At 48.5% G+C, this 71,049-nt stretch overlaps 1 protein-coding gene across 2 annotated transcripts; it reads right to left on the bottom strand.

The window, feature by feature from the left end:
- Positions 1–36,438: 36,438 nt before the first annotated feature.
- On the bottom strand, positions 36,439–54,747 carry MEOX1 (mesenchyme homeobox 1). Of its 2 annotated transcripts, XM_065909387.1 has the most exons (3): positions 53,934–54,747; positions 39,909–40,081; positions 36,439–38,551 (listed from the first exon to the last, which is right to left on the bottom strand). In XM_065909387.1, the coding sequence occupies exons 1-3, from the start codon at positions 54,400–54,402 to the stop codon at positions 38,429–38,431; spliced, it is 765 nt and encodes a 254-aa protein (XP_065765459.1). In that variant the 5' UTR covers positions 54,403–54,747; the 3' UTR covers positions 36,439–38,428. The 2 variants fall into 2 exon arrangements, with proteins under 2 accessions (XP_065765459.1, XP_065765460.1); XM_065909388.1 differs by lacking the exon at positions 39,909–40,081.
- Positions 54,748–71,049: the final 16,302 nt, after the last annotated feature.

Below are 71,049 nucleotides of genomic sequence, written 5' to 3'. Positions count from 1 at the left end.
GGCTGGGGGCCCAGGGGAAACCTGGTGAAGGCTCCTGTTGTTTGGGGTCAGAGGTCGCGGGAGCAGCCGCTGCCTGGGGATCAAGCTCAAGGTTCTGGAGTGATGGAAAAACCTGGCCTGACGCTTTTCCTCAGCGGACCCTTAACTTGCTAACAGGAGCCAGCTGAGTGAACACAAACAGAGGCGCTGTGCCGGCACCAGTCCCAGCTTCCTCTGAAATTTCCAGGCCTCTTTTTTCCTGTCGGATTCCAGACAGATGAAATTTTCCTGGCCCCAGCCCTGTTCCTGGCAGCATCTCCCCTCTGAATCACCATAAATCTGGGCTGGGGGCGAGTGATGGGATTTTCCTGATTGACAAGCCGCTACCCTGGTAAAATGGGAGCTTCGTTTCCTAGCCTAAAAATAGCTCTGGGGTGCGGGCCTGAGTCCTCCCCATCCCAAATCCCTGTAGGTATCCGCTTTGGATTTTAAATATTCATATCTGTCTGTGATTATGATTTCATCGGAGAAGGGCTGTGGACTTGCAGATGTGAACCGCTGGGGGCCATGGTGGTCGAAAGCGACACCATTGTTCGCGGGATCACTTCAGGGGGGCGACGCATTCCTCAGAGCCTCCATCATCCATGGAGCCCCCAATTAATTTCAATACAAACACCGGATCTGGCCTCCCCCGCGCCTCTGCAGCCATAACACATGAGGTCATGCCGTTTTGGTTAACTGGAGGAGTTTCGGGGGTGAGGTGGGGGGGGTGCTTCCAAGTCCCTGGGGGTGTCTGTCCTGCATGGCTCAGACTGGGCTGTTTATGCAAAGGGTTCACCTGCACACCCAAACTCTCTTTCTCACTTTCCTTTTCTCAGAAACTCTGAGATTTTTTATTCTTTCTCTTTCCCTAGCCCCTCCAGCTTCTTGACAGCCAACCCCACTGTCCCTGCTATTCTTTGAAAACACTCAGAGCCGCTCCTCCTCTGTGCTGTTTCTTGCACAGCTTCATCCACCTGGGGACATATTTTTATCCCTTCACCTGGCTCCTTGTTCTTTTTTTAAAATTTATTTGGCTGTGCTGAGTCTTAGTTGCAGCATGTGGGATCAAGTTCCCTGACCAGGGATCAAACCCCAGGCCCCCGGCATTAGGAACATGAAGTCTTAACCACTGAGCCACCAGGGAAGTCCTATGGCTCCTTGTTTTTGAAGATTCCCTACAAGAGTTTCTTCCTGCAAGAAGGCTTCCTCATCACTCCATTTAGGGTCAGTTACCACTCTCTCCTCTGTATTCCTACCCTTGTGGCTCAGCTGGTAAAGAATCTGCCTGCAATGTGGGAGACCTGGGTTTGATCCCTGGGTTGGGAAGATTCCCTGGAGAAGGGAAAGGCTTTTCACTCCAGTATTCTGACCAAGAAAATTCCGTTGACTGTATAGTCCATAGTCCATGGGGTTGCAAAGTGTTGGACACAACTGAGCGACTTTCACTCACTCACCACTCTGTATTCCTATAGCTCGTTGATTCTCAAACACTAGCCCGCCTCCGAGTCACTTGGAGGATTTGTAACAATACAGATTTCGAGACCTACCCCCACTTTCTGAATAGGTCTGGAGCAAGACCTGTGATTTGTATTTCATTCTTTAAAAAAAATTTTTTTTATTGTGATAAAAGTCACATAATATAAAGCATGCTATTTTAACCATATTTAAACGCGCAGTTCAGTAGCACTAAGTACATTCACGTTGTTGTACTAGTCTAACCATCTGTCTCCTGATGTTTTTCATCTTCCTAAACTGAAACTCTGTGCCCAGTAAACACTAACTCTCCACCCCCCACCCCACCCCCTGACATCTACCAATGTACTTCTGACTCTATGAATTTGACTATTCTAGGTACTTTTTGTGCATTTTTTTTTTTTTGTATTATGTGCATGATCAGTTGTGTCCCACTCTCTGCCACCTCATGTGCTGTAACCCTCCAGACTCCTCTGTCCATGGAATTTTCCAGGCAAGAATACTGGAGTAGGTTACCATTTCCTCCTCCAGGGGATCTTGCTGACCCAGGGATTGGACCCGTGTCTCCTGTGTCTCCTGTCTTGGCAGGTGGATTCTTCACTAGTGAGCCACCTGGGAAGCCCGATAGCGACATTATGGCCTGTTATAAGGGTTCAAATGGGTTTGGTTCCATCCCCAGATGGGCTATTTGTTCCTCCTCCTCTGTTCTTCCACCTCTAGCACTTTTCTGGTTTACAGTGGGTGCTCAGTTGGCTCCCTTGCTTTTAAAAAATGTTTATTTTTTCGGTTGTGACAGGTCTTAGTGTGGCACGCGGGATCTTATAGTTGCGGGATGTAAACTCTGCAGTATGTGGAATCTAGGTCCCTGACCATGATTCGGATCCAGGCCCCCTGCATTGGGAATGTGGATTCTTAGCCACTGGACCACCAGGGAAGTCACTTCAGTTGGGGATCTTTGAACTGGGTCACATTTGCTAATCTCCAAGGATGTACTGGTGAGCAGGACCAGCTTGGGGCAACACTGACCATGTAAGTTCCAGGACTGCCTGGCTGAGCAAGGGGTCTCCTCCCTTCAACTCCCAATTCCAAGGAGGAACCTGTCTAGCCACAAGTTCAGCTGAAAGGAACAACAGGTTGGCACCGAATGGAGTAGTGCCCAGAAACCCCCAAGTCCAGTGGCAGATAGTTCAAAGAAGACGTTCTGCTTCTTCCCACCTGTGTCAGCTTAAGCAGGTTATTTTTGTCATTGAGCCTCAGTTTCTTCCAGCTTCCCTGGTGGCTCAGCTAGAAAAGAATCCGCCTGCAAAGTGGGAAACCTGAGTTTGATTCCTGGATTGGGAAGATCCCCTGGAGAAGGGAACGGTTACCCACTCTAGTATTCTGGCCTGGAGAATTCCATGGACTGTATAGTCCATGGGTTGCAAAGAGTTGGACACGACTGAGCGACTTGCATTTACTCACTCAGTTTCTTCTTCTGTAAAATAGGGATAATAACCCTCCCTGCCCAGAGCTTCCTTGGTGGCTTAGATGGAAGAATCTGCCTGCAGTGTGCAAGACCTGGGTTCGATCCCTGGGTTGGGAAGATCCCCTGGAGAAGGGCATGGCGGCCCACTCCAGTGTTCTTGCCTGGAGAATCCCCATGGACAGAGAAAGCTGGTGGGTTACAGTTCATGGGGTCGCAAAGAGTTGGACATGACTGAGCGACTAAGCACAGAGAGACTAAATCCTCTCTTCCCAGGCTGTGGTAAGGAATAGAGAGGATAACATCTGCCAGGCTTCGGGCACAGGCCTTGGCACGGCTGCCTCCCCTTCTCCGCCGGAGCTTCAGAACAGAGCCCTGAAGCTTTCCCTTTGTAAGTCCCGTATCCTCCCTCCCCTCCATTTCTTACAGTGACAGAGGACGGCAGTCTGAGGGGGGAATCCATCAGAACTGGAAGCAAGCTGTTTCACCCAGGCCAATTTCAGCTGGAAAACCAGGCCTTAGACAGGAGGGAGGAAAAATTATTAAAGGATTAAATCCAGAATAATCCTATAAGCCCCAGGAGGCTCAGAAAGCAATAAGCCACAGACTTAAAATCTGATCTGTGAAGTTACGGGGGCGGAATCCACATCGGAAGGCCAGGAGTGGGTTTCAAATGTACAACGCTGTTAGATCTTTTCTAAAAGGTGGCTTCATTTTCGCTTGGACAGTGTTGATTTTTTTTTTTTAATTTTTTTTATCCCCTCCTCTTGTCGTGGTTTTTAATAACAATGAGCAAGCTGCAGGAGTGGAGGAACTTTAACTAAAATTCCATAAAAATAAAAATTTAATTAAAATACACAAGTCATGAAATTCCATCCTTGTAAAGTGAGATGTCTTGGGACCCTGCCGCAAGCAGATCTTGCTTCCCGAGGCCCCCCGGGTTCACACTGGCTCCTCCTCAGGGGGCCATGATAGATGACACGCAGCCTGGACCGTGCGTTGCCAGCTGAGCAAGGAGTCATCTTCTGGGCCCCACAGCTCTCATCCGGATGAGGGAGGTCCCCATTGTCCTTCCAGAAAGGCCAGGAGGGCCACGGAGCTGGAGTGGGCTCGTTTTACAGGACTGGAGGCAGGCCCCATGTGTGGGTTTCGGGAAAGACTGAACACTGTGGGCTGCGGGGGCAGAAGGTGCCTTCTCCATATTTTCCCAGACAATGAGAAGAGCACAGACCTGGCCACCAGAGCCTCAAAGTCTTCGATTCTGGTCCCAACAAAGTCACAACGAGCTGGAATGCTTCAGCAATTCTTTTTCCAGTGGGCCTCAGTTTCCCCATTTGTAAAATGAGCCGATTGGATTCAGGGATTTTCCAAACCGTCCACTGAGGAAATTTAAAGATCTCACAGAACCTTTCTCAGAGTCTCTTTCATGTGTTTGACAGTCAAGGCTGCCCCTTCCCTTCGCCCCTTTTCCCTACCTCCTTTTGTCTGTTTTGCAGATTGGATTTTCTGGTAAGATTTTGTTTGAAAAAAGGGTGCTGAGGCTGAAAATGTTTGAAAACCTCTCAGGACTCTTCTGATTGCAGCAGTGCGCAATCTGCTTGGTAATGCCTGACTCCAGCATCCGTCTGGCAGCGAGTTCCTCTGTCCTGCTCTAATGTGCAAGGACCCCTCTCTCATCATTTTATTTTCTTCTATCTTATTTTCTGAGTCACAGAACTCTGAATTGGATGACAATGACCAAACTTCTCTCCAGAAAAATACAAATAGGAAAAAAAATGCACATTGTGAAAATACAGCTGTTTAAGCATTCAGATGCCTTTGGGGAAAGAAAATGTCTTCCTTTGGGAAAATGACTTGATGGTGCTACAGATCCCAGAGCGGGGCATGAAAGGGGTGCCCTTAACAAAGGAATGACTAACTGTGCTGAATAAGATTATGGTTCTGCTTGCAGAGAGTCTCACCACCCTGCAGGTATTGCTCTGGGTTGACCCAGACTGGAAATCAGTCCCTCCCCATGACTTCAATACGAAAAAATGCAATGCAGACTTGGCTAAAGTTTTGAGGACCAGCAAGGTAGGGTAGATGGAAACCCTTTCTATATTCAGACTTTTGGTAGCAAGTGTTAAACCTCAACTTGAATTTCTTGAGGAAAAAGACCAGGAAAAGTGAAATGTGTTGGCTTGCCTAGCTGGGAAGTTGACAGGTGGAGCTGTGGCCCCACTGAGTGGTATATCTCAAGGGGGCACTGTTCCCGTTGCGGCAGCTCAAGTTAATCCAGGGACTCAAAGGACAACTCCCTTCTTGTCCCCCTGTCTCTCTTGGCATGGCATCTTTTGGTTTTGGCTTCATTCTCTTTCCTGTAGAGAAACCTCTTCCTTAGAGTTAGGAAAATGGTCCCAGAAGCCCCAGGCCTACTTGAATCAGTTCAGTCACCTTGGGAATGGGGTCCCTTTATTGGATTGGACCAGGCCTGGGTGATGTGCTCAGTTTGGGGGCTAGTGGGCTGGAATATTGTCTATGGCAACACCTCCAGAAACACAGGGGGCTTCCCAGGTAGCTCAGTGATAAAGAATCCACCTCCCAAGCAGGAGACCGGGGTTTGATCTCTGGTTCGGGAAGATCCCCTGGAGAAGGAGATGAGAACCCACTCCAGTCTTCTTGCTTGGGATATCCCATGGACAGAGGAGCCTGGCAGGCTACAGTCCACAGTGTTGCAAAGAGTCAGATGCAATTTAGCGCCTAAACAAACCACCACCAACCAGAAACAAAGAATTGGGGAAAAGCAGTTATCTGTTTTTACCAAAAGGTGAAAGAGACATTGGGCAGATAAAAAACACACAACACATGAACAAACACCATCAAAGCAAAATGATGCCATACTTGTGTGTCAGGGACTTCTGTGTATGTAGTGAAGTCACAGAGAGGGACTGATTTCTCTGTCCACGTCAATTCAGAGTAGAACAAGGGCAATACCTGCAGGGTGGTGAGATACTCCACAGACTGAACTAAATTGGAAGACCATAGAGCCAGTGATAAACAGAAAAGTCATTATCCAGATCCCAGAATTCCGGGAGGGGCTGGGAGGGGTGTGTGTAGGATAGGGTAGGCACTGATTTTATTTTATTATTTCTTTCTTCCTTTTTTATTTATTTATTTTTTAAAAGATTTTGTCTTTTTTTTTTTTTTTTTTGCCACATCTTGCAACATATGGGATCTTAGTTCCCAGACCAGGGATGGAACCCACATTCCTTGTATTGGAGGGCGGAGTCTTAACCACTGGACTGCTGGGGAAGTCCAGCACTGATTTTATTGGAACTCAAAGGATTCGGTGTTTTAGCTGACATCTAGATCACACACACATGCGCACAAAATATTACACACAATTCTGAGAATGCAGGCTCCCCTGAAACCCATTCAGTGAAGACCTCCCCCATCTCGGACCCGGCCTCTTCTTCTAAACTTTATTTCCTTCCTCCACACTTACTCATGCATTTCCTCTGGTGCAGCAGATTCCAAAGCTGAGGCTCCAATCCCAACACTCAGCTCCATGTAACTCTGCTCCGACATGACACTTATACTTCCATGGGAATTTTCTGGACTATGCTCAAAGGACTACTGGGCAAGCCTATGCCCTGCATTGGCACCAGTTTTCTTCCCCCCTCAGGAAGAGGTAGCAATCCCAGGAGACAAAAACTCCCAGGAGACAAAAAACCCCCTCACCCCTTCCGTCCCCCCTGTAAAGAACCCTTCTTCCTTGATGATGTCATCTCTGGCACAAGAGCCTCAGCGAGAATGAGCAGCTGTGGGTCACCCGCTGCTGGCAGCTCCTAGCAGGGGAGATGCCGTGACTTGGTCCCAGGCCTCAGCTGCTGCAGGATTTACTGCTACCTGCTTTTTTGGGACCTGACAAATGCAGAAAGCATTGGAGAAAGAATTTTGAATTTGTCCCAAGGAAATAAATTAGAAGAAGAAAAACACTGCAGGCAGGAAGGTGTTCATTGGTACGGTAGTGACATCAAGAAGCAGTATTGCAAGAGTCCAATGATGAGAAGAGTCGACATGTGCCCTGTGTGGATTACCTCGTGTGTGAGGTGCACGTGTGCGGTGTGCTCAGTTGCTCAGTTATGTCTAACTTTAATCGACCCCATGCAGCCTGCCAGGCTCCTCTGTCCTTGGGATTTTCCAGGCAAGAATACTGGAGTGGGTTGCCATTTCCTTCTCCAGGAGATCTTCCCAACCCAGGGATCAAGCCTGAGTCTCCTGCGCTGGCAGGTGGATTCTTTACCACTGAGCCACCTGGGAAGCCCCATGTGTGAGGTAGGTGCCTCATTTTACCACTTGCTTTACACTAGTTAGCTAAGGGTGCCTTCTATTTTTCCAGTTTATTTTATTTACTTTTTAAATTGGATTTTTATTTTATATTGTGGAGGAGGGCATGGCAACCCACTCTAGTATTCTTGCCTGAAAAATCCCATGGACAGAGGACCTGGTGGGCTGTGGTCCACGGAGTTGCAAAGAGTTGGACATGACTAAAGCAACTAAGCAGAACAGTTGATTTACAATGTCATGTTAGTTTCAAGTATACAGCAATGTGATTCAGTTATGCATATATCCATTATTTTTGAGATTCTTTGTTGATAATCTATTTTATATATAGTAGTGCATACGTGTTAATTTCAAACTCCTAATTTATCCCTCCTCCTCGCCACCTTTCCCTTTTGGTAACCATTAATTTATTTTCTAAGTCTGTGAGTCTGTTTCTGTTTTGTAAATAAGTTCATTTGTATCATCTTTTTAGATTCCACATATAAGTGATATCCTATGATATTTATCCTTTTTTGTCTGACTTACTTAAACCTACATGTCCATTGACAGAGGAATGGATAAAGAGGATGTGATACATATTATATACAATGGAATATTGCATGCTAAGTCACTTTAGTTGTGTCTGACTCTTTGTGACCCTGTGGACTGTAGCCTGCCAGGCTCCTCTGTCCATGGGATTCTCCAGGCAAGAATACTGGAGTGGGTTGCCATGCCCTCCTCCAGGGGATCTTCTTGACCCAAGGATAGAACTCCAAGATCAAACTCAACTCTCTTATGTCTCCTGCATTGGCAGGCAGGTTCTGTACCACTAACACCACTTGGGAAGCCCCAGTGGCATCTTACTGAGCCATAAAAAAGAATGAAATAATGCCATTTGTAGCAACATGGATTGGACCTGGAGACTATTATACTAAGCGAAGCGAGTCAGTAAATAAGAACGCATTCTACTGATTGCTGGTTTGCTTTGCGCTGGAAACTGTGCCAGACAAGCCTGTATTTGTGCTCCCAAATCTTCACCAAGCCCTGTGAGTTGGATGTTCTTTTACAGATGAGGAAACAGGCTCAGAGCAGGTAAGTTATCCCCCGAGCCACAGATGCACTTTTAGGTTGTGTCTGATTATTACCTGTTGTCAGCTGAGTGTCATCATCAGGGGAACGGATGAGTCTGACAGCAGGATACATGACTCTGGCACCGAAGCACCTAGTGAGTACCCAATAAGTATTGGCTGTTGTGAAATGACAGTAACCATCTGGGACTCACAGCTGTTTCTGTAGCTTATCCTGGAGCCTTGCACTTGCTGTGGACCACCAAGTTTTTGGATGGCCAGGAGGGCTGTGAGCTGGGGCTGGGAGCAAAAGGCAACAAAGCACAGCGGATCTGGCTTTCCCATTCTCAGAGCTTCCCCCTCACCCAGAAGTTGCAGAGACCCTGACCATAGCACTTACCATAATAAAATACATGTTGTTTCCCCCCGTACCGTTAAATAATTCTCTGAGGACATTTGACTAGATTCTGAAGCTATCTACATGCAGACAGTATCAGATCCCAGTCCAACAAGGCTGCCAACCCCTCTACCTCCAGATGCCGATAGAAAGTCCTGGTTGTCACAGGTAGACGACTGACTTGCCATAGATTGGAGGTTTCAATGACCCCGTCCTTGGGTTTGATTAATTTGCTAGGGTGGCTCACAGAACTCAGAAACATTTCACTTACTCAATGACTGGTTTGTTATAAGAGGATGTAACTCAAGAATAGCCAGATGAAAGAGATGCCTAGGGCAAGGCGTGGGGAAAGGGCACAGAACTTCTGTGTTGAGTGTGCCCCACTCTCACTGCCTCTCTAAGCATTCACCAACCAAGAAAGTCTCTGAATTCTGTCCTTTTTTATGTGCTGTGGCTGCTTTATTACATGGGCATGATTGGTTACATCATTGGCCATTGGTGACTGAACTCAATCTCCAGCCCCTCTACCCTTTCCAAAGGTCAGGGGAAGTGGAATGAAAGCTCCAGTCCTCCAATCACAAGACTGCTTCCTCTGGGGAGCAGCCCTCATCTTTAGGTGACCCAGGGGCTTTTCAAAGATCACTTCATTAATGTAACTAAAGACACATTGACCACTCTCCTCACTTAGGAAATTCCAAGGGTTTTAAGATCTCCATGCCAAGAAGGGGATAAAGACCAAATATATATATATAAATATATATTTTTAATATAAATCACACTATCATCCTGTGTTAGAGTGTCATCATTTATTTATACATCTGTCCCTCTCCTTAGCCTGGAAGTGCCTTAAGATTTCTATAGCCACAGCACTTGGACCAGTGCCTGGCATAGGATAGGCAACTTATAAATGACTGTTGACTAAGCCAGCTAATGAACTGGAAAAGTGAGAGTGGAGAGAAGGATGGATGGGATAGGACCAGGGATTAGGGGTGTCATAGCCCTCTGTGTTGGTCAGTTTTGTTGCAATAACTCTCCATGATGGGGCATCTACAAACACTGACTTCCAATTACCGGTGTTCATCTGTTTCCCTACTCACGAGTCCTGGGATTGCCTGGCTCTGCTGGACTCAGCTGTCCTGGCTCCAGGCTTATACTCAGGTACGCTCCACATGTTTCTTCACTTTCCTGGGCAAGTTGCTGTTTGGGACATGTCCTTGTGGTGAAATGGCAGGAGCAGAAATTTATGGTGCCCTTTAGACTTCGGTTTGGAATTGGCGCACTGCCATTTCTGCTCACATACCATTGGCTAAAACTGGTCAAATGGCCAAGCTCAATATTATTAGGGTGGAGAAATATATTTTGCCCATTCTCCTGCCCCAAGGTCACAAGGTAGGTGAGAATGAGGAGCTGAAGGACAATCTACCATAACCTTGCTTAAAACAAAGCCCTGAACTTTCTTTATTCCTTGGGGAGAATCTCTAAAAGAGTCCCTGCTGGTCTCAGAGTTCCACCTGTAGCCCTGATACCACTTTCCTTGGGGCTTACGGCAGAAAGTGACCATTATCTCCATTATTCACTGCCCCTTTCTTCCTTTTTAGTAATAGGATGCCCCAGGTTTTAGTTGGGCACATGGCACCTACAGGAGGCCACATTTCCCAGCCACCTTTGCAACTAGACATGGTCACGTGACTAAGCTGCGGCCAATATGATGAAGCTGAAAAGCTACAGGCATCTTCTGTATGACAAAGCTACTTGCCCTCTCCTCTCTCCCTGTGGCCTTGGGCTGGATGGTAGGCTCACCTGAATGACAACACCCTAGGGAAAGACAAGGCAATGCAAGAAAAGGAATCTGGATGTCCAGGTAAGCTTTAGGAGTTGACCCCGTCTGCCTGCCTAGCCCTGGTCCACAGCATGTGTGTTAGTCACTCAGTCGTATTGGACTCTTTGTGACCCTGTGGACTGTAGGCTGCCAGGCTCCTCTGTCCGTGGAATTCTCCAGGCAAGGATACTGGAGTGGGCTGCCATTGCCTGGGTCTCCTGAACCTGGGTCTCCTGCACTGGCAGGCAGATTGTTTACCATCTGAGCCAATCCACTGTGAGTCCACAGCATGGTAAAAGAATGAAATGCCATATTTTTGTTTTCTCCAGAATCTCAGCCTGTACCTTAATCCATACAAGGTCACTTGCTTGCCATCAATTCCCCGCTAGCCCCCCACTTGGCCTCTAAAGGCCTCTGGTCTACTCTTTGTCCTTCAGTCACCAAAATGTGAACTCATATCCCTTTTCTTAATTGGCAAAACTGAGACAGGATGGATTTTTTTTTAAAAAGGAATTTCATGAAATAGAGAAAAGTTGAAGGAGAAACAAAATCCAGGAAGTGAAGCATAAACCAATCTAGTTTCTATCACAAGAGATACCTGACCCAACCACAGCCATGACCAGGGCAGGCTGACTGAGGTTTTTGCCCGTGGGGCTGGAAATTTAGAGGATGTGAAATTTAACACTATAGTTCCAGAAGGTGATAAAATTTTAAATGTTGTGAAATATATATACTGATAGCACATGTGCTTCTTCAGTGACACAGAAACAAAGGGATTTGACTCTTCATAGGAAGCTTCTAGAGGCCCATTATTAACGATACCCCCTTCGTGATTCATAGATGGAAAATGAAAGCTGGCTTGACTATGAGTTTTAGGCCTAGCCTGAAGCAGCCAAAACGTCAGTTAGAGCTCTGTGTCCCACCAGAGGTGACTCACTCCACAGGCCCTGTACCTTTTCACCCTTGCCTTTCAGAGTTTCCACCTAGCACAACTTTGTGGCCACTTTATGGAGTCTCTTATTCCCTAAGCTTTGGTTTGCTTCTATCCAGCCAGCATCATCTTTCCTGCCTTCTCTGGCCTTGACTTCTGGCCACATTGTTTCTTTCTTGTTCAAGACCAGGAAAGTTCCCTCTAGCCCTTTGAAATCCCTGTTCTTCTTCTCTTCTCTTAACCATTAAAAAAATAATGGAAGGTAGTTAGTTTATAAAGTTGTTAGTTCCAGGTGTATGGCAAAGTGATTCAGTTATACATATACATATTCCCATTCTTTTTCAGATTCTTTTCCAAGAAAGTTTATTACAGAATATTGAGTAGAGTTCCCTGTGCTGTACAGTGAGTCCTTGTTGATGATCTGTTTTTGTAAAAATTATTTAACTATTTATTTTTATTTTTTACTGTGCTGGGTCTTTGTGGCTACATGCAGGCTTCCTCTACTTGTGGCGAGTAGGGGCTCCCCTCTAGTTGTGCTGTGCAGACTTCTCATGGTGGCGTCTTCTCTTGTTGTGGAGCAAAGCTCTAGGGCTCACGGGCTTCAGTAGTTACAGCTCTTGGGCTCTAGAGCATGGACTCAGTAGCTGTGGTACACAGGCTTAGTTGTCCTGCAGCACGTGGGATTTTCCTGGACCAGGGATTGAACCTGTGTCCCCTGCATTGCAAAGCAGATTCTTTTTTTTTTTTTTTTTTTGCAAAGCAGATTCTTAACCACTGGACCACCAGGGAAGCCCCAGATGATCTATTTTATACATAGTAGTGTGTATATGTTAATTCCAAACTCCTTATTCATTCCTACCTACCATCCACTTTGGTAATGATAGTTTGTTTTCTATGTCTATGAGTCTATTTCTGCTTTGTAAATAAGTTCATTTATATCTCTTTTTAAGATTCCACATATAAGTGATATCGCAAAAGATTTTACTTCCTCTGTCTGTCTTACTTCACTTAATATGGTAATCTCTAGATTCATCCATGCTACTGCAAATGACATTATTTCATTCTTTTTCAGGGCTGAGTAATATTCCATTTAATATATTTAGCATATCTTCTTTATCTATTCATCTGTCAGTGGACACTTAGTTGCTTCAGTGTTTTGGTTATTGTAAATAGTGCTGATATGAACATTTGAAGCCCCTCTTCTTAATTCTTGGTTTTGTTCAGAGTGACTTGTGTCAACCCTAGGCTATGCCAGGACTCTGGAGATGAAAATGACAAATAACCAGTGACCCCTTATTTCCAAGTTGTGGGAATTTGACATTTGTAAACCCCAAAGTCTTACTTTAATTATACAATATCCTTTGCATCCACAGGAAGGAGGGAGGAAGGAAATAAATGAACATCTACTGTGTGCTAGGTACTTTCCTATCTAGCATGGTAACTGATGAGATCACGGAGGCCCAGACAGGCCCTTTTCCAACACCACATCACCATGGGATTTGAGCTGAGGTCTCTCAGATTCCAAAGCCTGGGCTCTTCCCTCATGCAGCAAACAAGAGCATGCACAGATGCTCAAAGTTGTTGAGGGGTATTCAGTCACAGATGCAGGAAGATAGAGGGATAGAATGGGAGTGGACTCAGACAGTGGAGGAGGGAGTTGATGGAGAGGGAAGGTGACAGGCTAATGATGGAGGAGGGAGGTGATGGGAGGGTCAAAGGGTTCTGCTTTGACAAGGGATTTGGGATTCCGGGCAGGGAGCCTTTTTTTCCACTCTGTGCCTTGCTGGAAACACCTCACATCTCCGCATGCGATGAGCTCACTCTTCTGTTGGCACCAACTCGCATCCCATCTTGGCCCTGGATGAGCCACACCAACATTTCTGCAGGAGGAATAAAGCAATAACAGGATTCTCATTTTTCTCCCTAAAATAATACCTCTCTGTTCTGCCAGCAAGCAGGGAACTGCTCCTGCCAGCAGTCTGGCAGGATTAGTCTGATGCTGGTGTCCTAGGAGCCCCCCAGTAGGTAAGGCAGCCCTCAGGCGAACTTGAGCTTCTGGCTGCGGATCCCTGCTACCTTTCTCAGTCCTGGGGGAGGTCATTTATCTCCGGGTCCCCATCCCTGGATTTCCAGGGCAAAAGCATGCTGCTCTAACCAGCATGGGCCACAGATTCCCCTAGCCGATGGCTTCCCTGGCATGTCTTCAGGACGTCAGCAATTTCCTACCAGGAAAGGATCATTGGAAAAATAATTTTGAACAGGAAGAATTTAATTTTTCTGTACCAGGCCTTTTCCTCCTTAAAAAAGAGAGAGAGAGAGTCCTCACCTAAAGGCCTGAGAGCCTGGAAATTTCTTCTCTATGTGCACATTAGACCCACTTCCTGGCTGCAGGTATGGAAGGACTCGGAGAATTTGGAGGATATTAAACAGATTCATAATGGACCCAGCAGTATAAACATGTCTCAAGTGCAGACAGGAGTGCCACAAACTCCTCTTTGGTTTAATGTAAAACATACACCCGTTGTGTCTGCGTTCCCATTTTACAAATAAACAAGGTGGGGAGATGGACTCCAAAATCATCCCCAGAGAGCCAGGTGCCTTCGTTCCTTGTAATTTCCAGGCTTCTCCTGCCCACAAACAACTCAGAAAAGAACGCTTAATGTAGCCCTACAGATCACTGCCAAAAGGCAGAGCAAATGGGAGAGGTCCAGCCAAATGGTCTGCGGCCATTCCCACCCTTCAGGGTGATGCCGCAAATGGCTGGGGGCACTGGGGCCTGCAGAGAGTGTTACCAGTGGAATGTCCAGGCAGCAGGGTATATGCTGGATGGTACATCAAGAGACAGGGGTTCAAATCCCATCTCTGCCCCCACTTCCAGCAGGCTGTGCCCTTCCAGGCAATTGCTCCCCTCTGCCCCAGCTGGGTTTCCTCACCAGTGCGATGCGGTGACAGTCCCAACCTGTGTATCATACCGAATGATGGCGAGTCCCCCAAGAGACAATGGCTCATTATCCTTGGGTAGGATGTAAATGATCCCATGGCCATTTTCTCATTTTTAGTCAAAATCTGTATTTCCTACTACTGCTTCTCTTAAATCCAGAGGCAGAGGTCCATGTCACTCTCAGAAAGTCTAAACACGTTGGAGCATGATCACTGACTCAAGGGCCAACATGACTAATTTGGCCCCACAACTAGCGCGGTGTGGAGAATACCAGCCAAACCAGTGAGATGGCTGGATTGACTGGCAGGATCAGTTAAAATGCGCCGCCTGATGGCTCCAGCAGGGGCACGGCCCCATCTGGCCAGGGAGCCATCCAGGGGATGGACTGTATGGCCAGTCGGCCTGGATCTTGCTGGGTGAAATTCCCCAATCCTGCTTTGTCCCGGATTCCTCATTTGCCAAATGGAAAATAATGGAAGACCCCCTCAAAGGGGATTGTAGGAATGAAATGATGTCACATGTGTGAAGAGCTTTGGACAGTGCCAGGCCCTCAGTAAGTGCTCTGCAAGTATAGCTATATTTAGTGTCAAGGGAGCTCTGGGCTTTAACAGTGAAATGTTTCTAGAGAAGAAAAGAAATTCTTCAGTTGAGGAAACCGTGGTCTGTAAATGGGACATGATCTGCTGAAAGTCACACCAGTTCAACTAGCATTTTTGGAAAAATGTATATATTTGCTTATTTGACTGCATTGGATCCCAGTTGCAGCAAGTGGGATCTGATCTAGTTCCCTGACTAGAGTTTGAACCTGGGTCCCCTGTACTGGGAGCACAGAGTCTTAGACCCTGAGCCACCAGGGAAGTTCTCAACTAGCATTTTGATGTTTTCCAGGCACCGTGATCATAGTAACAATCACATGGTTGATATGTGCTGATCCTTTCTCCATTCCAGGCACAGAGCTAAGCATATCTCAGGCTTTAATTAAGTCCTCTTTGCCACTCTGTGATGAAAACACCCTTAACCCCATTTTACAGATGAGGAAGTCGAGGCTCGGAGAGGGAAGAGACTTTGCTGGTCGGTGGGATTAGTCTGGGGTCTTGGGGGCCTGTGTTCTTCTTCCCCAGAACACCCACCAGCCCTTCATCCAGGCCCAGCACCTGGTTCTTGACTCTAGGTCCAGACTCCAGTTCTTCTTGTGTTACTCCCTGTGGCTTTTTCCTCTCGACTCCAGGCTCCCCAGGGCCTGGGTGCAGGGGCTCATCCGATGTGAGAACAGAGACAGGAAGGTTTTGAGCTTCAGCCTCCCCGCTGGATCGCCTGTCCAGGTGGGCGTCAGAGAGCCCCTCCAAATGTCCTCATTCAACACTCCATATTTTATGGTGCTTGGTGAGTGCTTGGAGCAGTTTTTCTCCCCCAGGTTTTTGGCCATGCTCTTTTCTAAGGCTCTAAAGATTCTCTGTTTTCAGACAATAAATTATAACCGTCTAAGTCGTCCAGAGACGTGGGAAGGGAGAAACTCAGCAACACCGAGGCCGGAGGAAGCTTTGGACCTTACTCAAGAGTTCCTGGCATCCTGGTTCACCTGTCCCCTAAGGCATCTACTCTCCCACTTCTCTGACCAGCTGGCGTGTAAATTATCCCCTAGTTCTTCCCAAAGACAATAGAAAAACAAGGTATGGGGAATCAGAGAGAGACAGAAGAAGACCTGGGGGAGAGATCGTCCCTCCTAACCTGTGATTGCTTTAGAGCTTAGAGCATCACCTAGCACCTTAGATCAGCCAAAAGTGGCCCCTGATCTGCCTGCTCAGCTTCCTCCAGCCACACCCTGCTCCACGGGGGTGAGCAGTGGGCAGGGCCAAGGGGGTGTGCCCATTGGTGTCAATGCTCCCGTTCTACACCACGGTGGGTGTACCTGGGACCTGAGTCCAAGGTACTCTCCCAGGATCTGCACAGGTTTCTTCCCCAAATCCATTCTCCCCAGACTCTCTCAGAGTGTGAACCTCTCTGTTCCCAGCTATTTGCAGTGTGTGTTTGTGTATGTGTGTAGGTTAGAGGTTGGCACTAGGCTATCCTCAAGCATCTTCACGAAGCTCTCACTGTGCTGGATGGAGCCTCAGTGGGAAAGGAAAGGGGCTGCGGGCTGTGGACTGTGGCTGGCTTCCCCATGCCGTGGTGTTCCAAGTTCCACTCCAAGGAGTCCAGGAACTCTGAATGCAGACCCAGCTTTCCAGGTTACGATATTATATTAAACGTTAGGATGAAATATTTGTCAAGGTTGGACGATAAAACATATTTCATTTAAAAATTTGTTAGACTTGATTTTTAACTCAAGGATTTAGACACACGCAGATGAGCTGGCATCTGTACTATGGCCCCAGGCCCCACCATAGCTGTGGTGGGGCCTGGTTCCCAAAGCACCTCTGGTTCCCTCCTAGCCTGTGAGCTGGGGCGGATCATTTTCACTTCCAAATGAAGACTCTGAGGCTCAAGGAAACTAAGACACCGGCTTGAGTCTGCATAGCTGGAAAGCAGCAGAACCTAGACGTGAAATCAAACCCCTCAACCCCACGTCTGGCTCTTCCTACTCCCTGAAACCCCTTCCTGCCATGGGGATCCTGTTCTCTTTTAGGAGGTTGTGTCTTGCTCCTTAGTGGGTGCCCAAGCCGTGGTGTGCCAGGTGGAAGGGGGCACTTGGAGGCTGCAGACTCACCCCAACAGAGGAAGCTGTAAACTGGGGTCAAGCAACTGGAGTGCCTACTTAGAAGAAAGAAAAATGAGAACCTTGTCGCCTGTCAGATTGGCAGGTCCCCGGCAGCTCCTATTTCAAAACCATAACCTCATCAGGCTCCCCCTCCGCCCCCCTAAAGTCTCCCCTCTCCCAGCACACCGAGAGTTTTCCATTGTGGAAAAGGGAAGAAATGCGTCTCTAATCCTCTTTGTTCCATGATTTCATCTCCTTCTCTCTCTCCTCCCTGGGGAATCCAGGCAAACAGTTGGGGGAGGGAAGGTGGTGCAGGGAGGGGAGCCAACACTCTTTTCATGGTTTGGGGGGAACATTCTGGGCTTTGGGAAGGAGGGAGAGGAGCTGGAGGGGATAGTCCATCCCCTCCCCCAGCTGCCAACAAAAGCTGGAAACCTGGGAGACTTCCAGAAGGTCACCCTCCCCTTCCCTCCGCCCCAGCCCACGAGCCACTGAGTTCACCTCCTTGACTCTGTCCCCAGCGATCCATCACGAACTTGCTCCCTGCATGAGCAGGAGCCTCATCCTTCCTTACCGGATTTTGCAACAGCTGCTCGAGTGGCCTCCCAGACTCCTGTGCCATCCGCTTTGGGTCCATCCTCCAGTCAGCGGCCCAAGTGAGCCTCAGAGGCTCCATATAACTCCCAGGATAAAGCCCAAGCTCTCAGGTGATACTAACAAAGAGACCTCCCGTCCTCCCCTGCATCCTCTCCAGCCTCAGTTGTCACAGTATCCTACCACCTTTTGCTTTTTTTAGTCATCTACTTACCTCTCATCCACTAAGTCTCTTGAAGAAAGGATCTTCTTTATATTTTTTTGCTTTCCCAGACCCTAGCAAAGCTCTTGGCCAGTCAGCCTTATCCTCTCATTCAAGGAAGCCAGGCAAGCCCTCTCCTCCCAGTCTTTTCCTGCTGCCTGACATGACCCCACAGCAGAGAGCCCTTCTTTTCTTCTGTTTGAAGATGGCAAATGAGGGAATTCCATGGTGGTTCAGTGGTTAGGACTTGGTGCTTTCATTGTCAGGGCCCAAGTTTGACCCCTGGTCGGGGAGTTAAGATCCCTCAAGCTGGGCTGTGTGGCCACAGGAAAAAAAAATAAAGGGCAAATTAATACACGCATGTCAACTTTTGTTATTGTTGTTCAGTCACTAAGTCGTGTCTGACTCTTTACGACCCTAGGACTGTGGCATGCCAGGCTTTCCTGTCCTTAGCTATCTCCTGGAGTTTGCTCAAACTCATGTCTGTTGAGTCAGTGATGCCATCCAACCATCTCATCCTCTGTCACCCCCTTCTCCTCCTGCCCTCAATCTTCCCCAGCATTAGGGTCTTTTCCAATGTGTTGGCTCTTTACATCAAGTAGCCAAAGTATTAGAGCTTCAGCTTCAGCATCAGTCCTTCCAATAAATATTCAGGACTGATTTCCTTTAGAATTGACTGGTTTGATCTCCTTGCCGTCCAAGGGACTCTGAAGTATCTTCTCTAGCACTACAATTCAAAAGCATCAATTCTTTGGCGCTCAGCCTTCTTTATGGTCCAACTTTCACATCTGTACATGACTACTGGAAAAACCATAGTTTTTATATGGATCTTTGTCAGCAAAGTGATGTCTCTGCATTTTAATACGCTGTCTAGGATTGTCACAGCTTTTCTTCCAAGGAGCAAGCATCTTTTGATTTCATGGCTGCAGTCACCATCTGCAGTGATTTTGGAGCCCACGAAAACAAAATCTGTCACTGTTTCCACTTTTCCCCCATCTGTTTGCCATGAAGTGATGGGACCAGATGCCATGATCTTAGTTTTTTGAATGTTGAGTTTTAAGACAGCTTTTTTATTCTCCTCTTCCACCCTCATCAAGAGGCTTTTTAGTTCCTTTTCGCTTTCTGCCATTAGAGTGGTATCATCTGCTTATCTAAGGTTGTTGAAATTTCTCCCAGCAATCTTGATTCCAGCTTGTGCTTCATCCAGCCCAGCATTTTGCCTGATGTACTCTGCATATAAGTTAAATAAGTAGGGTGACAGTATACAATCTTGTCATATTCCGTTTCCAATTTTGAACCAGTCCATTGTTCCATGTCCAGTTCTAACTTTTGCTTCTTGTCCTGCTCACAGGTTTCTCAGGAGGCAGGTAAGGCGGTCTGGTATTCCCATCTCTTTAAGAATTTTCCAGTTTGTTGTGATCTACACAGTCACACGCTTTAGCATAGTCAATGAAGCAGAAATAGATGTTTTTCTGGAACTCTCTTGCTGTCTCTATGATCCAATGGATATTGGCAATTTGATACCTGGTTCCTCTGCCTTTTCTAAATTCAGCTTGTGCATCTAGATGTACTTGGTTCACAAACTGCTGAAGCCTCACTTGAAGGATTTTGAGCATTACCTTGCTAGCATGTGAAATGAGTGCAATTGTATGGTACTTTGAACATTCTTCAGCACTGCTTTTTTGGGGATTGGAATGAAAACTGACATTTTTCAGTCTTGTGGCCACTGCTGAATTTTCCAAATTTGCTGGCATGTTAAGTGTAGCACTTTATCAACGTCATCTTTTAGGATTTGAAATAGCTTGGCTGCAATTCCATCACCTCCATTAGCTTTGTTCATAGTAAAGAATGCTTCCTAAGGCCCCCTTGACTTCACACTCCAGGCTGAGACAACCCTACTCTCACCCCGTATAAGGAACCAGCTCCCCGAATCCCTTCAGGGAGTGAGCAAGAGGTCTTGTTGCTTGTTTTGGCTCCTCCCCTGCTGCAGCAGGGGCTCCCATAAAGCCTTGCCTGAATTTCCTGTCTGGCCTCTAGCCAATTTCTATTGATTGAGGAAGGTCAAGGAGTGCCACTGGTTGGTGATAGGAGCACATGTCAGAGGTTAGTGCAAGTCACCCTTCAAGCAACCTCTTCCCTCAGGCCAGCTAAGTCTAGTCATTCATTCATTTATCAAATGTTTATTAAATGCTAGTCTGTGTGTAGGGTAGAAATAAAGATGAGTAAGACACAGTTCTTACCCTCAGGGGACTGACCTCCTGGTAAGAAAGTAATTAGCTGTCTGTTTTCATTCAGGTAACAGAAGGATCTAGCCCTTTCCTTTCCTCTCTCCAGAACCACCTTCATCTAGAATATTCAGGGAGAGAGTGCTGTCTCCTTGGGGTCCTGGGTCATTCAGTTCTCTGTGTATCTTCCGTCTCAGCTCTCACCTGGCTCCACCTCCCTGAACTTGCCCAGTTCTCTCTGGGGCCTTGTACAACTCGTTGCTGGTCATCAGAGCTCCCCTAACATAGGCTTGTGTGTGTTTTACAGATTTTCACTCCAGGTTTAAGATAATATGGGATTTCCAGACAGGCAGCCACTTGAAATTGAAAATTATCTATTGCTAGACCAGGTGTCAACAAACTTTCCCCGTTAAGGGCCAAATAATAAATATTTGAGGCTTGTGGACCAACAAGCAAAGTCAAGCATATTAAATATATGCTTATATTAACAACAGAGGAAACAAACTTCCATAAATTTTTCATTAATGAAATTCAAAGTGTAGTAGTAATAGAATACATTTCTTTGTAATACAGCTTTACTAAGGAGACAGTGGGACTTCCCAGGTGGTGCTAGTGGTAAAACATCGGCCTCTGCCAATGCAGGAGACTTAAAGAGATGAAGGTTTGATCCCTGGGTCAGGAAGATCACCTAGAGGAGGGCATGGCAACCTACTCCAGTACTTTTGCCTGGAGAATCCCATGGACTGAAGAGCCTGGCAGACTACAGTTCATAGGGTCTCAAAGGGGACACGACTGAAGTGACTTAGCATGCATGCATGCAAGGAGACAAATGGAATTATCTTGGGAGCTATAACATTTTGCTTAGTTGGTTCAAAGTTAGAGTTCCTTATATCAAATTGATTGCAAATGAGCATTTGTGAAAAACAGTTTTAGCTCACAAGCCTTACAAATACAGATGGTAGGTGAGGTTTGGCCCATGGACCACAGGTTGTGACCCTGGCCATTCCCTGCCTCCCTCACTACTTCCAGGTGTAGACATTGGTCTGTCTTCAAGTTGTCTCTTCCAGCCCTTTCCTCCCATCTCCTCTCCACCTACCCCCCAGAACCCCATCCTGAAGTGTTTTCTTATTATTCAGAGCATTTAAATCTTGTTAGGTTAAATCTTTCCTATCTATCAGCAAGCTACATCAGGAGACAAATCTAACCTACTGTCTGTTACTATATAGTCTAGGAGCTAAAAATAGATGTGTACATTAACAGCTTTTTTGGGGAGGGGGCTTCCTGGGTGGCTCAGACAGTAAATAATCTGCCTGCAATACAGGAGACTTGGGTTTAATCCCTGGGTCAGGAAGATCCCTTGGAGAAGGGAATAGCTACCCACTCCAGTATTCTTCCTGGAGAATTCCGTGGACTGAGGAGCCTGGTGGGCTATAGTTTGTGGGGTCGCAAAAAGTCCAACACGACTGAACAACTAACACTTTAACAGTTTTATTGGGGTATCATTCATATATCACATAATTCACCCATTTGAAGTGTATGTATAGTCACAGATATATGCAGCCATCACCACGGTCAACTTTAGAATATTTGCATCACTACAAAAAGACACCCTATACTCTTTCACTGTCACTGCCTTCCCCCCAACTCTCCCATTTCCCTAGTCCTAAGAGATCACTAATCTACTTTCTCTCCCTATTAAGAATGGTTTTTACATTTTAAAGTGTTTTTTCTTTAAGTCAAAAAAGATTTCATGACATGCGAAAATTACATGGATTCAAATTTTAATGTTCATCAATAAAGTTTTATTGGCACACAGCCAGTCATTTGTTTATATAATTGTCTAGAGCTGCTTTCTGTGCTAGGAGGGCAGAGCAGTTACACCAAAGACTCTGTGGCTCATAAGCCTACTGTATTTACCATCTGGCCCTTGACAGAAAAGCTTGCTTTCTCACCTCTAATGTGGGCTATGCCCTGAGTGCGGGTTAGGGAGGTGAGGGTGAGACCTCATGTCTTGGGCAGAGTGGCTGCCTCCCCTGTGTTCCAGGGGGAGAGGAAAACAGTGCTTCGGAGGGCCAGATCCAGCCAGCCTGGCTCTTCAGAGAGAATTTTCCACCTCTTCTTCCTCTGTATTATGAAAAATAGCAAATGTACAGAAAATTGAAAAGATTAATACAGTACTAGTATTCTACCACTTGGACCTCATAGCAGTCAACACTTTGCCACATTCACTGTCTTTTCTCTCTCTCTCTCTCTCTAGATAGCTTGTTGTTCTTGAGTTGCCAAGTTGGATCCAACTCTTTTGTGACCCCATGGACTATAGTCTCCCAGGCTCCTCTGTCCTTGGGATTCTTCAGGCAAGAATACTGGAGTGGATTGCCATTTCCTTCTCCAGGGGATCTTCCTGACACAGGGATTGAACCTGAGTCTCCTGCATTGAGGCTGATTCCTTCCCACTGAGCCACCAGGGGAAACCCTTCTCTAGATAGCTAGATAGATTTTAAATAATTTGGGTGTACACTTCTATGAGTTTTAGCACATATATTGATTTGTGTAACCACATTGCAATCAGGATACACAACAGTTCCATCACCTCAAATCCCGCCCCCTGACATCACCCCTGAATAGATATCCCCTTCCCCCATTGATAACCTCTGGTAGTCACTGATTCGTCCTGACAGTTTTGTCTTTTTGAGAATATTGTGTCAATGGAAACATGCACTATGTGACTTTTTGAAACTGGTTCCTGGCACTCAGCTTAATATCTTTGAGCTTAGCCAAGTGTTTGAGTGTGTTAGTAACTTTTTCCTTTTTATTGCTGAATAGTCCTCCATTGTATGGATGTACCACACTTGTCTATTCATTCACCTCTTGAAAGATATTTGGGTTGTTTCTAGGGTTTGGCAATCAGGAATGGAGCTGCTAGAAACATCTTGTAAAGGTTTACTTGTGAACAAAAGATTTCCTTTCTCTAGGGTAGACACCTAGAATAGGCTGGGGTGCAGTGGTCAGACTGATCTTATGGAAAGTGTATGTTTAACTTTGGGCCTCCCCAGTGGCTCAGCGGTAAAGAAGCCACCTGCAAGGCAAGACATGCAGGAGATGTGGGTTCCATCCCTGGGTCAAGAAGATCCCCTGGAGAAAGGCATGGCAACCTACTCCAATATTCTTGTCTGGGGAAGTCCCATGGACAGAGGAGCCTGGAGGGCTATGGTCCATATGGTTGCAAAGAGTTGGACACACCTGAAGTGACTGAACACAAGCACATATCTCATACAGATACCCCCACCTGAAAAAAAGAAAGAAAAATTGTTTTAAGAAAACTGTGATGAGAACTTTTAGGTTCTGTTCTCTCAGCAATATTAAAAAATATCACACAGCAGTATTAATTCTAGTTATAAACTTGTACATTTTCATACTCTTATTTTTAGATTTATCACTATTTTTAGAATCAGAGCTCTGAATTGGAGTTCATGGGGGATAACCTGTTCTGAGGTTATGTTCTGAGGCCTGTTCTGTACCAGCTCTGACCAAGAAACATAGTGCTTAGTTACTCGGTCATGTCCAACTCTCTGTGACCCCGTGGACTGCAGCCCGCCAGGCTCCTCTGTCCATGGGTTCTCCAGGTAAGAATACTGGAGTGGGTTGCCATGACCTCCTCCAGAGGATCTTCCCAACTCGGGGATCAAACCCAGGTCTCCTGCATTGCAGGCGGATTCTTTACTTACTGAGCCACCGGGGAAGCCCCTCACATTTTCAGGATTCGGCTGATAAAGGATAGCGCTTATGCATGGGTAATTTTCTAGAAAACAAGGCTTTTGGCATCTAAACCTCCAGAGCATCACAAACTTCCTATTATCTAATGCCCACCCCCCCAACTCAGCCATCACTGTTTCTGTGGTAACCGATGGAAGTAGCAGCCTGCCAAATGGCTTTTGTAAGTTTTATAGTAGCCACATGAAAAAAATAAGACTAAACTGGTGAAATTAATTTTAATAAGATACATTATTGAATCTTATAGATTTAAAACATTATCATTTCAATGTGTAAACAATAAAATAAATTATTAATGAGACATTAGATATCCTTTCTCTCTCTTTAGTCTCTGAATTGGTGTGTATTTGATACAGCACCTCCTGATTCAGACTAGCCACGTTTCAGGCCCCGGGTAGTCACAATGGCCAGAGGTGTGGCTTTGTTGCTGGGATTCCCTGGTGGCCCAGAAGTAAAGAATCTGCCTGCAATGCAGGAGACCCAGATTAGATCCTTGGGTAGGGGAGATCCCCTTGGAGAAGGGAATGGCACCCCACTCCAGTATTCTTGCCTGGAAAATTCCACAGACAGAGGAGCCTGGCGGGCTACAGTCTATGGGGTCACAAAGAATTGGACACGACTGAGCGACTAACACATTTTGTACCGCTTTGTTGCTACGATCTAAACAAGTCTCCCTGTGTCGGACCCCTTTCTCTTCTCTAGCTCAGTCTTCTCTCCCCTACTGGTACTTCCTGGCCTCACCTCCCAAGTAAACCATTTGCCCTCAAAGCCTTGTTCTAGGGTCTGCATCTGGGCGAACAAGGCCCCAAACAGGAGCTTCTTTCATTCTCCACTTTAGTGAAGCCAGGGAGAAAAGGAGGTGCTTTTCTTCCCATTCCATAGAAGGGATGTTGGGCTGCAAAGCTGGCCTGAGGCTTGCCGACAGTCCCCCAGCAGGCCCGGAGCAGAACCCCGTGCAGGAGATAAATGCCCTCCCCTGCCTGCTTCAACCCACCCTGGACTTTTTTATTTATTTATTTTAAACCAGGAGAACAGTGCTCCCTTGGTGGTGGGGAACTGGGTTTGTCTCCTGTCCTGGGTCCCATCCTGCTGTCTCACAGGAGAGACAGTTCAGCCTCGGGCTGGCCCTGCCCCAGGATGAGACCCTGTGGAGGCTGTGGACACAGCCTGAGATACTCAGAGGACCAGCAGCAGCCGGGAGGAGATGGGGTCCCTTGAAGGGCATGATGGGAAGAATGCCCCTGGGTCCCTTCCAGCCTCATATATCCAGCAAGAGGAGCAGACCAGATCTCCTGGAAGGGGGGAAAAGAAAGGAAAAAAAAAAGTCTTCCATCTGTTGAGTATTAACCTCTGAACCATTTAACCAAACATTGGCTTCTCTTGTCATTTGATAAGGTGTATCCAGCCAAGGGAGATGAGAAAATTGGGAGGTTATTCTTTTAAATTACATCAGCAGGGAGTTTGTTCCTGCCACAGAGCTCGGAGGGTCCCGTCTGAACCATCACATCACCACCAGCACACTCAAGGACAGATTTGAGTGCTTTCCTCTGCCTGGGCGTTCAGGCATTCACAGGGATTTTAAAAAAAGCAAGAGGGATTTGAAAATAAAGCCCGTGCACGGCAGGCTGTCTGCCCTGAGCCAGCACTGCAGCTAGGGTGATTACGGAGGAAGGAATGGTTTGTGTCACCATCACACAGAAATGTCCGACGGCTTTTCTGCAGAGACAACACCTCTCAGTCTTCCACAGACTCCGTGTGCAGACTTCCGGAGCTGTCGGGGACCTCCAAGGCCATCCCACCCGCCCCAGCCTGCCTTGAGTCGAGTTTCTCGGTAGGATGGGCCAGGAGGCAGTCTAGACAGATAGGGACCTCCAGGGCTGGCCAGCCAGCTTCTGTGGGCAGATCTGACCCGTGGAGAGGACATCAGGCCCTGGACAGAAAGGCAGGAGCCCAGGCTTATGGCTCTTGTCTCTGGTCTAACTCTTTCTTCTGTCCTTCTTGACTGCCAACTCACAACAGCAGGTTACCTCCCCAGGCCTCACCCAGGTCTCCTGGGAAGTGAGCTGAGCACCGGAGGGAGCCAGGAGTCTGTCACAAAAGGCTTTCATGACCCTGGACTAGTCCTTTCTCTCTGGATCTCAGTTTCCCCGTGGATCAAAGGAGCTGGAAGAACTAGTCTCCGAGTCCTTGTCAACCCTGCTATGTGGTGATGTTTGTTCATAGGATTCCTCCAATAGAGAGGAAACAAACACGCTCTGTGTCTCCCAGTGACTCACAGCGTCAGTCGGAAGTCTTCTCTGCCATCTTTTCACTGAAGCATCACTCCTTTTCCTTTCTCTGATCCTCGCCCTTTGGTTGGCAGAACTAATGAGGTCTCACCTGCCTCCTCCCCTGGACTCACGAGTCTTGTCTCTCTTTTGCCACATTTTCCCTGGGGAAAGAGAGAGCTATCCATTCTTCCAAAGCACTGACTAAGCTGTGCTGGGCTCTTTCACACGTTAGCTCGTTTCATTGTCACAGCAGCTCAGAGTCACAGATGAGTTTCATTTCAGATGAGGAAACTGAGGCTTAGAAACTATGGCTTGGGGGATTTCCCTGGTCATTTAGTGGCTAAGACTAAGTGCTCCCAATGCAAGGGGACTGAGTTTGATCCTTGGTCAGGGAACTAGATCCCACATGCTGCAACGAAGATCGAAGATCCTGCGTGCTGCAACCAAGATTTGGCACAGACAAGAAAATAAAATAAAAATAACTATTAAAAAAAAGACACCATGATTTGGCAAGCTCCCACCCAGAAAGAGGTGGAGCCAGGATTCAGACCAGATGTGTGTGACCCAAAAAGCCAGATTCTCTCCCCTACACCATACAACACTTTCTCTTTTTAAAAGATGTATTTATTTTTGGCCGTGCTGGGTCTTTGTTGCTGCATGCAGGCTGTCTCTAGCTGAGGTGAGCAGGAGCTGCTCTGTGTTGAGGTGCCTGGGTCTCTCATTGTGGTGGCTTCTCTTGATGTGGAGAATGGTCTCTGGGGCTGCACTGGCTCTGTTGCCCCGAGACATGCAGAATCTTCCTGGACCAGCAATAGAACCCATGTCCCCTGCATTGGCAGGCAGATTTTTAACCACTAGACCACCAGGGAATTCCCATATGACACCTTCTTGTGTCACTTAGCCATCTGCGTCCTTCCTGGGCAAGGTTCTAGGTGCCTTGAGGACTGTGAGGCAGAATGGCAAAGCAGGCAAACATGTGACCTTGCTCTGAAGACCTAAGTCCCTGGCACACAGTGGAAGGGGAAGGGATGTGCTCAAGTCTCAGAAATAGTTGGGACTGCGACAGCGGTGAACTTGAGCCTCAGGCTCTCTATGTGTGACTTTACACCTGTTTCATTACCATCTCACGTCATGGCCAGGTTCACTGACCAATTTGGCTTGCCAGAGAAGGCTCTAGAATGAGTTCCACACAACAACCCAAAATGACACAAGGCCAGGTACCATCTTTCCCAACACAAAGTAGCTATGTGCCCTCGGGTGAATTCTTCCAACAATCAGAACTTTGGTTTCCTCATTTGCATAATGGGCATAAGATCCCCCAACCCACCTCCACCAGCAGCAACATGAAAAGAGCCACCTCAGTGGCTCTGATGTAAAATATACCATCTTTCTTCCTCTTTCACAACCCCATCACAAGGACACCTGTAGCCCACGCCTGGCAGGTTATCTTTTGGGTGGAAATTAGCTTCCATTCTTTGGAAAATGTTTGGAGTTTGCTGAATATTTCCACACCTTGTATTCTTTATTTATTTTTTTGGCCACGCCATGCATCATGTGGGATATGAGTTCCCCAACCAGGGTTCAAACCCACGCTCCCTGCATTGGGAGTGCGGAGCCTTAATCTCTGGACAGCCAGGGAAGTCCCCACACCTTAACTTCTTTAATTTTCCCAACCGACCTTTCAGAGGGCAGGGCTGCCTTTGCCCTCGGCCCCAGTTTACAGGTGGGGAAACCGGGGCTGCACTTTTATGGCTCCCAGCTGGCTGAGGGGTTGCGGTGACTTTCAGAGCCCTCTGCTGACAGCGCTCTGTCTTCTTGTCATTTGGAGAGAGTAGACCCGTAAGGGCAGCCAGCTGCGGCCCAGATGTAGAAGCCTGGCTGGCCACAAAGAAGGTGGGTGGATGGGGACACCCTCCCATTTCCTCCCTCTGAAGACAAATGGCTCAGGGGCCATGGAGGCCTGGTCGGCTATGGCTGCCTTGAGAGTCTCTGTGAGGCGGGCGCTGTGCTTATCCTGAAAACACTTCCTATATGTGAGGTGGCTACTTGGAGGCTGAACTCAGAGGGCAAGGGCTCAGTTGCCTGCCCTTCCCCTCACAGGGGCCACAGGTTCAATCCCTGGTAGGGGAACTAAAATCCCACATGCCTTGCAGCTCAGCCAAAAGAAAAAAGTTTGTCCCTAAGGGCCCTCATTCTGGCCTGGGCAAAGGCAGGCATGCTAAATTAGGGTGCCATCTTGGCCAGCATTTTGTTTGGCTAGTTTTGTTTTTTGGCCTGGAGGTGGGGATGGGTGGCAGCATTTTGAACTCTTTTTCCTCTGGCCATGGAGTGAGTAGACACACACACATATAGAGAAAACATACAATGCACACACTTATGCACCCGTATACATGTGCACACATGTAAACACATACACCCATGCACGTGCATACACACATGCACATCCACACCTCCCAGGAGAGACCGTGGGGCTCCCTTAAGCCCCTCTGGGGCAGAGGGAAGGAAGCTGGGTGTCGTATATCTTTTCTCTCCAAGCAGGCAGTGTCCTCTGCCCGAAGCGGGGGTGGGGTGGTCGGCAGACTTGAACTGGCCTCGGGGAAGGAGCCCCTCTGGCCCATATTTCACAGACACCCCAGACAGAGCCTGCTGTCAGGAGCGCTGTCTAATTTCCTCCCCTGCCTGCTGGCCCAGATCCCCCCACAAAGAGGGCTATTGTATCGTCCTCCCACCCCTGGCATCTGCTCTGCAGAGATCTGACGTGGGGCGGGAGGGGGTGCTCAGAGGGGATTTGCGGGATGAAGGCACTGCATCCTGAGCTGCAGCCCACAGAAGGGCCACAAATTTTTTTTTAAAGCTTTTTATTTATATTTTTGGCTCCCCTGGGTCTTCATTGCTGTGTGCAAACCTTTCTCTTGTTGCAGTGATCAGGGGCTACTCTCCAGTTGCGGTGTGAGGGGTCTCTTTGTGGTGGCTTCTCTTGTTGCAGAAAATGGGCTGTAGAGTGTGCAGGCTTCAGAAGTTGTGGCTCATGGGCTCAGTTGCTCCACGGCAGGTAGAATCTTACTGGACCAGGGACGGAACCCATGTTCCCCGCACTGGCAAGCGCATTTTTAACCACTGGACCACCGGAGAATTCCAGCCACAAATTCTTGGGCAGAGAGAACCTAGTCCTGGCTGAGAGGTCCCCTAGCCTCACAGGTCTCAGCCTCTGCAGCATCTTCCCAGGCGTCCCACCTCCCTATGCTTCCCCACAAGCCTCTTGAATAGCTGCCCTTCAGGCCTTTCAGAGAAGAGGCGGGCAAGGAAAACACTGAAGGAGTGGTGACTGAGGATGAAAAGGCATTTAAGGGGACTGGAACACCATCTTCTCTCAGAAAAAATGCCCTTAGCCTTTGGTCTCCCTTCTCAGTGAAGAGAAGGCCAGGCAGTCTGAGAAGAGGCAACTGTGCTTGTGTTATTTTTCCGCTTTATACCCACCATGGGTTGGACATTCTGGGGAGGAAAAGTGGGTCCTTGTGGGCAGTGTCAAAGGAAGACAGAATGAAGGGAGAGTGGGCTGGTGAGAGAGGATGGTGGGGCCAAGAGCCTTTGCAAGACTTCCCAGGAGAAGGACTTTTCTGGCAGTTCAGTGGTTAGGACTTCATGCTTCCACTACAGGGGGCACGGGTTCGATCCCTGGTCAGGGAACTAAGACCCAGCATTCTGCATGCTGTGGGCATGGCCAAAAAAAAAAAAAAAAAGAAAGTAAAGAAGATGTTTCCCAGGAGAATGCTGTCCAGCCGGGCACAGGGCACCCATTTTCTAATTCCCTCAAAAGAACCTCTGAAGAAGCCGCTTCTCTCTAGGTACTAGGCTACTGGATCAAGATCTCAGTGATACCTCTACTGGTGAGGGGAGGTGAGCGGAAGGATGCTTTAATAAATAAATTGCTATCACAGGGTTTGCTGGGGGCTCATGTGTGTGGCCGGCTGCCGTCTATGGGGTCACACAGATTGGACACGACTGAAGCGACTTAGCGGCAGCAGCAGCAGCATGTGTGTGGCCAGAGCATGGTAGTGAGCAGAAGTTCTGCTCTGGGCCAACGTATCAGAAGCAAATCTAGATCCAGCATCCTGTAAACCCTTGACCTTCATCATTATCCCCTACTGCCTCTCAGCAGTGCTTCTTATCTGGACAGCTTGGTGCTTTGAAAGCCTTCTGCCTGGTGGTATCTGTTTATCTTTTGTACTTAGAGCAAGGTATAAGATTGCTTTCTTTTTTCAGACCTGGAAATTGGCCCAGAGGGGGCAAGTGGCTTGCTTAAAGTCACACAGCAAATGAGTAGGACAGCAGATGCTAAAACCCAGGCCTCCTTCTCCTTGCTCTGTGCTTTTATTGTTACTGGGTTGCAGCGTCCCTGTAGAAATAGAAGAAAACTCTGTCTAGAACATGGTGTGTGTGTATGTGTGTGTATGTGTGTTATATGTTGGGGAGGGGAGGTGAAGCTGGGGGAAGGAAGGTGGTAAGGAGTAAGAGATTTCTCCTCCTGCAATGCAGAGCATATTAGAAGAAAACAGCCTGAAGAAAGCCTGGTCCCAGCAGACAGGCAGCTGGCCAGCTCAGACTCAGGTCTGCAGTTCCCTGGCCAGGTGTGCTGGGTGCCTTAGAAAGGATTTGTGTTCCTGGAAAACTGGTTTTAAATCATTTTTTAAAACGCAAATAAAAACCATCCTTTACAGGCACTGGGGAAGCCTGCAGCTTGATAGGAGGCTGCAGCCACATTTTCTTCGGTACCATCAAGAATTCTTCAGAGACTTAAAATCGCTTGACTGGTTTTTCTCAAAGCATGGTTAAATGTGCTGGATGGGAGAGAAAACCCAGCATCAGGCTCTGGGCCAGATGAGCACAGGCTCGATGGTAGACGCCCTTCAGGGGGGCTCTCAGACCCAGCTGAGCCTGCTCCTTTCCCAGTGATGCCGGAGTTCAGCCCAGCCACAGGCCCCAACTCTGGGGACTAGGCTGGAGTCCCGAGCCAGCAGCTCCAGTTAGGAAATTAAAAAAGAAAGAGAATCTCTTGCAGCCAGGCCCATGGTGAGAGACGAGTTAGGTCATGTCTCTTTCTTTTCAATCGGATATTAGTCCCGACCCTGATGTCACCTTCAAGCTATTAAGCATCACTCTCAGAGGCTCACATTAGCTGCTCACAGACCTCTTATCAGACGTGCTTCTGAGTCTTGCTGTTGTCAGTGGTTGGCCCTGGACACTATTTCTTTGTCCACTGCAGGTCAAAGGAAGTGGCACTTTTAGATCTCAGGGCTCTGGGCAGGGAGTAGGGGAATGAGTGACAGAGGATTTGGTCCTGTGGCCAGATCAGTTCCCTTGAGCTGCAGGAACAGGGTGGGTGTCTACTGTCCCACTTTTGGAAAAGGGTATTGTCTACCAGACTTGGTGGGTGCTAAAGGTCTGGACTGCATCAAGCCAGCTGGTTTAACCAGCATCTTGGCCAGAGATTCTGCTATGTGGTCCATGTGGCCAGCAATGGGCACTTGTGAGCTGAGAAGCCAGTTGACACCACTATTTGAACAATTCACCCATCCATCCATCCATCCATTCATCCATCCAGCTAGCCAGTGAGCCCTCTATCCATCCAGCCAGACATACATCCATCCATGCCTGCATCCATCCATCCATTCATCCCCACATCCCTGCATCCATCCATCCATCCCTGCATCCATCCATCCTCATGCAGTATCTCTTGAACATTTATTATGTTTCAGGCATCATGCTAGTAGGTGGGAATAAGTGATCAGAGAAACATAATTCATTTTATTTCCTCCATCTTGGAATACAGACCACAAGTGAATAAACAAACAACAAGTAAAAGAATTATAAATTGTGGTAACAGCTATAAAGGTACACACATAAGGTGAGAAGACACAGATCTAAGGACAGTGGTGGCCAGAGATGATGGTGGCATCAGAGAAGGGCATGGATGTGAGATATTTTTTGAAGTTACATTCAGGGTTTGTAGCAAGTGGAACTGAGAAGTCACAACCAGTGAGTGAAGGAACGTGATGAGAGCCCAGCGCTATGGTGGCAAAGAGAGGACACTATTTGCAATTGCTACCTTGGTAGTTGTATGGAATTAGTTGGCACAGGCCCCTCTGCCTGGCTGGGGAATATATAGCTCTTAGTGGAAAATATTTCTACTCAGTGTAAGGAAAGAAAGTCACCCACCATGGGCTTTCTTGCTTACTGGAGCTGTGGCACTTTGGGGTTCCAGACAGGAAAGTAGGGATTCCTGCCTGCTACTGGTTCTCCTCTTTGAATAGAAGAACTGTTAGGAATGCATCCATCACAGGGTTTGTCCCAGGCAGGTGGGTAGATTTCTGAAGCCCTGAGCTCTTCCAAGCTCTTTCATTTGGAAATGGATTCTTTTATCTTGCTTTCTTGTCTCTCCCTCTCTCCAAAGGGCAGTCACGCACTTGCTTGTCCTTGATGCTCTCTGAAGGATGGAGAAACCCATTACTGAAGAGTTACTCTTGGAGAATTCTTGGTTGTTTGGATTCCTACCAAGCCACCATCTCTGGTCACAGTCACTGGTTCTCATCAGGGAGTCACCAGTGGGTGGCCTTGCTTCCCTCATATAGCTTTGCACTCAAGAAAAAAGCAGGTTTTTTACCAACTTGAGGAGCATTTGGTCCCAGCTACTGTTCATCCAGCACTGGCCAATCAAATGCCAATACTGAAGAGTGGGAGGAGTCGGGGAGTGTTCCAAAGAAACCAGAAAACTTGACTGATGTGTGTGGTGGTTGTTCAGTTCCTCAGTTGTCTTCGACTCTTTGGATTCCATGGACTGTAGCATACCAGGCTTCCCTGTCCTTCACTATCTCCTGGAGTTTGCTCAAACTCATATCCATTGAACCGATGATGCCATCCAACCATCTCATCCTCTGTTGGCCCCTCTTCTCTTGCCCTCAATCTTTCCAAGCAGCAGGGTCTTTTTCAATGAGTTGGCTCTTCTCATCAGGTGGCCAAAGTATTGGAGCTTCAGTTTCAGCATCAGTCCTTCCAATGAATATTCTGATGTGTGTCTGCACATTTAATTTCATGATCAGACTCTCTTCAGTGGATTTATTAACTATTATTAAAGAAATTAAAATTCTCTCATCAAAAGAGATTTTCTTGTATTGACTTTAGAAATTGGATAATGTTGCTGCCTGATGTCAAGCATCAGCTTCCTGTTTAAAATTGGGCCATACTGTCCCATTAAAACTTCCTCTGTATTCCTTTCAAGCTGTGCTATTAAGTAGTAGTAGAATATTAAGTAAGTAGAATCCTTACAGGGTCCAAGTCGGGGAGATCTTTCCAAACAGAAAGGAATGAGAAGTGGATATAGGCAAGAAATCACCTTGTATGTGCATGCATATGGAAGAGCCAGTGGTTTGGTATTGCTAGAGCATGGGTTCTGTGGCACGGGATATGATGAGATTGTAGAGACATGCAGGGGCCAGAGCACAGGAACCCTGAAGGCATACAAAGGGTTTTGAATTTATTTTGTCGGTGATAGGAAGTCACTGATAGATTTTAAATCAGAGGTGACAAGGTTGAATTTCTGTGTGTGCAGTTCCTTAGGGGATGGACTTTGAGAGCTACCAGAGGCTCTAATCAGAGAAAGCAATGGCACCCTACTCCAGTACTCTTGCCTGGAAAATCCCATGGATGGAAGAGCCTGGTAGGCTGCAGTCCATGGAGTCGCTTAGAGTCGGACACGACTGAGTGACTTCAGTTTCACTTTTCACTTTCATGCATTGGAGAAGGAAATGGCAACCCACCCTAGTGTTCTTGCCTGGAGAATCCCAGGGACGGGGAGCCTGGTGGGCTGCCGTCTATGCATTCGCACAGAGCCGGACACGACTGAAGCGACTTAGCAGCAGCAGCAGCAGCGGGGGCTCTAATTCAGCTGGGAGATGTTGACAGCCTGAATAAAGGCAATGGTGGCTGGAAGGTAAAGCATGCACAGGTGTAAGAGAATCTACATGTGAAGTGAAATCAACAGGATCAGGTAATTGATTGGCTCTGCAGAGTAAAGACGTTATTTTCAAGGATGTGTCCCAGGTATGTAGCATGAGTGAATGGGTAGGTTGTGGTGTTGCCAACTAAAATGCATGATTCAGAATGCAGGCAGAGGAGCCAGCCTAATCCAGAGAATGGAGGTTTCCCCTTCAGGTATTTTGAGTCTGAGGTACCTGTATGTGGCAAAGGGCAGTTGACAGCAGAATATGAAACATGAAGCTCCCAGAGCAGGGGTGGGGAATGTTGGTCTGGTGCCAGAATGCCAGGATGCAAATCTCAAGTGTCATCAGCAGAGTGGTTGGTTTCCAAGAGGTGGTGCCCCAGTGACAAATGACCCTCAAATCCCAGTGGCTTACAGTAGCCAACTTTCATAACCTCACTGACAGAGATGAAGGTTATGGGCTGGCTTTGGCTTCGCTCTATATCTTTCTCATTCTGGAACCTGAGGTAATGGTGGAACCCTCATCTCAGCCTCGAGCAGAAGGAAAATACCAACGACAGAGCCAATGATGACTCTCAAACTTCTGCATCAACAGGGCAACCAGCAGGGAACATTCTATTGGCTGGAGCAGGTCACATGCACAAGACTAAAGTCAATGGGGAGGGGCCATACACTGCTTCCACAAGAGTAGGCAGGGAGCCACATTCATCTACAGGAGAGGGAAAAAAACTTGGGACCCAACTATATGATTATGGGGGCTTCCCTGGTGGCTCAGTTGGTAAAGAGTCTGCCTCCAATGCGTGAGACCTGGGTTCGATCCCTGGGTTGGGAAGATCCCCTGGAGAAGGAAACGGCTACCCACTCCAATATTCTGGCCTGGAGAATTCCATGGAATATACAGTAGTCCAGGTGGTTGCAGAGTCGAACACGACTGAGCCACTTTCACTTTCATATAATAATGGGCTTCCCTGGTGGCTCAGAGGGTAAAGAATCCACCTGCAATGTGGGAGACCTGGGTCCGATCTCTGGGTTGGGAAGATCTGCTGGAGGAGAGTATGGTAACCCACTCCAGTATTCTTGCCTGGAGAATCCCCGTGGACAGGAACCTGGGGTTACTGGGCTACAGGTTACAGGACAGGAACCAGGGCTACAGTCTACGGGGTTGCAAAAAGTCAGACACGACTGAGTGACTAGGCACAGCACACATATGATCTGTGATGACCACTAACAGGCTGTAAACCTCGGGAGACTTACTCAACTTCTCTGTTTTGCTTACCTTCTCTGTAAGACAGGAATAGAAAGTACTACCTCTCACGGTATTAAAAGAATTATTAATTAATAATTTAATTTGTCCATGTAAAGCATGGACAAATGACTTCCCTTATGGTCCAGTGGCTAAGACTCCGAGTTCCGATGCAGGGGGCCTGGGTTCAATCCCTGATCAAGGAACTAGATCCCACATGCCACAGTGAAGATCTGGCAGAGCCAAATAAATAAACAAATATTAAAAAGAGAAGGAGATAGAAAGAACAGTGCCTGACAGACAGTAAATGCTGTATAATGTAGGTGGATGGAAGGAAGAGAGAAGGTAGAGTTACCGTTTAACGAGTAGCGGTTCAGTGTGGAAAGATGAAAAAGCTCTGGAGACAGTTAGTGGCAATGGTTGCACAACAATGTGAAAGTACTTAATGCCACAGAACTGTACACCTGAAAATGGTTTAAAATTTATGTTGCGGGCATTTTACCACAATTTAAACAAATGTAGGTAAATGGGATCATCTGGGGAAGGTAAGAAGAGGGAGAAAAGGGCAGTGGACAGAAAGAGAAAATCTTGGAACTAGGAATGCAGGCAAAAGCATTGAGAAAGGGAGATTAAGTCTGCATGGGAAATAGAGAAGGAACATTCTAGACAGACAAGAAAACCAAGAGAGAGGTTGATGTCCTCTGAAGCCACAGGAATTGAGTGAGCAGCGGGTGTTGGAATGCCTGGGGTGTCTGCTTTGCTTGGCTTTGAACCTGAACCTTCCCTTTGGCACCTTGATCTTGGTGGGTCTGCTTTCTTCCGCCAGCTCCTGATGGTGTCATTCCTGGTTACCGCCCACACCAGGCCCAGACAGCCTCAGAGCCAAATCCTGGCCAGGGCTCTCCTCCGAGCTCCCTCCCTCCTCTCTGTCCAGCCAGGCCTATTTTGTCCATTGCTGACATCTTGTAGACAAATCCCTTATAATTAAAAAGACACAGAATTGAGGACACTTTTTCTCGTGTCATTTTTATTACTGTTGGTGTATACTGCTGCACCCTAAAAACAAAAACCTCCGAACGTTGGATTTAAACATTAGGGATGGTTAGTTTTATGGTCAAGTTTCCTTTATTAACAAAGGAGTTCACCTTTTGTTTACGGACCTTTGTCTATTTGATAAGCCACAGGTTAGGGAAACTGAAAGCTAAAATTTTTCAATGGAAAATGAAGACAAAACAGTTGCAAGGAAGACAAGACTTTTTAAAAAAACATCCATTATATTTGCACCCCTACGTTTTGAAGAACCAAGGGATACCTTGGTTTAGAGGATTTCTGTATTTTTGTTTCTAGATCCTGTCTGGCTGATAATCACATGAGTATCAGAGGACTACATACAGACATGTGGTTCTTAGCTCTTCCAGGAAAAAAGACCTGGAAACTCTGCTCTTTTTTTTCTTTTTATTGATTTTATTTCTCGAAGAATTTTCTTAGTAAGTGAATTGATTTTACACAGTTAACTTGATGTAATCTAAAGAAAATAGATGAAGTATACTTTAGAAAAAATTACACATGCTCCAACCAGCCATCTCACTTGGCAATCATTTTCCACAGAGTCTGTCCTTTCAAGATAGGGAGGTGGGTTTTTTGTTTTTGTATTTTTTTTACACTTGAATGATTACATCTACATACAAGAACTCACACTCTTGCTGACCTCCCTCTGCAACACCACCTGGTGTTGGGGGACAGAGCACTGAGGCAGGCAGGGGCCTCTCTCAAGGTGTCAGTAGCCCCAGGTTGCTGGGCCAACAGTCCTGGGGGGGGGGGGGGTTGGGCAGTCCACACATAAATGTGGCAACTTCTCATATCATAACAGCATTTGTGGAATGCACACTTCGGAGGGCCTCAGATGCATCGCATGGAGAAAGTAGGACATTTTCTTGCTCCTTTTGCAGCCAGAGTTCTTTGAAAGCACAAGACCTTGCAGCTGGAGAAAGAAACCACGCCAGGGTCCCACATTTCTAGGCCCTCACCCAGCAAGCAGCCCTAGTATGGCTGCTCCATCCTCGGAACACAGGGACCCTCTCCAGCCCTCACGTCAATAATGTGAGCATCTGGATAGTTTTTCCATCCAGAAATTACAGATTTAAAAGGAATAGCTATTCCAGTGATTTGGGGTCTGGCTCAACAATCCCAGGTATGTCCCTGAATTGATTTTGAAGAAGCAGGTGCTGTTCTGGGTCCCTTCTTACCCACCTAGTCAAGCCAGCATGAAAGGCCTGTGTGGGGCCCACAGAGACCTATGCCAAGATGCTCTCCTGACTGCTTCTAGCCAGTGCTCATGAACTTGCTCATGGAGCCAGCCAATTTGGATCTATGGATGGCTTCTGATTTGTAGCAGCTAAGTTTCTGTCTTCAGACTTCCTCACATTGATTTTCCCTGGGGTTTTGGACAACTGAGGTCCCCCAAAGCCTCAGAACAAAACCCAGAAAAGAGAGGTGGTCTAGGGTATGTGTGTGTGTGTATGTGTGTGTGTGTGTGTGTATGTGTCTCCTTGCCTTTCTTTGGGGGCATCTGCTTTTGTGACTCACCAGCTGGTCTCAAGGCTCCTCTCCCATCAGACCAGGTGTCCAGAACTGGAGGAGGTCTGGCCAGTGTGGGAAGAAGGTTGTGAGAAGGAGGCGTGAGTGGCGGCTTAGACCCGAAGAAACAGTGTCCCCGGAGCTATTCTCCAAATTCACTTGGGTCAGATCTGGCCGCTGTATGATTGACTCCATGAGAATTGTGGGAAGTGAAGGCCCTGGGGAAGGGGCTGCTAAAGACAGAGTAATGCTGGACAGAACTTTCTAGAAACTTCAAGGCTCCCAGGAGCCCTGGGCAGCTTTCTATCCAGGAATCACTGTGAAGTATGGAGAGGCTGCCCTGGGAGAGTGGGAGAAGGTTAAGGTGGGGTTGGGGTGGGGGTCTTTGGTAGGGGGCTCAGTCCTCAGTCTTCTTTTTTTTTCTCCCTGGAGAATCTCACTCTGAACTTGGAGAGGCGGCAGAGTCCCCATCCTCGGGGTCCTGCCCATGGGGGGAAATGGGCTGACCCCCCTTCACGCGCTTCCACTTCATCCTTCGGTTCTGGAACCACACTTTGACCTGATGAAGGAAACAGAGGGGCCCGGTAACTTCAGGGCAGGTGTGACCACCTCACCAATACTAACACTCAAGGTACCTGGGGTGCAGCTCCAGGGAGCCCAGCTCGAAACTCTGCTTGCCCCTCCCCATGCCTCCAAAGGCTCCAGGTATTGAGACCAAAGGGAAGACTCATCAATCTGCTCAAAGACCTGTCTTTTGTCTCCAGATAAAGAAAACCTCACAGGCAGAAGAACTGGTACTAAATGTCACTTTGCATTGGCCCCACCCCCTTCACAAGCCCTGCCCCTCTTATGTGGACACCCTTCCCTCAAGCTTCTATTACCCAAGGATCTGGGAGCACAGAATCACCAGCCTCTCCCTTAGGCACATTTGGAAAGCATTTTTCAGCTTAGGTAGCTCTGGTCTGGGCATTTTCTCATCTGAGCTTCAGCATTTACCTGCATGTAAACCTTCAGGGTGGGGTTATGACCCAGTTTTACAAATGGAGACCAGAGAGGTTAGGAGAAGATGTGATCCAGAGGTCCCAGGGCTATGAAGTGGTAGAAGCAAGATTTGAATCTAAGTCCTCTGATTCTAAATCCAGCACTCTAGCAGATCGCTTTCTCAACTGAAAGCTGCTATCAATTATTATTATATTCTACTCCACATCAGAGCATGAGAATGGGTGGAATGTTCCGAAGAAAAGGCCAAAACAAAGGGTGAGGAGGTTTTTCTCAGAGTGTGCCCAGGAAACAGCTGCATGTTCAAATCACTGGGAGAACCTACTAGAAATGCAGATTCCCTCTATTACTCTATTACTGCACTATCATACTGTGGAACCTTGAAATCTGCATTTTATTTTTTTGAAATCTGCATTTTAAACAAGGGCCTGGGTGATTCCACTGCACACTCACGTTTGGGGATAAGCAGAGCAGAGGTGTCAACACTGGCTGCATGTGAGGATCACCTGGGGGACTTTTTAAAAAATATTTATTTTTTAATAAGACTGCACCAGTCTTAGTTGCCTCATGTGAGCTCTAGTTCCCTGACCAGAAATTGAACCTGGCCACCTGCATTGGGAGCAGAAGTCTTGACCACTGGGCCACCAGGGAAGTCCCAACCTGGGGGACCTTTGAAGAATTCTGATACCTGGACTCCACCCCAGACCAGTGAAAACAATCATTAGGGGTGAGCTCCATACATCCGCCTTGTTGGAATCTCCGCAGGTGACTGTCAGGTACAACCAGAATGTCTGGATTGGGTGGAGGGAGAGGAGAAAGGAGAAGGTTCCAGGAGAAGGGGGCAGGGAGGGAGGCGGGATGAGAGAGCACAGGAAAAGAGGGATGGCCAGAAGAGGAGGGGCTCCTCCATGTCGCACCTGCCGCTCGGAGAGGTCCAGGTTTACCGCGATCTCATATCTGCGGAGCCGGGTCAGGTAGTTGTGATGAGCAAACTCTGCCTCGAGCTCCCGCAGCTGCTCCTTGGTGAAGGCTGTCCGCTCCTTGCGGGCCTTGCTGGCACCCTCTGGCTTCGCTCGATTCTCCTGGTTGTCTGGGGAGAGAGGACCCCAAACAGGAAGATATGAACCGCAGGGACCTTGGTTCCCTTTCTTTTGTCTTCAAGCAGAGGCGCAAGACTTTCCCTGTCGCTCTTATTTTTAAAGGATGCTGAGAAAGATCCCACCGTGTCCCTTTATCATTCCTTCTAATGTCTTAACCCTAAGAGAAATGGAAGGAATCTAGGATCCCAGCCTCAAGTGCCCTGCCCCTCAAACAACTATTTTTAATTTCCAGAGCACAAGAAGCTGCCCTTGGTTGCTGAATGACCTCTGCCACCTGAGCCACCCTCAACTTGACATTGGTAGTGGCTATGAGCTTGTGGGGCAAGATGCTTTAAAACTGAGATTCTCTGTCCTCGGGGAGATCAGCCCAATCTAGGAACTCATTATGAATGCAAATCCTTAGGCATCACTACACACACACCTGCTGAATGAAAAACTCTGGGAGTGGGACCCAGTGATCTGTTTTAACAAGGCTTCTGGTGATTCAGACACGTGGTCAGGGTTACAAACCACTGCTCTAAGACCTGGCTTCTCAAAGGATGGTCCGGTGGCAGCAGCAGCAGAGCCTGGGTGCTGACCAGACTTGCAAGATCTCCTGCTGCCCACCTCCCATCCTCACATCTACGGAATCAGAATCTGCATTTTAGCATGATCCCCTTAGGAATTAGGGCATCCCTTGTGACTCAGATGGTAAAGACTGCCTGCAATGCGGGAGACTCAGGTTTGATTCCTGGATGGGGAAGATCCCCTGGAGAAGGTCATGGCAACCCATTCCAGTATTCTTGCCTAGAGAATGCCATGGACAGAAGAGCCTGGCAGGCTACAGTTCATGAGGTTGCAAAGAGTCAGGGACACAACTCGGCGACTAACACGATCACTAACCTTAGGAGTTGTGTGCACATGTAATTGAGAGGAGCTGCTTTAAGTTTCTTCCTGGCTTCCAAGACCTACCCTAGCCCCTACCTTTGACACCAGGAAGGGCCCAGTCTGGAAAGTTCATTTATGAAGGAGGCTCTGAGTTAGACATAGCAGGGGCTCAATCGCTAACAGCGGTGCAGGGACCAAGGACTTTAGGTGTATCAGCCACTTAATCCTCACAGTAATTCAGCCAGGCGAGTTCTAGGACGAAACCCATTTTACAGACCAGAAAACTAAGCACAGAGAAGTGAAGTAAATTGTTCACTTGGCCAGTGAGTGGAGGGGCTGGAATCCACTCAGGCGGTTTGACTCACACACTGTTCTAATGAAATACACTTAGGAGGTCTTTACAAACTGTTAAGTGCTGTATACATAGAAGGGACTGTATCGTGATCTCCCGGAGCAGGGTAAGAGACGGTGGCCGGTGGAGATGCGTGAAGGAAGGAGACGACACACCCACACAATGAACTACCAACGCTGCCACGTGGCCGGGAAAGGGCTCCAGGAAGCACGTTTTACGCAGGGCTCTAAAAATTAGAAGTCTTTCAACTCACTGTCCTTGTTTTACAGGCTGGGAAGCCGGCCAAACGGCCAGATTGCCAAGCGGGGTAGGGATACAGAGCCCCCTAGTCCACTCCGTGTTCCGTTGGGAACTTCAGCCTGCCGGTTCTCTCTAGCGCTTTCCACGCAGTCCCTTGTATTTCAGTCGGCGAGTGCCCCGCCGAGAGCCCGGGAGAAGCGGAGGCGGGGGAGAGGGGGCTCAGGCGCGGGGAGGCGCGCGGGACAGAGATGGGGGCGCCTCCCGCCCCGGCCGGGCGTCCCGGGGAAGTGGAGAAGGCGGAGGAGGGCCGCCCCCGGGGGTCCCCGCAGCCGCGATGCCCGGCTGTCCGCGCCGGGTCCGGGTGGGCGGCCCACCGGGCGCGCCAGGGGGCCGGGAAGGAAGGGGGCGAGTTCTCCGACCGGGCTGCTTGCCCGGACCTCTCCGGAAGCGGAGCGGGGGCTGGAGGGGAAGGACGCGCCGCCCGGCCGGGGTCCCCCAGGAGTCCTTAGCCTTGGCCGTCGCGGCCCAGGGAGGGAGGGGCGGTCACGCTCTCGCCGCGGAGGGACGCCGCTCCCGGAGCACGTCCCCGCCCGCGAGCCCGGAGCGAGGCCGCGAAGCCTGGCGCGGTTCCCACCCGCTGCTGCCCGGGGGCTCAGTGTTTCCCAGTCCTTTCTTTTCACAGCAGCGGGTGTGTCAAACCCGGAGGACCTGCGCCGAGGTTTGCATCCTGGATCTTCTTGCTGGAGCCTCTCAGGAAGTCGCTTAACCTTCCTGGGCTTCAACCTCCTTATCCAGAAATCTACCTCCCAGCGTTATTGGGAAGCCTGACAAGCTGCTGTAGGTGGAAAATGCTTTTAAAACTTCAAAGCGCTGAAACGAATATATAGTTTTCTGATTCTTCAGTTCCTTGAGATGCCATCTGAGGGCCTGGGGTAATAGCAGCTGTCACTTCTTAAAGTCTTCCCTGTGCTAAGATGCAGTCACGGCTTTAGTCGTCCCCACATAACACTGGAAGGAGTAGGCAGTATTATTATCCGTTTATCTTTGTCATGTGGATTTGTGTGATAATTTGATTAATAGCTCTCTCTCCCCAGGGGTGTAACTGCTTTTCTCACTTGCTACTGAACCCGGCGCATAGGAGGTACTTGTTAAATGTTTGCTAAATCCTTCTCAGTATACAGAGGCAGAAACAACCTCAGAGAGGCCCAGGAACTTGGCCGGGCAGCTTTGGGGCAGCAGAACTGAGATTTGAATCCAGATCCAGCTGACCAGAGCCGTGGCCATCATCAGCCCTGGTGTCAGGTTCTCCATCTTGTATCTGGCTGGCTGGGGGCTGGACCTGGACTATGGCAGCTCTGTGCATCTCTACCTCCTGGGCTCCCAGAAGCCTTGTCCTGGGTTGATGCTCACATCCCACCCTCCCCATCTCCCAGGCCTGCTTAGGTGTGCATAGGTGCCCTATGGACACCTCTCCCCCAGTTACACCCATCCTACACACAAATACAGAGTCCTGCACATAATCCTTCCTAGAGAGAAGAGGGGAGATCGGGAGACAAGCCATTTGTAGCTGGTCTTGGACTGGTTGGGGTGGGGGGCAAAAACCAGGGCAACCCCTCCCTATCCACTGTCCTATCTCATCTCTTATTATCCTGATTTGGGCACTGGGGCCTCAGGATAAGCTGGGAACCCAGTGTCTGAACCCGTTTGTGAACCTCAAGGCAATATTTGGCTAAACGGGGTGGCACTGGGAGGACCTTTGTCCCTCATCAGCTTCCCACAGGTGTAAGAACCTTTTAGAAATGTTAGAAATGACAAAAGGGTCAGAAGTATGTCAAGTTAGCTATCGCACCTGCTGTGATCAAAAGTCTGCTTCGAAGGTAAAATGAGATGGGAAATGTGTGTTAACACAGTGCAGTGCGTGGCATTCAGCTGAGACTCCTTTGAAAGAACCACCAGAAGAGGTTCTACTAGGGATGATGTTGGAGAGGTAGCACAGGCAGAGGTAAAACATGATGCTTCTTGGGGTACCACGTCTCAAGAACTATGCGAAAGGGATGCCTTTTCAATGTCTGGCCTTGTAACTGTTTTCCCTTCTCCCAGTACTTTTGCATATCTGTACTTGAATCTGTGTCACTATTGGTTCCAAGCACAGTAACTAGAATTGATCTGTGTGAGGATCCACATCAGTCCTCCTGGTCCTGATTCTTCCTTGGGGCCAAAGGGTGCCTCTTCCACGACAGCAGAGAGAGGAGGCTGGCATTCAGCAGGCTGCCTCTGTATCTATGGAGGAGCCACATGGCCCCGCCTCATCCTCTGCACACCCTCAGAGGGAGCAGGGCCATGAGGGAACGGTCCAGAGTGCCCAGAGAAATGCAAACAGGATGTGTGTGTGTGTGTGTGTGTGTGTGTGATATTGCGGTTTCTACCATGAGCTTTTACACCATCCAAGGTAAATTATTTCATAAATAGCTGTCACGTTTGGCAAGCCTTCTTAAAGTCAGCAGACAGCTTTATCGGGACTAGAGGGAGGCTCAGACAGACCTTGGGGAATGTGCCTTTTTTGGAGTTCTGTGTTCCTACTCCCCAACTCTCACAGCTACTTAACATAAATTTCTATCCAAGACCAGATAGATGGCCACATGCCCCATGTTCAAATAGCACATTGCAGTTGACAATTGACAATGGGTTTCCTTCCCCCAGAGAAAAACTTCTGTTGGGCTTTCCTCTGTACTACAGAATCATGGAATAGCAGACCTAGAAGGGGACTTAGAGATGATCTGATGTGCCTTTTTTACCTTACAGGTTAAGGTAAGAAACTTGCCTAAAGACATACAGCAATTTAGTGGCAGAAGTGGGCTGAGAACCCAGATTTCCTTGAAAGGAAGTTATTTCCTTGCTATTAGGCTGCTTCCTATTAGATCCTCTTAATTATTCTGTGAGGTAGGTAAGGTACACATTAGACCATAGAGCAAATGAGTAAATTGAGACCCAGAGACTAAATGGTTTGCCCAAAGTCCCCCAGGACCTGTCCAGGCTAGGGCACCCTGGGCTACAGGGACAGTGAGCATGGAGATGTGGTTACTCCAAGGATGGCAATCTGAATCTGGGTCCAGGTCGGCCTCCCAGGGACTTCCCTAAGTGAGACCTTGGCAAATCCTCTGAAAATGGTGCCTGTAGTTTTCTGGGCTACAGACCAGGCCTTTAATGTGCCCATTAGCTGTTTTTTTGTTTGTTTTTTTAAATTTGACCACACTGCGCAGCATGTGGGATCTTAGTTCCCTGACCAGGGATTGAACCCACACCCCCTGCATTGGAAGCGTGGAGTCTTAACCTCTGGACCACCGGGGAAATCCCCTGGTCATTAGTTTTGATACTTTCAGCTTCAGAGGGAGCAGTCAAAGCCCTCAAAATAGACAAGATCTGGATGGAACCATTCCCCAGATGCGTTTGCATTCAGACCTCTCTGGCTGCCTAGGACTGGCCAGCCTTTCTCTCTGGGCCCTGTCTGTTCCACCTCAATGTCTAGACCCTTTTCTTCTCCCATGGGGGCCTGAGGAGACGTGGTAGGGCTCCCAGCTTCTTTGAGGAGCCCAGCAGCAGGGTTGGGGAATTTAGGTTATGTTCTCTGGGATGGGAATGCCTAGGGCTAGAGTCGTGTTTGCTGAGAGTCCCAGCTGGTGGTGGTGGGGCAGGCAGTGAGGTTGGGCTCTGATGAGGGAAAGTGGAATGGACTGAGTGAGGAGGTGGGGTGTGGGGACCATGGAGGATTGTAACAGAGAATTGGAGGTGGGAGGGGCAGTGGAAATGAGAGGTAGGAGCTGCAGTGAGCTTCTGAGATGGTTGGGGAAGGCATGGGCAGCGCTGGGCTTTGTGTTTATAAGTTCCAGATGTCACCTTCAGCTGTCACCAAAGGAAGTGTAGGCTTCAGGACCCAGGCCCCACTGCTCACACGGTTCCTTCATCATCGAATTCAAGGAAGATGGGAAAACATGAAATAGAAAAGGCTGGAGTAGTGTTGGGAGCTGGGAGAGGCCAGGGCAGCCTGACTCAGTGGGCAGAGTGGGCATTGAGGAAGCTGGCTCTAGGGGCCTCCAGGGGCCTCGAGTCTTGCCCCTCAGAGGTGGGGGTGGATTTGCAATCACAGGGTGTGATACTCAAGAGTCTTGCTCATGACCCAGGTGACACTTACTGAGGTTGTCCATTTATTTTGTTATCACGTCCTTTCCTTCTTTGTCTGTCAAACACCCTGCTTCTCTAAGGATTCATTCCTAAAACAGTCTCCACTTTTTCTTCTCTGTTTGTGGGAAAAAGACAAGAATGCCAGGATCGGGACTTCCCTGGTGGTCCAGTGGTTAACACTTCACCTCCCAATGCAAGAGAGGCAGGTTTGATCCCTGGTCAGGGCACTAGGATCCCACATGCCTCATGACTCAAAAGACCAAAACATAAAACAGAAGCAATATTGTAACAAATTCAATAAAGACTTTAAATAATGGTCCACATAAGAAAAAAAAATTTAAAAAAAAATGCAGGATCTCCTTGTGGCCAGAAGCAACACCTTGTAGGAATGGAAAAGCTCTAGTGGCCAACAGACCCTGGACCCTGGACTAGGGAAGCTCTGAAGTCCTGCCAAAGGGGTTTATAACTGGAGTATTTGTGCCACTGCTAGAATCTTGTCCCTGTTTCTTCTATTTATGGCCGAATCGTGTCCCCTCTATCAATTAATATGTTGACATTCTAACCCTCAGTACCTTCAAACGTGACTGTTTTGAAATAGGATCTTTCAAGAGGTGATGAAGTTAAAATGAGGCTGTTAAGTACTTTCACAGAAGTACTTTCTGTACTTTAAGTACAGAGTACGAAAGTACTTTAAGTCCTTTCACTCAGTCGTGTCTGACTCTTTGCGACCCCATGTTCTATACAGTCCATGGGGTTCTCCAGGCCAGAATACTGCAGTGGCTTGCCATTCCCTTCTCCAGGAAGGCTGTTAGCGTGAGCCCTAATTCAATCTGACTTGTGTCTTCATAAGAAGAGATGAGGACACAGAGAACGACCAAGTGAGGCAAGAAGGCAAGAACGCCAAGAACGGCAAGAAGGTGGCCGTTTGCCAGTCGAAGAGAGAAGCCTCAGGAGAAACTGAACCTGCCAACATCTTGATCTTTGACTTCCAGTTTCCAGAACTGTGGGAAAATAAATGTCTGTTGTTTAAGCTACCCAGTCTATGGTATTTGTTATGGCAGCCCAAGCGAGCCAAGATGCCCCCCACCTAACTCCCTACAGCTGTGCTTACCGCTGAGGAGAGGGAGCAAGGCCACGATGGGTACAAAGCTGCTGCAAGACCGTAGGGACCTCTCTGCAAATTAGGAAAAGGCGTGCTTTCCTCTAGAGTGGCGAGCACCGCCACTTGTTCACGCGGCAGTTGGGGCCTCTAACTGCCCAGCCAGGATCCCCCCTAAGTGCCTGACCATGGTGGGTCCCCTTTACTGCTCAGCCATAGCAGCTCCCCTTGCTGGGCCCAACCCCAGTGCCCTGTAGGGGATTCCTGTGAGTCAGCCCAGCCTGCATGTGGATGTTTACACATCTTTCTGACCCCAGCACTCACCCTGACCCTGTGCTGGTTTTATGATGGAAGTCTGGCTCTCTGCACACCTTTTCATGAGTGAGACTATAAAAGTCCTGATGCATTTTACAGAAGCACAGCACGCATGGTGAAAACCCCATGCCAGGCAGTGGAGCCACTCTCAGAATGTGAGAAAATGAAGGAGTGAATGCCAGCTTACAGGAAAGGCTATTGGCCAGACACTCAGCTTCTATGTACAAATGTTACAGTAGGTGCTGGTGATACTGCACAGGTGAATCAGATAGCATTTCAGCCATCTAGACACTTCCATTTTAAGGAAAAAGACCACTGCATGCATCTGTAACTCTGGATATAAGCCAACTGTGGTTTGATGCTAAAATGGAGTTGTCAACAGGGCATGCTCCGTGTGTGTGGAGAGAGAGGTCACAAAAGGATTCTTGGACACTCAACAAACCAGGAAGAGAAGGAAATTACCTCAACATAATAAAGGCCATATATGAAAAGCCTGTAGCTAATATCATACTCAGTGGTGAAAAACTAAAATAATTTTCTCTAACATTAGTAACTAGGCAAGGATGCCCATTCTTACTATTTCCATTTGATATAATGCTGGAAGTCCTAGCCAGAGCAATCAGACAAGAAAAAGAAGTTAAGAGGCATCTAAGTCAGAAAGGAAAAAGTAAAATGATCTCTCTTTGTAAATAGTATAATCTTGTATGTGGAAAACCCCAAAGATTCCACAAAAGCCTTTTAGAAGTAATACATTCATCAAGGTTGCAGAATACAGAATCAACATGTACAACTCAGTTGTATTTCTATACATGAACAATCAACAATTCAAAAGGGAAATTAAGAAAATAATCCCATTTACAATACTGTCAAAAAGAATAAAATACTTAGGAATAAACTTAACTAAGGAGGCAAAAGATTTGTACAATGAAAATTATAAAACATGGCTAAAAGAAATTAAAGACACAAATGAAAAGAAAGACATCCTGTGTTCATGGATTTTGAAAGGCAATATTGTTAAAATGTCCATACTACACAAAATGATCTACAAACTCAATGCAATCCCTATAAAAATCTCAATGGCATTTTTTGAAAAAATAGAAAAAATTATCCTAAAATTCATAGAAAATCTCAAGGAATCCTGAATAGCCAAACAATCTTGAGAAAGAAAAACAAAGCTGGAGGCTTCTTGCTTCCTGATTTTAAAACACATTACAAAGCGACAGTAGTCAAAACAGTGTGATACCAGCATAAGAGCAGACACATACATCAGTGGAACAGAACAGAGAGCCCAGTAAGCCGTCATATAAATGACAAAATGATCTTCAAAATGTGCCAAGGCTACACAATGGGGAATGAACAATCTTAAACAAATGGTGCTGGGAAAACAGGATCTCCACAAGCTAAAGGATAAAGTTGAATCTTTTCTGTACAACACACATAAAATTTATTCAAAATACATTAAAGGCCTAAAAATGCAAGACCTAAAATTAGAAAACTCCTAGAAGAAAACATGGAGAGAATGGATTTGGCAATGATTTCTTGGCTATGACACCAAAGGTATTGTCAACAAAAACATTCCATAGGGAAAACAGTATAGTGGTTCCTCAAAAGATTAAAATAGTTACCATATGATCCAACAGTTCTACTTCTGGGTATATATCCAAAAGAATTCAGAGCAGGATCTTAAAGAGATTTTCACATCCATGTCCATTGCAGAATCATTCATAATAATCAAGAGGTGGAAGCAACCTAAATGTCCATTACAGATGAATGAATAAAGAAAATGTGCATATACACACAGCAGAATATTATTCAGCCTTAAAAAAATAGAGAAATTCTGTCATATGCTACAACACAGATAAGGCTTGAGGACATTGGGCTAAGTAAACTAAACCTATCGTGAAAAGACAGATACTGCTTGATTCCACATATATGAGGTATCTAAAGTAGTCAAATTCTTAGAAACAAAAAGTAGAATGCTGGTTTCCAGAGCCTGGTGTGTGTGTGGGGGGGTGGGGGGCAGGGGTGCGGGGAAGAGGGTAAATGGAACTGTTTTTCAGTGGATGTAGATTTCCATTGTATAAGATGAAAAAGTTCTAGAGTTCTGTTGCACAATGAGATATATATATATGTATATAGTTAATGCTACTGAACTGCACACTTAAAAGTGGTTGTGATGGTCAAGCTTACATGATGTGTTTTTGATCACAATAAAGAAAAAACAGATTTCAAATATTAGATATTTGATGGTAAGAAATCTCAGGAGAGCTCCCTTATGAAGTTACAAACTTTATTTATAAAATCATCCTCAGGTTCTAGTGATACTGTCATTTGAAATTTCTAAACTGTAACTTTCACTGAAATGATGCCATGTTTAAGTGGAATCATGAAGGAAGGATGGAAGGAGTGAAGGATCCTTGGAGTAGATGGCTTTCAAGCTGGATGTTAAAATAAGGCAGAAGAGTGTGGGAAGAGAAGGGTGTTTGAGGCAAGGGGAAGCAAGGGGAAGCACTGAACAAATCGGGGTGGTGGGGAGAAAAAGCAGGGTGCCTTTGCAAGGCAACTAAATTGGCTTGGTGGCTTGTTGAGTGGAGATAGAAGTGGGAGGGGTGGGCTGTAGAGGGAAGTCAGGCGGGAAAGAGGCCACTTTGTGGAGGGTTTTTCAACCTCAGGGGACATTGAGAGTGTGCGTAGCTGGGCAGGGGCAGGGGCAGGGCAGGTGGACATCAGAGCTTACAGGGGAAAAAACAGGGAAGGAGGAGCCCGGGGACGCACACATGTCGGAGCTTCAGGAGTGTGGGGTGGAGGACAAAGCAAGTCTGATGAAGACAGAATGCGTTTGTGAGAGCGTCAGCCAGCAGCGGGGATCCCAGGCACAGAGGCCCTCCCAGGCGGCCGATCAGATTCACCTGTTGCCGCCGGGCTGATCACACGCGACCTTCCCTTGAACCCCGTCAGGAAATCACCGTGAAATCCTTCATTCCCATAAATTAAAGACGACCACGGTAGCCATGACAGATTGAGGGGCAAACAGCAGTGGCAGCTGTCCTTGCCAGCAGGGGTCTTTAACGCCCCCTGGCCCCCCGGAGTGGGAGTGGTTAGGGCAAGTTAACATCACAGCCGACTCCCAAATCAGCTTTGTGCTGTGAGCCGACAGAAAGTTTCAGAGTGGGGTCCCGGGAACCCCGCTTTCCTGACCATTTCCTTAAGCAAATCAGCTCCACTTCCAGTGATGGCAAGTGATGGGAAAGCAGCTGGGACTGGCAGAGCTTTGAAGGAGACCAGAGGGAGCAAAGAATGTTCCTTTCGAAACGAACTTTCAGTAACTTTCTGTTACCGGACCCTCCCTGGCCAGGCCAGCCAGCATGGGACACGTTTACCAGGCCCGACTCACTCCCTCCTCCAGCTTCTCTGGTGGATCTCTGAGCTTCAGGCTCCTGACTGATGGCAACTGGATTTCAGGACCCACAATGATTTTGAGAAGTTTCCACATTTTATGCCCCGGGCTCAGGAATTTCTGAGACAGCATATTTGAAATGTTCAATTCCACTGTCCCCCAAAACAAAGGGTTATTTGTCACATTCTATGTTCTGGAGACTAGTTCTGTAAAGACGGGCCTGATACCATTCATAGCCACTATTTATCGAACTCATGTGCCAGGCACAGGGTTCATCTCATGGATCACAGCATTTAACCTTCGCAGGGACTCTATGTGGAGGGTGATACTATTAGAGTCCCATTTTACAGCTGGGGAGACAGAGGCTCTGAGAAATTAAGGACTTTCCCAACGTCAAGCGGTGGGAAGTTGCAGTGCCAACCCGCAACCTGATTGTGAAGCTTGATGGAAAACACACTTCTTGATCAGTGCTGGTTAGCCTTCCAGAGGTGGCCTAGCAGGGGCCGGGGTGAGACACTCACATTGAGTACAACATAGAAGGGGTACCAAAAACCACAGTAATGAAGAAAAGAACATTTTAATGAAATGTTTAAAAAAAAAATCAAAATTCTTACAAAAAGTCCATGATGAACAGGATGCCAAAGTTTAAAAGAAGACAGTCCAACCAGTGGATCAGGATTGATAGGGTGGGTGGGGGTTCTTTGTTTTGTTTTTCAATATTTATTCTGGCTGTGCCAGGTCTTAGTTGGGACATGCCTGATCCAGTTCCCCGACCAGAGATCGAACCCCAGCCCCTTGCATTGAGAATGTGGAGTCTTAGCCACTGGACCACCAGGGAAGTCCCAGGGTGGTGATTCTTTGTGGATTTCTCTCTTGTGATCTGAATTCCAGACTCCTGGAGTTAGTTGTGAGCTCTGCCCATTGCTTTCTCTTTTCTTTAGGTTCTGACAAAGCTGATCTTTCCTGCCTCTTTAATTAAATCCCAAAGGATGATGCAAGCCACTGGGGGATAAAGATTTCCATGTTGACCACAGAGTGTCTGGAACCCCAGAGAATGAATGAGAGCCAGCTAGCTGTGCCCTGCTTTGTGTGACTGCTGCTGCCAGTGCTGCTTCTGAGAGGACCTTGAGGGAGAGCTCAGGGCCCCTCCTGGGTGGGAACCTCTCCTGACCAGAAGTTGACCCTATGAGGAGGGTACCCTGGGGTGGCCAGCTGCTTGGCACATGAGAAGCACCATCCACGGGCCACTCATCAAAAGGAAAGATGGTGCATTTGGGTCCAGCTGAAACATGGAATGACCTTGTCTAAGCCTGGCCCTTGGCTTTGTCCATGCCTTCCCAGTACTCTTGGCTCACAGCTCCCTGGAAAGTGGCTGGATGCAGCCGAGGTGGGTGTGGGCAGAGATGGAGGAGTTACAGTGGCAGGCACTGTAGAGGGGCGAGCTCTTCAACTAGGCGCAGAGCCAAGGAGCTGAGAGTTCCTTGAGAGGAGAAGCAGAAAGTGTCCCATTCTCAGCAAATCTCCAGCCAGGCTTAGGAACAGTTCAGGGTTTAACAGGCTGAGAATTCAAAGAGCCCTTCTATTCATAGCATCCAAGAGGGCTATGTTTTGTTTTTCTTTGTTTTTAAATGAAAGAAATTATTATTTTATTTATTGGTCTTGAACCATGGCACATGGGATCATAGTTCCCTGACCAGGTATCGAACCCTTGCCCTCTGCAAGGGAAGCTCAGTGTCTTACCCATTGGGCCACCAGGGACTGTGGTTTTTATCATCCACTGTGAGCACACTGAGGGGCTTCTTCAAGCATGGAGACCAGATATTTCAAAATGAGGATTGTGTTTGAGATCTACCGAAGGGTGTGGGATTTGGGGTCTGAAGTCTGGGGTTTGAGCTTTTTTCTAGGGTGACCAACTGTTCTGGGGGCACTGGACTTTGAAGGCTAAAACCAGGAAAGTGCTGGGTACATTGGCATGAGTGGGTCACTGCCTTTTAACTCTGTGCTAGCAAAGCTCCTCTCAAACTTTTCAGCCTCTTCTTTCCCACGCGTTAAGAATCGAGGCGCTGATAAGACCTGATGGAGCAAACTCGAACCTTGTGCGACTCAGAACTATGGTATGTTTCTTATAGCACCTTGAACCCCCTCAGTCATAGCACATCCACTGCCAGTGGCATCTGCTGGCCTCCCCTGCCTCTCAGTTTGAGCTGTTTGGGGGGCGAGACCACCTTATTCATCCCTGCAGCCCTAGGGCCTCTGCCAAAACAAACAGAAGATGCTCGGGAAATCTGGGCTACTTTGAAAGCCCTTCGTAACCTAAAGCAGGGAGTGTTCTCTTTGGTTGGTCTTCTCTTTTGCTGCCTGCCCCTCCTTAGCCCCATGAAAACTCTTCTGTAGGTTCAGACAGACAGATGTGCCCTGAGGGCAGCCGTTAGGAGGACATAGTCGGGCAGTGGGTGCAGGAGGCAAGGGCACTGTTTTGTTCTGGTCGAGATAGAGATGAAATCAGACAAAAGGTGAATGGGTGTTGAGAGAAGCTGGGCGGTCCCATGGGGAGATGAGGAAACAACAGTCCCCACTACCAGGAGGAGATGGACATTAACTGGGGTCTGAACAAGCAGGTCAGCTCCATCCTCTGATACTCCACCCGTGCTTCCCCTCTGCTGCCTGCCTCTCTGACTCTCCCCAAGATTGCTGATGCCCCAGGAGGGCTCCTCTGAGGAATGGCCTTTGGGAGATCACCCAGACCTTAGCAGCTTGTGCTACCCCTCGGCCTGAGCACACAGCCCAGCAGGACAGCGCATTCCTCGTGGGCAGTCTGCCCCAAACCGCAGCATTTACCTCTCACATCCCTGCCCTGTGTCTGCTTTGCTGCCTCTAGACTCCCAGAGACACAGAGTCCTGGTTCTGTTTGACTGCCCGGGGTTCCAGCCTTGGTCCTAGCCCTCTGAGCCTTGGGGAGTCAGCTAACTCTCCTGGGGAGTCAGCCCTGGGGCTCTCGGGGCCATTTGGAACCAGCTGGGGCATACTGGGGAGAAGTGTGACCCAGACATAGTCCAGTTCAGAAAAGCTCCCTCCAGCCTTTGCCAACCTGTACCCAGAGGCTCCATCCCACCTGCCCTCCAAATCTTTGTGGATCCTGTTTCATTCTCTTTCCAGCACATCCTTCTTGGAACCCAGGAGAGGTGAGGAGACAGACATAGCCCCCATCAACAGAGAATCCTAGAACTCTGAGCAGAAATAGCCCCAAAGGTAACTGGTTTGAGTTTCCTGCCTTTGGGGAGGTTAGATCATATTATCCCCCATTCACATCAGGCTACCTAGGCTCAGAGAAGGCAAGCAACTTCCTGAAGGTCACACAGTAAAGGAACTGTCAGCTCTTCCTCAGCCACCTACCTGAATTCTCCTTTTTCCGTCTGGTTGACTTCTTCTCCGTCTCGTTGGCAGTGCTCCCAAGGACTTCATAGTCCTCGCCTGGGCCTCCCGTGGTGTCCACCAGGCCGGGGCTGCTGGCCCCTATCTCCTTGGAGCCCCCCGCGGGGCCTGGGTTGAGCCTACGCCGGGCCTCTGAGACAGGGAAGTGCCATTCGGGGGGCTGAGGGAAGGCGGGGTGCTGCTCAGTGAAGCCTCGCTCCTCCCGGGGCAGGCTGTGTGGGGTGGCCGCCAGGCAGGAGGCTGAGAAGTCGGGGTACGCAGCTGTCGCTGTTGCTGGGAAGTCTGGTTTCTGGTGGAAGGAGAATGGGGTTGGCGGGTAGTGGGGGAGCCCTGAGGCCCCAGTGCCTTCCGAGTGGGGGTTTCGAAGGCAGCCCCAGACGGGGGCCGGGGGGTGGGGACCCCTCATGCAGCTGCTGGCCGCTGGATCCATCTGCTGTCTGCTGCCCGCCTCAATCCTTTCAAAGGTTGGATTCTTACACTTTTTATATTCAAATTGTTAAAAATGCAAAAAAAAAAATTTTTTTTTTTTTTTTTTTTAAACAGGAGGGCAAAAATGTTCAATAGAAAATTTGCCCCAGGAACCAAAACAAAAACCAAAACGAAAGTTGCTCCTCAGAGTACGCACACGTGTGGGTGGCCACACATACGTGTGCCCACACCTATGTTGGACTTGGCTCCTGGCTTCCTGTTCCCCCTGACCCACCAGCCTGCCTAGTGGGGTCCCTTATACGTGTATTTGTCGCCGATGACACTAAACATTTTCACCGTCCCAGCCCAGACGCACCGGCTGACGAGGGCTTCTCCTGGAGCCCGCAGCAAATGCCTGCAAAGAGCTGGTCCGGGGCTGCTGAGACACACTTTTAAATCCTGCGGTGGGGAGAGAGTGACAAATTTCTGAAGTGAAATGTGAGAGAGGAGAGGGAGGGGTTAACCAGCACACACACGATCCCCTCCAACCAAAACCCGAGCAGGCAACTATTAATCATCAGAAACCTTATATGCACATCTAATGGGATTTGCAGATGGAGTCTTTTAAAGAAACATTGTCTGTATTTTTTTTTTAAGGAAAGAGAGCAGCACACACACTTTCTTTAATGTGCCTCCTGTAACACTATGAAGTTATTTTATTGCACTGTTAACAAAATTCCCCAAGTCTTGGATTTGAAAAAAGCCTTAAGTCAGATCCAGAAACCATCAAGTGCCAAATTCCAGGGAGTGAAGCGGGGAATAAGTGCAAGAGACAAGTTTGCTGATTGCATTTGATTTAAAGGCCCTTCTACTGCTGCTTGCAAAAAGAAAGGTGGATTAAAAGCAATCTTTTTTTGCAAGTCTCAGTGGCCCACTACGGTCTGTAGTAGAAAGAAAGACACACTCCAGAAAAAAAAATTATTTCTCTCTGCCCACAGTGACATTCTCACTTTCTCAGTAACTTAAAAAAACAATCAGATTCTTCCTTCCGCTCTTTAACCCCCAACTTACATGCCAATTAGCCACACTCTTGTCTAGTGGGGTTTCAAGTCATTTTTCTCCAAGGCAAAGGAAAGACACTTAGATAGGTTCCTAGAAGTTTCTCCAGGCTTCCCCCACCTGCTTTCTGGCTCTGTAACCTTCACCCACCTGCTTTGTCTTCCCCACCCCCAGGGGCCAAGTTTTCCATGTAGTCTGTGCATGGAAATAGGAATCAGGAGCTTCTCGTTCCCCAAAGAGTTTTCTCTCTCTCTTTTTAAAAATATTTAGTTACTTGGCTGCATCAAATCTTAGCTGCGGCAGGGGGGATCTTCGATTTTCATTGCAGGACATGGGATCTAGTTCATTGACCAGGGATTGAACCCCGCCGGGCCGCCTGCATTGGGAGTGTGGAGTCTTAGCCACTGGACCACCAGGGAAGTCCCCAAAGAGTTCTCTTTGGCAAACATTCTCATGATCTAAGAGCTTCCCTGGTGGCTCAGAGGGTAAAGAATCCGCCTGCAATGAATACAAGAGACCAGAGTTCAATCCCTGGGTTGGGAAGATCCCCTGGAGAAGGAAATGGCAACTCACTCCAGTTTTCTGGCCTGGAGAATTCCATGGACAGAGGAGCCTGGCGGGCTAGAGTCCATGGGGTCACAAAGAGTCGGACACGACGGAGGGACATTCACTTTCTCATGGTCTTACAGGCTGCTGCCCATCACAGGAGGATCCATTGCCATTTCAACTGGCCAGTCAGTCTACTCAGCCCTACTCAGCCCCCATGGCCTGCTGGTGTCTCTGGAGGGTTAATATAATTTCTTGGAGAATGACATTTCAAGCACATAGGGTCAGAGCTCCTTGCCCCCTGAAATATTGACATGGTCTAGTGCAGCAGGATTGGGGCTGAAATGGGAATGGACGGTAAGAACAGTGTATATACTGGCTGGTTCCAAAGATGCCCAAGGTTCCCCGAGGAGGGGCCATGGGTTTCAGCTCTTAAGCCTGAAGCCTGGAGGCAGCACACATGCTGTTAATTAAACAGGCATCTCATCTTCCAGAACAGGGAGCCAGGGTGTTGCAGACTGGTGGAGGAGATGGGGTCAAAGCCACTCCCCTCTCCGCTTTGTCCAGGGCTTACCCACTGCACGTGCATCTCTCCTCTGAACCTTACAACCCTCCTATTTTGGGTAAAGAAAGAATTAGACTCTATATTTATACACATGAAGAAACAGAGGCTCAGACAGATTATGTGAGCTGCTTGCAATCACACAACTAAGAAGTGGCAGAAGCAGGCATTGCCCTCAGGTGGCCGGCTGTCCAGTGTGGAGCACTTTGATGCCAAGGAAGGAGCATAGACTTTGGGGTTAGACAGTTCAAAGTTCAAATCCAGAATCTGCCACTTCCCAGCTGTGTGCCCCAGGACAAGTCACTTCATCTCTCTGAGCTTCCATTTCCCCTAACGTGGGATGGTCCTTATAGCTTCCACTCAGCCATTGATCTTAAGGCCTCAACCACATTTCCCAGTGGATGCTACAAAAACCCACTGAAGCAAGTGCTTTTCTCACCTTCTCCATCCTTTATAGGAGGCACAGAGGCACAGAGAGGCTGCGTAACCTGCACCAGTGGAGGATCCGGATTCAAGCCCAGGCAGCCTGGCCCCACTGCCTCAGAATGCCCGCAGACGTTGGAGAATTCAAAATGAAATCATTTATGCAAAGTGCGAAGTAGGTAATGGATGAAAGTGGCTCCCTTCCTAGTCCATCTAGCTTTCCTTTACCTGGATGATTCCAAATGGGACTGCGGGGTGGGGGGGCACTGAGGGAGTTCCTCGGAGAACTGAGGTCCCTCGAGGGGCTGCAGGCTGTGGGGGCTCTGGAAGGAATCCATAGGAGGCTGGAGGGGAGAGGAACCTTCCTGGGATCTGGCCCGCAGGCTGTAACCGGACTCCGGCTCTGTCCTCCCCATCTGGCCAGGGACCCCATCCCAGGGAGGCCCAGGGCCTGGCCCTTTGCCCCTGGAAGGGTGGGTCCTGGGTCGTGGAGGGGGGCTGAGAGGTCAGGAGGGGCTCGGGGAGGGGCGCAGGGGGCCCTCTGCGCTGAGAAGGCAGGGCCCTGGAACCCTGGCGCCCGCACAGCTGCCGGCGTCTGTCAGCCTCCCCGCGGGGCGCGGCCGGGGGCCTGCTGGCCTCTCCATCTTCCTGACAGGCTCCTCTTCTGAGGCCGGGAAAGAACAACAACGGTCCTCCCCTCACGGCGACCCATTTGTTAGATGAAGGCCGGGCACCGGCCCCTTTAACCTCCTCAAAGTCAGCGTGTCCCCGCCAAGGCCCCGAGGCCCGCAAGACAGAGATGGATGGACGTGGCTGTTTGTGGAAAAAAGCCCCGAGTGACCAAGGGGAGCAGGGTTTCCAGGAAGGGAGGGGACCCCGTTTCTGGTTGTTGTTGGGGGAGTTGGAGAAGGAAGAGGAAAAGCCTGCGTGAGGAGGAGGGTCCCTGAGGAAGATGGTGGGCTTGGCCACACCTGAGCCATCCCAAGGAACTTTCGGAATTTCCCTCATTGTGCTCAACACATGGGCGTGTCCTTGGCATCCGCAGACCTGCTTCGGAATCCCCCACCGCTCCCCCACCCCCGACCTGCGCCTGCAATGCGCGGGTGTCAGAGGAGAACCTGGGCCTGGAGGCAGAGACGCGAGTTCAACGTGTGGCCTTGGCCTTCTTCTGCTATGTGGCTTCAGGCATGACACATCCCTTTTCTGGGCCTCAGTTTTCTCGCTGTTGAAGCAGAGACGACAGTACTCGCCTCGTGTGGCTGTTAAGAGGATCCACAATCTGATGTCTGCAAAAAGACCTGGCTGACCATAAAGGGCGATGCACGTGGGGAATTAGTATATCTCCCTCTTCCTTACTCTGCTGGACTACGGGGCAGGTCACAGCTCCATAGAGGATGAAGACAGCACATCCTAGCTGCCCTTTGACCCCCATACCTTCTTCTTTGGTAACATAACAGAGGGTCAAGGCCATGCCTTGGGAATCAGGAGAGTGTGGGTTTACACTTAGCTCTGCCACTAATAAACTGGCCTTGGATAGCTCAGTTTATCACTTGAGCCTCATTTTTTATTTTTTAATCTTTTATTTTGGCTGTGCCACACAGCTGGTAGGATCTTAGTTCCCTGACCAGGGATTGAACCTGGGCCCCAGCAGTGAAAGCTCTGAGTCCTAACCACTGGGTCACCAGGGAATTCCTGAGCCTCAGTTTCTTCATCTGTAAAGTGGGAATACTTTTTTTCTTCTTTCCCTTCTTTCTCAGTTGGGTTGCTGAGAAGTAAATGAGGTGTTGTAGGAAATCTCATACCATAGCCTGGTGTACAGTGTTTAGTGGTAATGTCTGGATGATGACGATGGAAATACCTGAGGTTTTTGCCTTGAGGACAACTTCAAAAGGCCACTTGAGAGGGAGAAGTCCATTAGCATTCACTTATGTAGTAGAACAAGAGTCGGATAAGACGCCTGATCCCCAGCAAGACCACGTAGGGATGAAAGGGGAGACAAGCAAGCTGTCTTCCAAGCATGGAAATCATTTTGGACCAGAACGTTTGTGGCTGGTCCTGGGATTCATTTGGAATGTATACATCCTTGGCTTCTTGGAAGGCTTTGAGGTACCAGGGTCACTACTGACCTCTAGGACTTCTGTGAGGCTCAACCAATTCGATGGACAGATTGGAGTTGAATAAACCACAGAATATTGTCCTCACGACAGATGCTCCCAGGAAGCTTGCAGGACATTCCATGCCAAAGACCCAATGACAGAGTCTTGCCTTAAATCCCAGAAAACACTGTGTTAATGTTAGAGGCAATTTCCTCAGATGAGTTTCCTCTCTTGTGTGTAAATTTTTGGTGCAGCCATCACTTGTCTGCACCGAGATTGTGGGCAGATGACCGGAAAACACAATAAGGCACTGAGTCGCCTGATTCTCAACTCCAGCTCCTGAAGGTCGCATAACCTCGGTCTCCTCAACTGCAAAGTAGAAACTCACTGTATAGACGACCTGCAGAGACTCAGCAGGTGCTCGTAAATGTGCCCTTTCTAGGGCTTCTGTGCCTGAAGGAGGATCTCAAGGGTGGGCTCAAAGTTAGAGCAGCCAGGCAAAAAAATACAGGGAGCCCGGTTAAGTATGCTCTGTGTAACATTGGTGGCTCAGTGGTAAACAATCGCCTGCCAATGCAGGAGACACAGGAGATGTGGGTTCCATCCCTGGGTCGGGAAGATCCTCTGGGGAAGGAGATGGCACCCCACTCCAGTCTTCTTGCCTGGAAGATTCCATGGACAGAGGAGCCTGGAGGGTTACAGTCCATGGGGCTGCAAAGAGTCAGACATGACCTAGCACACAGCCACTCAGATATAATACTGGGGACACACTTAAGGTAAAAAGGAATTTTTTATTTATCTGAAATTCAAACTCAACTGGGTGTCTGTTTCCCCCCCACTAAGTCTGGAAACTGTCATCCAAGGCAAAACTAATCTTCAAGATGGAGAAGACTCTGGCCTTGCTTTCTGAGCCAGGATATCTGCACTTTGACAGAAGGCTCTGGAAGGACACTCTCAAGGGGAACTTCCAGAGGGAGGGGTGGTAGTCGGCAGGTTTTACTTTGTCTGTGGACTTTCTGGTTGCAAGAGGAGCCCAGGGTCCCCCAGGACGTTCTCCTGTGGAGGCCTTGGGAGTGAGACAAAGCAGGAGGCAGGAGGAGGCAGGGCGCACAGGTGGAAGGAGTAAGGACAAAGGTGAGTGCCCCTGGGCAGGAAGTGCTGAAAGGGGGAAGGAGGGAGGCCTGGGCAGGGCGCCAGCCTGGGAGACTCCCGGGCCCACCTCCCTGGGCGCGCCTTTCCAGCCCCTGATGCAAGGCAGCCGGGCCATTATTTGGGGGAAAAACCAGCTAACCAGATAGGACAGCAAACCGGGGATTTATGTGGTGTGGGAACAGCTCGGGTTTCCCTCACTGTTTATCCAGCAGTATTTTTTAAAACAGAAATCAGCGCGGGTAACCACAGCTGTGAGTTACTGGCTCTGGCTGCAAGGCCCTTGAGGGCTGAGGAGAGTGGAGGGGGTCTCCTCAAAGGTGCTTTGCTCTGTATCGGCTTAGAAGTTGCTAAAGGAATGTGTCCTTCCAGAGCCTGGGGCCAGGTGGGAAGGCAGCCCTGGGCAGGCCCCAGATCACTCTCTCTCCTTAGCACAAAGGCCAGGTCAGCATCCCTGGGGGAACCGTGACTGTCAAGGCCTGAAGTCTTAGAGGCCTCTGGGTCTGGGGTCATGAACCCTCAAGGGGCCAGGCAAGTAAACACAAGCTAGGGAAGCCAGCTGGGATACCCAGGCTACAGTGAGAGACAGAGGGGGCCCAAGAGCTGCTCAGTAGTAGTAGTTTAGTTGCTAAGTCATGTCTGACTTTTGAGACCCCATGGACAGTAGCCTGCCAGGCTCCTCTGTCCATGGGATTCTCCAGGCAAGAATACTGGAGTGGGTTGCCATTTCCTTCTCCAGGGAAGAGCTGCTTGACACTGGCCAATTTTGCCTTGCAAGAAACTGGGCTTAGATTTACCAGATCTTTCCATTATTTTTTTTTAAAGTCAGGATTCTAAATTTTATAGGTAATTTCTCAATTTTTATTGATATTTATTTATTTATAAATGCTTATTTATTTATCTGGCTGCACCAGGTTGTAGTTGCAGCGCGTGGGATCTAGTTCCCTGACCAGAAGTTGAACCTGGGCCCCCTGCATTGGGAGAGAGCAGTCTTAGTCACCAGACCAGGGAAGTTCCTATATTTATTAATTTTTAATGGAAATATAGTTGATGTACAATATCATGTTAGTTTCAGGTGCACTACATAGTGATTTGACATTTGTATACGTTCTGAAATGATCACCATGATAAGTCTCCATCTGGCCCCATACAAAGTTATTACAATATTATTGACCATATTCCTTATTCTGTGCATTGTATCCCCATGGTTTATTTATTTTACTAAGTCTCCATCTGGCCCCATACAAAGTTATTACAATATTATTGACCATATTCCTTATTCTGTGCATTGTATCCCCATGGTTTATTTATTTTACTCGGAAGTTTGTAACTCTTAATCCCCTGTGCTTATTTGAAACAAACGGCAAACACCCATTTGTTCTCTGTATCTATGAGTCTCTTTTCATTTGGTTTTCTTTGTTTTGCTCTTTAGATTCTACATATAGGTGAGATCATACAGATTCCGTTTTGTCTTTGTCTGACTTGTTTCACTTAGCATAATACCCTCTACATCCATCTGTGCTGTCACAAACAACAAGATTTTATTTTTAATGGCTGAGTAATATTCTCTCTCTGTGTGTATACACACACACACATATATATGTATGTTTTTGCTGTTCTTGTTTAGTCATTTAGTCACGAAGTTGTATCCAACTCTTTCCAACCCCATGGACTGTAGCCTGCCAGGCTTCTCTGTCCATGGGATTTCCCAGGCAAGAATACTGGAATCGGTTGCCATTTCCTTCTCCAGGATCTTCCTGACCCAGAGAGTGAATGTGTGTCTCATGCATTGCAAGCAGATTTTTTTTTTTTTTTTTTTGCAAGCAGATTTTTTACCACTGAGCCACCAGGGAAGAGCTATATGTATGAATATATATGTATGTATATATTTCACATCTTTATCCATTCATCTATCAATGGACACTTTGGTTGCTTCCACAGGTTGGCTATTGTAAATAATGCTGCAGTGAATATTGGGGTGCATATATCTTTTTGAATTAGTATTTTCATTTTCTTCAGGTAAGTACCCAGAAGTGAAACTGCTGGATCATATGGCAGTTTTATTTTTAATTTTTGGGGGAATCTCCATAATGTTTTCCATAGTGGCTGTTCCTATTTACAATTCCATCAACTGTGCATGAGGGTACCCTTTTCTCCATACCCTCACCAGCCTTTGTTATTTTTTTGTCTTCTTGTTGAGAGCCATTCTGACAGGTGTGTGAAGTGAAAGTCATTCAGTCATGTCTGACTCTTTGTGATCCCATGGACTGTAGCCTGCCAGGCTCCTCTGTCAATGGAATTCTCCAGGCAAGAATACTAGAGTGGGTATCCGTTCCCTTCTCCGGGGGATCTTCCCAACCCAGGGATTGAACCCAGGTCTCCTGCATTGCAGGTGGGTTCTTTACCATCTGAGCCACCGGAGAAGGCAGGTGTGTAGTGATATTTAACTGCAGTTTTGACTTGCATTTCTTTGCTGATTAATGATGTTGAACATCTTTTTATGTGTTTGTTGCCATCTGTATGTCTTCTTTGAGAAAATGTCTATTCAGGTCCTCTTCTCACTTTTGGGAAGGTTGTTTGGGGTTTTTTGATGAGGTAGTTGTATGATCTCTCAGTTTTTAAATATTGGTGATGAATTTAAAGCACTCCTAGTCCAGGAATTCCCTGGCAGTCCAGTGGTTAGGAGTTGGCGCTTTCACTGCCGTGACCCAGGTTCAGTTCCTGGCTGGGGAACTAAGATCCCACAAGCTGAGCGATTCGGTCAAAAAACGAACAAACAAAAAGTTCTGTGGGCACAATTTGGCTCTTGAACTGCCAGTTTGCAATCTCTGGTCTCCTCCAAGTCCGCCTGCTCTCCATTTTACAGATGAGGAAGCCGAGGCTCAGAGAGGCCTAGTGACCTGCCCAGGGCTACACAGGTCACTGTTGGGAAAACCATGCGTCCAGGAAGCCTGTCCAGTGCTCCTGGCCCCAAATAGCAGATTTGTTGGCTGAGCCCAGGGTCTTAACAAGCAATTCTCAAGTGCTTCCCGTGTATCTCTCATTTGCACAGACATGAGGTTTACAAACACACTCATAACCTACTTGATTCTAGCAATGGCCATGAGCGAGCAGGGCTGGCATTAATCCATTTTCTTTTACAGGTGAGGAAACCGAGTCTGGGAGAGGCTAAGTGATTTGCAAGGTCAACAGTTTTAGAAAGGGCTGGAGTTAGGGCCTCCAGTAACCCCACTATGATTTTTCTACCCCCAAACTCTGTCATATTTGGGAGATTCAGCCTGAGATAGAAAATAAACTCCTAAAAGGGAACATCCCTAAATGGATGGGATACTTGGGTACACGGAATATTCTTCGTAACTTAAAGTTAATTGAAAATCCATAGGTTATCAATTTTCCAAGCAAGCGAATAAAACAGAAGATATTTCAGAGAGCAATTACACAAGCAAGGTTTAATCTTTCTTTGATGCTTCCAAAGGCATTTCAGGGGAACGTAATGCCTTGGGGCATCATTACGAACACTAATAATTACTGTGTAGGGCTGTGAGATGAGTTCTCATCAATTTCCTTCTGGCTATTTGGGGGTATTCTAGAAGATTGCAGCCCACGGTGGTGAGCGTGTGTCTGTGTTCCTGTTGCTTTTTCCATCTTTGCCCATTTCAGGGCGGCCTTGTGGAAAGAGCAGTGACTCATGAAGGATCTTGCTGCCTTTCACCTGTAAAATGGGGATAACACTGACTCATTTTATACTCACTGTATAGGTCCTACTGAAAGGACCTCAGATCTCACAGCATCAGAGCAGGAAAGCATTTCCAATCATAGGATACATCAGTTTCATTTTACCATGGACGAGCCTGAGACCCAGAGAGGTTAGCAGCCTTGTCCAAGATCACACAGCCAGGGGTGGGGGTTGGAATCTGGTTTCTCTGCTTCCTAGATTTTCCCAAATACCACACTGAGGCAGAAAAGACCTACAGGAACTGAAAGATTAATCACACTTGCAAATAAAGATACATGAGGTCTCTTCGGCCACAGAGAGGAAAAGTTCAGATCTCCCCAGCCCAGTTTGGGGAGGCAGTGAACTCCTTAGTTCAGGCCAGGGAGTTACCTAGTCTGGGGAGGTAGCTGAGACATCATCATCTTGTGAGATTTATGGTTTCATGAATGTCAGAGCATTTAAAATTTGGTAATTTCGAGTATGCAGTCTCCCAGGGCCCTTCTTTTAATTGAAGAAATAAACAATCTCCCCTAAGGAATCCTTGGCCAAGGGGAAAGGCAGGTGCAATGTTGACTGAGGGGAGGCGGCAGCCCAGGAGGACATGGTGTCAGGAAGAAGTCAAATGGCCAGAGAGCTAGCTGGCTTGGCCTGAGCCCCAGGAGAGGCAGGTCACAGGGGGTACGCCACACATGTGAACATGCAGACACACATGCACACCTCCTGCCCAGGCCCTGAGTCCCAACAGGAGCACATTCATGTAGCCACCTGTCACACAACACCCAGTCTAGAGCAGCTCAGCGCATGAGTGTTTGTTCATGACAGATGCTCTCAGAGCAGCTAGGGGACCTACTTGCCCTTATGGGGTTTCCCAGGTGTCGCAGTGGTAAAGAATCCACCTGCCAATGCAGGAGACACAAGAGATGCAGGTTTGATCCCTGGGCCAGGAAGATCCCCTGGAGAAGGAAATGGCAACCACTCCAGTATTCTTGCCTGGGAAATCCCATGGACAGAGGAGCCTGGCGGGCTATAGTCCATGGGGTCAAAAAGAGTCACATGGGCCTGAGAATACACACACACACACACACACACACACACACACACACACACGTAGGGCAGAGGGCCCGTCATCTGAGCAGAAATACCAAAGCAGGGACAGACACACACAGCACAACCACAAACACTTGATTCAGATACTCCCACTGACACACACACACAACTAGATGCACTAGAAGGCACATCAGGATGAAAGTGTCCCCACATTTGTTTCACTTTCTGCATATGGATGTTTGCCCTCTGCAACCCCTGTAAGGAACAGTTTTACCAGTCCATGCTCTCAGACAGCTGGACACAGAGATGAGCTCTGAAACTCCAATGCACAGTACATGGGCTCTCTGGTCTCACACACACACACACACACACACGCACACACACAAGCACATAGTGATGCATGTCCTCAGCCTTTGAATTAATTTTGTTGGTTTCATTTTCAGACAGTAACACCACTCATCGCCTCTGTCAGCTTAACTCACACCCCAACTCTAATGTTCGGCACACAAACAGTTAATGCCCCAGTTCTTAGACCTTCCAAACATTTGACACTCGAGTCAAAGGGTCCTGCCTTATCATCTCTAGAGGCGCTTACACCTACAAGGAAAAGAAGTTAAAAAAAAAAAAAACCCACTGGTTCAAGGGCTTTATAAGGTTGAAACATTTTCGCAGAGCAACGGACTCTGGTCACTATGGCGCCATCTGGTGGTTAAAAGCAGAACTGCAGTGCATTCTACAGGGTTCGCTCAGTCGTGTCAGACGCTGTGGGCTGTAGTCCAACAGGTTCCTCTGTCCATGGGATTTTCCGGGCAAGAATACTGGAGTGGGTTGCCATTTCCTCCTCCAAGGGATCTTCCTGACCCAGGGGTGGAACCCGCATCTTCTGCATTGCAGGCCGATTCTTTACTCGGAGCCACCAAGGAAGCCCCGTTCTGCAATGGTGGTGGTGGTTTAGTCGCTAAGTCGTGTCTGACTCTTGTGACCCTATGGACTGTAGCCTGCCAGGCTCCTCTGTCCATGGGATTCTCCAGGCAAGAATATTGGAGTGGATTGCCATTTCCTTCTCTAGGGATCTTCCTGACCCAGGAATTGAATCTGGGTCTCTTGCCTTGCACGCAGATTCTTTACCAACTGAACTATGAGGGAAGATCATTCTACAATGAGCTCAACCGTAAGCGTCAACCTCTTCCAGAGTGTGAGGACCTGCTTTTGACCCTAGACTGGTGCGAGAGGGTTGGAATGTCAAGCATCTACAGTCCCTGTGGTGTCTGTGGCCCCACAGCTGCATAAAGACAGAGAGTGTGGGAAGAGAGCTCCCTGTGGGCTACCGAACCTCTCCCCTTCAAAGCACCCAGGCTTGTGTAGGTCCCAGCTTCTGTTTTCTGGGTTTTAGATGGAAGGTACATGAAAGCCAGTGGGCTGGACAGTTGTCCACTCTGCAGGCCCACAGTGTCCCCTTCCAGTGGCAGAGCTGGGAGGCAGATGCTCTCAGGGCTGCGTCTGCCTTGTTCACCTGCCCGGGCCCAACGGAGCAGCTGGCACAGCACCTGCGTCGGGTGGGGTCTCTAACACGGAGCGAGGAATTCGCATCCTTCTGGGCTCCGGGGCCAGGTGCGGGCGGGCAGGGGACAGGCAGGACTCGGGGAGCCACTGAGGGGCTGTAAGGACAGGAGCGGCGTGGTCAGATCTCTGTGTTGGAGAAACCCCTTTTGGTGCTGCTGCCGCGAGCGGTTCCATGCAGCAAGGTGATGCTAACCATCACGCTGCTGTGAGCCAACACGTCCAGTGTTCTGGGCAGGGTGCGGAATTCTCAGGACCTGATTCAGCTAAGAATCTGAAACGATCAAATAACCAATCACCCAGATGGCCAGCACGCCAGGGCAAGCGTGGGCCGTGCAGGTAGCGTGCACAGGCCGCCAGCGCCGGAGCCAGGTCGGCCTGTGTTCAAGTGCTTGGCCTGCCTCAGGCAAGCCACCTGAACTTGGGTTTGTGGTTTAGTCTACTGAAGGTCAGTTTTCTTGTCTAGTGAATGGGGATAATAGCTAAAACCTATTAGATCATGTGGGTAAAAGTGCTCTGCCAACAGTGAACAATTATGAAGGTTTTTTCCTTTTTAAAGGTGTATATTTGTTACTAGAGTTTTCCTTAGATCTTGTCAACTGGCAGGTACAGATGTGGGTTAAGCTAACAGTTTCTCCCCACGTTTCACAGGCACTGGTCCCCACTGGCCACATAGGCTTCGGGCAGGGTGTCACTCTAGCTGTCCCTGAAAGTCCATGGGGAATGTCCTAAACTTTGGGCTTGTTCTGCTTTTACTCGGAAAGGCATTTGAGGGCTTGTATTGCCTTACAACACTTTGGCCACCTGATGCAAAGAACTGACTCATTGGAAAAGACCCTGATGCTGGGAAATACTGAAGGCAGGAGGAGAAGGGCATGATAGAGGATGGATGGTATCACCAACTCGATGGACATGAATTTGAGAAAGCTCCAGGAGTTGGTGATGGACAGGGAGGCCTGGCGTGCTGCAGTCCATGGGGTCGCAAGGAGTCGGACATGACTGAGTGACTGAACTGTCTGATTGTCTTACAAAGGGGTGGGCAGGGAGGCTCTTTCCGAAAAGGTGACAGATGAGCAGAGACCTGATGGAAATGAGAGGGGGAGAGGTTTTGATATCCAGGAGAAGGGCAATCAGGGCCAAGAGAACAGCCTGTGCAAATGCCCTGAGGCAGAGAAGCACACAGAGAGCTCAAGGAAAGGTAAGAAGGCTGGAACAGAGTGAGCAAGGTGGAGAGCTGCCAGAAATGTAGTCAAGGACATAGCTGGTGGAAAGAAGGAGCACATAGGGCAGGCCACTAGACATTGCTACCTGTCTTGTTCCAAAATGGAAATCAAGGCTGTTCTGGGTGTTCTCCATGGAGAAGCTGCCAGGGACTCAGTACCACCCTGAACACTTAATGATACAAAATGATTAGCCTGGTCCCTCCGTCTGTCTGCCACAAAGTCTGATTTCAGAGAAGAGACATACATATCTAAAGCAATAACAAAGGATATAAGACACACAAATATATAAGACACGCACTAAACAGTGTCTTATAATAGGCATTGGATGCCTGGTAGGTCATTTGGTCCTGGAGTGGTCCCGGAAGTCATCATGGAGGTATGAGCCCAGCATGGCCATATGGAGGAGAGCAATCAGGAGTGGGTACAGTCCTGGCAAAGGATGGCACGGCATAGGAGTGTCTTTCTGAGAGTAAATGTGCACATGTGTGTCTTGATCATTTATTTAACATGTATTTATTGAGCCATGCCCTGTTCCCGAGATGAGCCACTTACTGGGTGGGTGACCCATGGCGAGTCCCCAAACCTCTCTGAAACTTAAGGCAGTATGGTAGCTACACCACCATCAAAGCAAAGTGCACACACGGGGCCCACAGTGCCGGCCCAGGGGTTGTGGTGGGGGTAAGGAGGCTCGCCTGGAAGGAGTTCATGGTCCAGAGGAGGGAAGGTGGCAGCTCTGTTAAGTGCAGATTATGCCTTAACTCAGTCTCTGGTGGAGGCTGAGACCTGCTGCTGAGAATGGGTGAGCAGAGTGGGCCTTGTGGAAGGACAAACAGCCCAGCAGGACAGGTCTGGGGGCCACACTCAGGATGAAGGGCCTGCCTCTCCTGAAACACACTTTTGAAGCAGACTTGTGCCTCCAAAAATTCAAGAGTGAAAATTTCAGAGAAGCTAGCTCATTCTCCCTGCGCTGCTCAGAGAAGACTGTAAATGAGAGGAGACTTGTCAATCCACAGACAGGCACTGAGCACCTCCCTAGGAGATCGGAGAAGAGAACGTGGCCTGGGAGCTCCTGCAGGGGGTTCTTGGGGGGGCCCAGCCAGGTCTTGAGGAAGAAGAGCCAAGGGGGTGAAGGAAAGGGTGCCAGGACCCTTGTTCAGAGGAAAGCGGTCTCGGGGCAGGGCTGGCCTGGGAAGGTGAAGGGAGGCTGGGGTTGGAGCAGGACAGGAGGGGGGGTAGGACTCAGGAGGCTCGGAGGAGGGAGGCAAGTGTGTGATTAGGAAGTGGTGGGGCTGCCTGTCAGGAGGGCCAGGAAAGAACAAACGAGAATACGCCTTGGGCATCCCAGAGTCAGGGCAACAGAGAACAGGAACAAACCAGAAGGGAAGATTCTGGTGGAAAACAAGGAGAGAGAATGGTGGAAGAGTCGCTGAGAGTCAGAACGGAGAATTTGGGGTGGGGGTGGGAGGAGGAGTCGGAGGGCACAGAAGATGCTGAAGTTGTGTGTGTGTGTGTGTGTGTGTGGCAGAGTGGGGGGCATGATGGGGGGCTGGGCTGTGGGGGAATCCAGGCGGTGGGTGGTGGCAGGAGCAGGAGGGATGGCAGCAGGGAGGCCAGTGTCCTTTCACGCTCTCACGGGAAGCAGCTCTGGCTTCAGTGGATCTCTGGGATTTGCTGCTGGAACGCTCCTCCGGCTGCCGAAAGCTCTTTGAATGAGTGCCTCAGACCCCCGCCCCCCAGTCTGGGGGTCTCATAAGTTCAGGGGCGGGGCACACCTGTGTTTGTGGGGAGCAGCCCAGCTCCCCTTGCCTTTTGTCATGGAACAGGTCACTGAACTTGCAGAGCAGTCAGACCCCAGGCACGAGGGGCTGAAGGGCAGAGCAGACCCTCCTTCCACCACCACCCCGAGGATGGGTGTCTGCCTGGTGCTTCTGTGGATGCAGCTAATGCATCTGCTTTTCTTTCTTCACTTGGGGATCAGAAAAGAAGGTTTGCTGCCCGGGGACGGGGGGTCACCTCGGAGCCTCCTAGCTCCTGTAAGCCCACCATTCGAGGAGGCAGCTGCTAACATTACCTTCAGGGCTCTGACTTCTCTGGTTTAAAACCCTTTATCCTCTGACAGGGACCCCCACCGCTTGTCCCCCTGCACTCATTTTCACCTCAGAGAGGTCAGACTGGGGTGAAAGGCCAAGGTGAGAGGTCATGACACCTGCTGCTTCCCTGGGGTGAACAGGATTCCCAGGCAGCTTCCCCCACCCCCCTGACTCCGGGGAGGCTCTGAAGCCCCAGGCAGCCCGGTGGGGGAAGTTTGTGCCTCTCCTCGCCAAAGGAGGGCACTGCGGTGACTGCTCCCAGGTCCCAGGCCACAGCGCGGTCCCTCCAGCTCCCACCACTGTGCACTTGGCCGCTTCCAGGCCCGGGTCCCTGTCCCTGCCCTAGAGAGAGTTTGCACCAAGAGTCCCTCCTCAACCAGGGGAGGCTGGTCAAAATCACAGCCATGTGGGCCCTCGCGACATTATCCCAAGCACTCCGACTTTTTTTTCCAGAGGAAGCAGAAACTATGAGGCCTCACCCTCCAGCCCCATTTCATTCTTCTTAGAATAAAGCCCTGTTTCCGGTAATGAGGTTTGATGGCTTTGGCGGGGGAGGAGTGGGGAGGACACAGAACAGCCCGCTAAGGGAGACGCGTGACAATTTCTCCTTGGGCGAGAGGAGTAAGCCGGGAACGAAACACTGGCAGGACTGGGAGAGCTAGAAGGGAAGGCTGACCACTAACACCAGCCCCCAACTCCCACGGACCCTGTGAGTTGACATTTATCAAAGAAGCCGCAAGTACTCGCATTTAATTTCTTCTCCCATGTTGATCACTGGGGACCTTTCCTAGTTCGCGATAACAGAAAACACCAGTGTCTGCCAAGTGGTCAGCCCTTGGCACGTGGGTCACTCTGGGCAACTGTCTAGAGGGTAGACGAACCTCTTCCATTGGGTTTTCTGAGATAGCTGAGGACAAGCGCCCTCCCCTCCACACACACCGCCTTCAGGGATTCAGGGATCTCAGGTGTGCTAACCCTGCGATTTCACAGATCGGGAAATAGGAAATACTCAGCGTTTCCACCACCAACTGGGACGAGATCTCTGGAGGCAGGCACAAGGAAGGTATCCCGTTTTCCGCAGTCGGCCTGAGCGCCGTGGTGCTATCCAGGGACTCCCAGGTTCCCCGAAGCAAGAGAAACGCCTTGGCAATGTTTGGCCCCCATCTGCCCACAAATTTTGGCTCCAAGGAGCCTTGAAG

The sequence above is a fragment of the Muntiacus reevesi genome, chromosome 18, assembly GCF_963930625.1.
Source record: "Muntiacus reevesi chromosome 18, mMunRee1.1, whole genome shotgun sequence".
Classification (NCBI taxonomy): domain Eukaryota; kingdom Metazoa; phylum Chordata; class Mammalia; order Artiodactyla; family Cervidae; genus Muntiacus; species Muntiacus reevesi.
Note: the sequence above shows the minus strand (reverse complement) of the source record. Positions and strands in the feature narration are given on the sequence as shown.

Excerpts from the sequence above, each read along its gene's own strand:
- MEOX1 (XM_065909387.1), bottom strand. The coding sequence starts at position 54,402 with ATGGATCCAGCGGCCAGCAGCTGCATGAGGGGTCCCCACCCCCCGGCC. Across the intron at positions 40,082-53,933 it reads ACGGAAAAAGGAGAATTCAG|ACAACCAGGAGAATCGAGCG; the intron begins GTAGGTGGCTGA and ends CTCTCTCCCCAG. Across the intron at positions 38,552-39,908 it reads TGGACCTCTCCGAGCGGCAG|GTCAAAGTGTGGTTCCAGAA; the intron begins GTGCGACATGGA and ends TTCCTTCATCAG.